At 41.8% G+C, this 72,089-nt stretch overlaps 2 protein-coding genes across 2 annotated transcripts in view; both read left to right on the top strand.

Annotated features, from left to right (window-relative positions):
- Positions 1 to 1,529, top strand: part of Penk (proenkephalin) — a 5,423-nt gene extending 3,894 nt beyond the window's left edge. Inside the window, exon 4 of the mRNA XM_041657370.1 lies at positions 525 to 1,529. Coding sequence (XP_041513304.1) covers positions 525 to 1,193 — 669 coding nt within the window. The 3' untranslated portion in view covers positions 1,194 to 1,529. The remainder of the gene's footprint in view (positions 1 to 524) is intronic.
- Positions 1,530 to 37,430: 35,901 nt separating this feature from the next.
- Positions 37,431 to 59,398, top strand: LOC121451976 (short-chain dehydrogenase/reductase family 16C member 6). The gene is made up of 6 exons (XM_041657820.1): positions 37,431 to 37,751; positions 43,976 to 44,107; positions 47,288 to 47,387; positions 47,793 to 47,937; positions 57,221 to 57,346; positions 59,275 to 59,398. Exons 1-6 carry the CDS (start codon positions 37,431 to 37,433, stop codon positions 59,396 to 59,398), a joined length of 948 nt encoding a protein of 315 aa, XP_041513754.1.
- Positions 59,399 to 72,089: the final 12,691 nt, after the last annotated feature.

The following is a 72,089-nucleotide window of genomic DNA, read 5'->3' as shown; positions in this document are numbered from 1 at the left end:
ATCTGTTTTAATCAGCCATGAAAGGGATCAAGACATCTTATTTTTTCAGCTGATCAAACAATTCATATCAAATAAGTGTGGTGTAGTGTTTTGAATGGCTTTCTCTGTAAACTTATTTTGGAATTGCAGATTTTTTTTCTTTAAAGGTTGAAAGTATGGAGGGGATATTTAGGGAAAGTCCCTAGTCAGGTAAAGAGAAATTCCTCCCTTGGGGCTCAAAAAGTCTCAGACCAAATTGCATCTCCAGTAGGAAGCAATGTGGCCAGATTGGGTTCCAGAGGCGGCCATTTGAGTTAGAATTGGAGATCCCTCAAAACGATGGGATGAGGCAGCATCCACAGCAAGACAGCTAACAAGACTTTAGGACGCACTGGCTCCCTTTTTCCAGAGCTCTCTGGTTCACCGTTTGTTCAGGTTGAGAGTAGAAATAGCCTTTCTCCATGACAGTGTGTGACATAGATAACTACGGTCCATCTTTAGCCCCAAAGGGTCTCTTTTGGTCATGTATCTCCTTGTCTTCCCAGGCTTGCACCCTGGAGTGCGAAGGACAGCTGCCTTCTCTCAAAATCTGGGAGACCTGCAAGGACCTCCTGCAGATGTCCAAGCCTGAGCTCCCTTGGGATAGCCCCGACATGCTCAAAGACAGCAGCAAACAGGACGAGAGCCATTTGCTAGCCAAGAAGTATGGAGGCTTCATGAAAAGGTACGGGGGGTTCATGAAGAAGATGGATGAGCTTTATCCTGTGGAGCCTGAAGAAGAAGCCAACGGAGGCGAGATCCTTGCCAAGAGGTATGGCGGCTTCATGAAGAAGGATGCCGATGAGGGCGACACCCTGGCCAACTCCTCTGACCTGCTGAGAGAGCTCCTGGGAACAGGAGACAACCGTGGGAAGGAGAGCCACCCCCAGGAGGGCACTGACGAGGACGACAATGTGAGCAAGAGGTATGGGGGCTTCATGAGAGGCCTCAAAAGAAGCCCCCAGCTGGACGATGACGCGAAGGAGCTGCAGAAGCGCTACGGGGGCTTCATGAGAAGGGTGGGTCGCCCCGAGTGGTGGATGGACTACCAGAAGAGGTATGGGGGCTTCCTCAAGCGCTTTGCTGAGTCTCTGCCCTCCGACGAAGAAGGGGAAAGTTACTCTAAAGAAGTTCCTGAGATAGAAAAAAGATACGGGGGATTTATGCGATTTTAAAGCCCTTTCCCCACAGTGACCCCAGGCGCCCACCAGCCTGCTCCACCCCCAGTGAGCAACTGTGTCATCAATGGTGTTTGTCATTCGCTGCTTGAGCTGTATAGTTGCCCCTGTGGTCTGGATAACTACACTGCCTGAAAACTGTGATATGTAGGGTCTGTACTCTTTGGAGTCTTGAAACTCAGTACTGGTATGTTGCAGCTAATCTCGTTATCATGCTGTAATAGCTTCCGTTACCTCATCCCTTACGTTTTTGACGAGATGTCAATAAATGCTTACTTGTACATAAATATAATAAACCCATTACCCCAACTGCACAATGTTCTTGTGAGAAGTGCCTGTCATTTGTCTGTGGGTGTTCGCAGTAAAGGCTCGGCTTGCAACAACAGTACCCTCAGCTGCAGTCATAGCAGGATAATCACCGGTCTCTTTCTCCTGATCCAGGCGACAAAACCTTTCTTATTTAACAATTTGTCTGCAAACTCTTAAATAAAGAAATGCAATGGAACAAAGTTAGATGCAAAGACAATTTACCCTGTTTTATACAGACAGAAAGTGGAGGCCACAGTGGTTAAGTACTTGGTCTAAATTTGCTCAGGAATTGAAGCAGGGGTGAGGTTAAAGCCTTACACTGTTCCCAGTCAATAACTCCACACCCATTTCCTCTCCTCCCACCCAGATCTCCAGGAAGAACGTGGGACTGTATCTTGTTCAGCATTGCACACCCTTCCCCCATGACCATAGGAGAGCTTCTAATAGCTGATGAATGAGTGAATGAGTGATGTGAAGAAATGAATGCATTCGACAACCAGACAATCCAGAAGGGGACTGTGGCCGTTCGGGATACGAAGTCTCAAAACACAAGGGGCTGATGAATAATTCACATTAACAAAGGGATTTGAGGCATTTTTTCAGATATCAAAATTACAGTGACCTTTCACTTTTCTAGTTGAAGCTACAGGCAACACCACGCATCCACTTCCCTCCCCAGAACCCTCACCAACCCTCTCACCCTGTGTTCTTCAGGAAACCAGGTCCTATTGGTCTGCAGGGTCCCCACTCAGCATTCTCTGTTCCAGCCTGGAAGGTCCACCTGACAAGGCAGTCCCACTGACCCTGGGAGCCCATTCCAAAGTCTAGCTCTAGTCCTGTGGAGACTTGGGGACGTCCTAATTCTCCTGATTAGCTCAAGGTGTCACAGGTTCCCAGCCTCAAGGATCACTTTCCCCAGAGACCCTTCTGATGGAGACTGTTCCTTCCAGGAAGAGCCCTGAGAACTGTGCATTTTGAGTGAGAGGCAAGTAATAGCCACAAAACCCAGAAGAGGGCAAGTGGAAAAGAGCTGCCGGCTCTGGAGTTCTGCATCAGGGACCAAGGCTGCTCTGCTCTGGGGTTTGCAGCAGGCGCCCCCAGGAGCTGCCACCTCCCTCGGAAAATCCAACTCCACATTGGCAGCTGTTTCCAATGAGATGTTAAACTTAGGTGTTTGTCTTTTTCTGTTCATTACTGGTAATCAGGCCCATTTAAAACAGAGCATGCCCAGCATGTTTGTCGACACACACCTGTAATCCTAACCCTCCTGAGGCTGAGACAGGAGCAACACATGTTCATGGCAGTTTGGGCCATGTGGCAAATTCCAGGTCAGTCTGAGGTAATAGCTGCATAAGGTGGGAATCAAAGCAAAAACATCGAGTCAAACAAAACACAGCTTTAGATTCAAAAGACATGGAAGCTAATATTTGAGGGGGGGTGAGTTAATTAATTCTCTCCCCTCGAGCAAAGCATTTGAACCCTTGGAAGCAAGAATCCAACCTACACTATGGAAGTGGCGGGTACTCCCTTCCTCCTTCCTCACAATACATCAACCTAGGAGAATACGATATGCATGTCTGCATGCATCATGATCTGTCTGAGAAGCCAGCACAGGGCTAGGAGGTCAGGTTATTCTGCACGCACATCCAAGCAATCTTTCTTTCCTTTCAGGGGGTCCTGTGAAAATAGGGCCCAAATGCTATTAATATACAGCAATGGATGGCTATCAGCTGCTCCACTCCATCTCCTGTCTCCCGAGTCAAGAACTACACACACAAAGTCTGCAATGGAACAGTCTCACACAATGATAGAGAACCAGGAACTCAAAAAGTCCTCTGAAGCTGCTCAGGGGAGGAATTAACAGAGCAGAGGGACAGAAAAAGGCGGTGGAAGGAAAAGGGTTTTTCTTTTTACGATTTAGATTTGCGAGTCCGGGGGAAATATCCCATGGTGCATACTCCTGCCTAGAACAGATGATTCCAGGCCTGCCTCGGTACTCAGATACCCCCTGTTTCCCACCCTCCAACCTACAGTTTCATCGCTAGAATTTTACTTTAACTCTTAAAGACCTGGATATTTTCAAGAATGCTCTGTTTAAATTCTGAGGTGCTGTTGTCTAAGGCCACCTTGGACACTCCAGTCGGTGCAGACACCTGGGCCCTGACTATTGTCTCAGTGTGCGTTCAGCAATAAGCACTAGAGGTAGGATTTAAAATGAACCCACGCCTCTGCTGCCTTTAGAGGGCTCAGATAAGTGTAGGTGAAGAGGCATGAAGACCACATCACCTGCAGAGGGCGCTGCTGCTCCATTCTGATCCTTTGCCGGGCTGTTTCTTCCCTTATTGCAAGGCACCTGCGTTTGCACAATCCCACCCTGCAGCTTTGGGGGTTCCTTCTGAAAGTTAGTGAGTGTGAACACTGAGACCAGCTGGCCTGCATGGAAATTCCAGCTACATCACTGAAGCTCTCCTGCCTAACTTTCTCCCTAGTCCTTCATTAGGTTTTCAGTAGAGCACTGTCAAAGAAAACGAAGCCCTTTAACCTGGGCCCGCCGGCCTGCCCGCTCTTGGGCCGACAGGGGTGGTCCTGTAACTTAACCGTCCCTTTCTTTAGGTGGATCTCGGGTTCTCCACCATATGCCCAGTCGAGCTTTGTTCTTTCAGAGACGTAGTGACATTTGAGCTCAGAGTTGAACTCTTTTCTAAAGGATGTGTCCAGGCGACAGTTGCTGCTTGCAGAGTCCTCTAAATCCTCGTTCGTTTTTCCCTCGTGTTCACGATCGGCTACTCAAACATCACCATACCTCTGTGTAAACCACAGAAGGACCAAACCAAGAGTGAACCTCAGTGTATACTGGGCACTGGGTGATTGTGCCCTGCTCCTGGCTTCTTGACTGTGAAAAGCAGGCCATGAGGCTGGGGTGTGATGTGCAGCAGCCGTGTCTGTACTTTCCACTACATTTTACCGTGAACCCCAAACTGCTCTAAGACTTTGTCCAAAAGAGGGGCATGAAGAGTCTGAGCCTGGTTCTTGCATGGGCTTGGAGAAGAGGGCAACAGCCCTGTGCTTCCAATATTTGCATTTGCCATTTTCCCCGAACTTTATATATAGCACCCACATAAATCAATTTATGTATTCAATGGCAAAATGGATGAAGCCCCCTGCACAGTTAACTGGTGAGAGAGAGTTCCAGGACAAAAAGAAGAGGATGTGTAATGCCTGGTGTAACAAAGAGCACGGCTTGGTGTTCGTTCATACTTTGGTCCCATCACTCCTGGCCTCTCTAGGCCAGACATCATGGTGGGAACACATAGGGAAGAGAACTTGTCAGGAAGCAGAAAGAGAGACCAGAGTCCTCTGGTCCCCATTGATGGCCTGATTCTAATGATGTAAAGACCTCCTACCCACTCCCAATAGAGTGGTGGGATCAATGCTAGGCATCTGGGTGATGAACTCATCAATGCTGAGCACCTGGGAGGTGGGATCAATGCTGAGTACCTGCATGATGGACTCAGTGCTTGGCATCTGAGTGGTGGAAGCAACAGGTGCAGGTAAAGATGCAGGCTCACCCTCCTACCCATGGGCTGCATGCACCCTGGGATGGCTATAAGTGGGACACCTTACTTAAAACATTATAAGCTGAATATTTTGTGAATTTTTTTTTAAATTGCATTCTGTAGTTCTCAAGTGTGACCTCTGTAGATGACAACACTGTTGCAACGTGGAAAGACTGGACATGACTGCAGGCCAAGCCACCTAAGAGTTCTGGCCCTAGGTTTTGGCAATCGTATCAACAGCATTATGGAACCAGCCCCAAGCAGGCAAAGGAAAGGCTGTTTCTGAGCCACAACTGCAGAACTATTTAAGGAATAACAGGAGGGAGAAGTATGGAGATCAATTGTTGGTTTCCCGACCGCCCAGACCGGTAAGGTTACCTGGAGTCTTAGTCCTTCTGTGGCTACATTGCGTCTCTCTGACTCCTCCTACTCTCTCTATACATCGCTTTCATCCTAACTATATTCTGTCCTGCTATAGGCCCAAATCAGCTTCTTTATTAACCAATGGTGTTCACAGCATACTGAGGGGAAGCCCACATCAGAGAGGCAAGTACTGCTTCATACAAGCAGCACTGTGAAATGTCCAAGCACATAAAAACAAATACCGGGAAAGATGGGCAAAAACATGGAATGGCTTGACTCCTGAAGACAGTCAGGCACAAAACATGATTTTCCGTATTTTCAAAGACATAAAGACAGGAACGCCTTCTGTTTAAAGAGGGAATGAGAAATTATGAAATATTCAGCCTCTTTGAGCATAACAGTGCCTTGTGTGTACAATTAATGCGTGACTTCTATTTCATATCCTCTGCTGCCTGCTACCCAGGTCCTGGTATGCATTTTACTTGCTCATCGTGAGGATGACAGGCAAGGTGTGGCCAGGAATGCATTCTACTGCACTGCTCCATAGCTTGTCTTCCAGGCTGCAACCTTCCCTCCAAGACCAGAGGAGCTTTAACAAATAATGTATTTTTCAGATATGAAGAGAAGTGTTAGTGATAAATGAGGTGCAGAGACATTAGAGAATCTGGTTAAACAGGATGTTATTTATTTATTATGATTGTACATGTGTGGGGGTAACAGTGTCAGTTGGGGCATGTAGAGGGCAAAAGGCAAGTTTGTGGGTTCTGTACCCTCCGTGGATTATCCTCTGGTCATCAGGCCCGTGCAGCACACACTTTGACCCACTGAACCACACCACCAGCCCCCTAAACAGCACAGATTTTATCTAAACACAGTTAATGATTTTATGCATTCATTTCAAGTTAATGATGAACCAATTGAGCATAAAACAAAGATTTTTATCAAGGAAAAGTTATGATTATGATAGTCCAGCAAGCACAAAATGAAAGCAAGCAAGTGCCTGTAAACCAGCGAGCAGGTAAATAAATTGCAGCCTATCCAAAAATGTAAAATCACTTGCCAGTGAAATGAGGGACTGTCGAATGCAGGCTACAACAGGAATGAACCTTGAATATGCTCTGCACATAAGTGACGCACAGAAGTCATAGGACTTATGACTCCATCTCTTTAAAATTCTACTTTCTTTGTTATTACTCAATAAGTCAACTATTCACTAGAGTAGGTAACTCCATATGCCAAAAGCAGGTTAGTGTTTGCAGAAATTGGTAGACCAAAAGATAAAGAATAATCACTAATGGTAGTACAATATTTGTTGGGAGTGATCATTATTGACTACCCGGCATTTATGTGTGTGACGGAGGGGGGTGATCAGAGTTTCTTCAGTTGCCTACTAATGGTGACAGCTGCACATGGTGGCACACACACTACAAATACTGAGTGTGCAGTATTTTAAAAGAATGGATGTTACAGTATGCCAACAATATCTTAATAAAGTTTTATTTAAAAAATAGCTTCTGAAAATTATTTGGTACTGAAGACAGAATTAATTCAAAGATAACAAACATAAAAATGTTACCAAGCTGCTTACATTGGTAAAGCAATATCTGAACTTACACCATCAGCAAACAGAAAATCTGAAAACAGTACTTGTAAGTGATAAATTGTCTATGCTGAGGTAAAACTTGGGTAGACTGCAAGATCTGTACCAGGTGTAACATGGGATAGAAGGCTCTGGAAGCTGCCTTTTAAGGATGGGGGCAAACGAGGAAGGGGTGGCCAGTCAAAACAAAATCATAGTCACATAAACTAGTACGTAACAGTCTAGAATGGACACACTTTTGACCAGCACAAATATTTAAAAAAATAAATCCCCTTTGGAAGACATAGCAAATTAATAATTCAGCACAAAATCTGTGACTGGAGAAGGGGTAAGAGAAAGGACGTACCATAAGTCTGGAAGTGGGAAAACAAACAACAAAAAATTACAATCAGCATAAGACTCTAGAATGTGAGTATCTTGTCCCAGAAGCATCAATATAAATGTGCGCTAACTTTCGAAAAATTATGCATACTTTAAATCAAAATTCTGTATAAATATGATAAGGCAAGTAGGTATTTGGTGGGTGCTAGAGGCGAGACTGTTTTTAAGGACCAGCAAGGGTGAGAAACTAGATTTTCTTTATGAGGCTAGTGAAAATTAGAGCCGCTTTACTGGGGTGACACTCTTAAATGATAAAAACTTGCATGATGACTATTTTGATGAGTTTTTAGTGTTTTCACCTGTGTAGCAACCACAACCAAGCTAGTAAACTTAATTGTAGGAAGTTTTCTAATGATATTATAAATGCAACCTTCCTTTCCCAGCCTTACCTTCCCACACCAGACATCAGTCTTCATTTATAGAATTCAATGTAAATGGGACCACGTGGAAGAGAATAACCCTTCTACGTATCCCTCTTCAACCAGCATAACCGTACAGAACTTCATCCATAATGCTGCAAGTATCAATCACTCATCCATTTTCATGGGTAGACTACAATGTGTTTCTCCATTCAGCTTTCGGGTAATTTGCACACGGATGCTTGTGCTCAGGTCTTTATACAGCTGTGCTTTTATGTCGTGAGGCTATGCCAAGCAGAAGAATCATGAGGTGTCGTGGGAAGTGTTCGGCTCTTCCGCCAGCCCTTCCACATGCTCACTCTGTTTCACACGTTCATTTGTGGTGCCTTGTCTTGTGTGTTTCTCTGTGGTTTTGCGTGGACAGCAGCATCTGTCAGCAGGCCAATTGGGCTCTCCCTTTCACGTCTGTGTGCACATTGACCCATTTCCTTGCTCAAGTGCCTGTGATGGCACATCCTCCCACGGCTTCCGACCCCAGAGAGAAGCAGGTGACTTTTAGCATGCATTGCTATGCTAGCAGTGTTTTCCAAAGTTACACTTAACACTTGGGAAAGTGTTTAGCTTTCATTCACCAGAAATTTTAAGAAGGATGAATGGTGCGATTTCTTGACATGCTTCCTATGTATATTGAAATGTTAGTATATTTTAGTATATCCTTCTCCTTTAGCCTGTTGAGTGGTTACAGTCAGTTTGTTTGTTACTTGTGTGTGTTTGCACATGTGCACATCTGTGTGTATGTGTGCCTGTGGGCACTTGCATGCCATACCATGTATGTGGAACTTGGGTAGCTCAGATAGTCATTTATCTCCTTCCACCATGGGTTGTGGGGCTTTAAGTCATGTAGTTGGACTTGTGCAACAACATGTAGTTTTATGCACTGAGTCATCTCACAGGTCCTGATTTGATTTTCTTGTTAAACTAGTCTATCATTTAGTAGAACCCATGATGCGTGATAAGTTCTTAGATCGAGCAGGAGCCTCTAGCTGTGACTGTGGATTTGCCTAGGTCCCCTTGCAGTGTGACACAACTTTCCATCTTAGTGTCTGTAGCATTTGTGGTGGCTGTAGCTTCCCGCCCGGTCCCTCAATGAAACACAGAAACTATATTATTTGCAATACTGTTTGGCCAATAGCTTAAATGTATCTCTGGCTAACTCATGTCTTAAAGTAACCCACCTCCATTAATCTGTGTATTGCCACGAGGCTGTGGCTTACCAGGTAAAGTTCCATATCTGTTTTAGAATCCTGGTCTCTTTATCTTAAGAGACCAGTCAAATACATATTCCACTGTCTAACATATAGCGAAAACCAATATTCTGTTGATGTATTAGAATCATACTAAAGCTGCAGACCAATTTATATAGAATAAACATTATTAGAAGATGGATACTCCTGTGAATGAAAAAGTATCTTTACATTTAGGCTCATGTTTATGTCTCATAATGTTTTATAAGCATCTCTATAAAGAGTTTTTATAGTATTCCTGCTTAGGTAGCCATTGCTTTGCTAAATTATCTGTTACTAAATTTCTTTTCATCTCTTATGCTTATGAAATCAAACTAATTCTTCTACTTGATTGTAACCAGCAAAATGCATCTTTTCTCAAACAAAAGACAAGTTCAAGTTGAGTTACCCCCATATCAAAGCAACAATGTCCCCCAATAGACACCAGAGGCTAACAAATGAAAACCCAGTGCCATGAATGGTTCCCCTCTTTTGGAGCAGTCAGACAATAAAATATTATAGACCTCCAAACATTACAGGCTATTACCAATGCTTTTGTTTAGCCTTTCTGCTGACTAGACCACTTACTTAAGTCATACATAGAAGTCAAGCTGTATTCTGCAGAAATCAAGCTGGTACTCACCTAGAAGCTTTTATCCCTACCGACTAGCTTTCCTATGGTTGGGAGATATTGTGGATACTACCACAGTAGAAACATAATCATCGAGCATACCCATCTGATCCTGAAAGGTCCAGTGATGATAGCCTAACAAGGCATGCCTGTGGGTGCAATAGTGCCATAAACATCATGGGATAGCCAACCAGTTCATGCTTGGATTTCAGGCCCCACTTACAAAATGAAAACTGTATTACTGGGCCAAGAATTTATGGCTAGACAGACAGTAGACCCTTAGGGAAGAACCTACTGCTGTTGTTCTGCCAAGTGGACATAATACCAAACCAACTCCTAATGACTTACCTTTATACGCGTACATAATGCCGCTCTCAAATCTCCTCCTACATGCAGTAGGTGGCAATTAACGCTATGCCATACAACTGTCCAGGGTGAAGCAAATGAGAGGCTTGGGAATCCTCTGCCCTGAATGAAAGATGTATACTGCAGCTCTGCTTCCAAGACTCGGGTGTCATTGTGGAACGGGGTGGGTGGAAATGTAAGAGTCAGAGGCAGTGAATGCCTACAAGGAAATGGTGTTTGTGGATGCAACAGGACAGCTGCACATAGGTTCTCACAGTGGTTGCTACAGCATGCACAAAACAAGGGCAAGCCCCAGATAGGCCAAATCTCATAACAGAGATGGGAGCTGAACATGAAATCCCACCCCTAGATGTGGAGATATTGCTTGTCGTTAGCTGATGGGAGAGGGAATGACAAAAATGTATTTTTGAAATAATGATATCAAAGTACAAATAATAAAAAAATGACTTCTACAGGCTAAAGATCCCAAAAATATATAAGAATACAGTACTTACTGATAAAAAATTTAAATATGTCTTTGTTAATATGCAGCAAAACAAGGATATATACTATTTCCAGTGATATTTAAAGCTGTACAAACACTTAATAAAATAAGACGGCATTAATAACATTAAAACGTAAAAGGAATAAATTGCTTCTGCCATATCAATAGATGCTCCAATTGCTGGTGTGGACTAATTTCTCCTTCATGGCTTTCCTATTTCCTGAAGGGTTGCTTTTTGGGTTCTTTACTAATTGATTTAGTTGTAATAAATTCTCTCACCTTTGTACTTTTGAAAAAAAATGTTGTGTAACCTTTGTCTTTGAAAATATTTTCGCTGGACACACACACACACATATCTCCAGTGCAATGGAGTTTGATGATATTTCTTTCTGTTCTTTAGAGATGTGTCATTATTTCTAGGTATGCATGCCTTTTCCAATACTTCTGCTCTTATTCTTATTTCTGATCTTGTGGATGTGAGATTTATTTTCCCTCTGACGGCTTTTAATAATTTCTACTCTACAACTTGTTTTAAACAATTTGATTGTGATAGGCTTAGGCACAATTATATTTCTCAGAACTGGGAATTTTGGATCTATAGTTTGATGACTTAGAAATACTTTGGAACCACCATATTTTATCTCTTTTTTTTCTTTCCTTTGGAGATTACACCACCATTTGACTGAAGTTTTCCCGTAGACCACTAGCGCTCTGTTAATTTGGTTTTTGTGACTTTATCCCTGCGTCAAACACAGCTAAGCATTTTACATCTCTCACCTCCTTTTCTCTCACAACCAACTTAGAAATCAGGTGTCACTATTGCCTCATTCGGGGCACCTGAGGTTATATGTCTTGCTTAAGACTGAACTGCTTTTGCAATAGCAATACTGTAACCTGCGCATGAAATTATACTCATCTATTGCAAAAGAGAAAAGAGACAACATTTGGGGAGAGGCCTGGAAACAGAATACCACTCTCCTTTTCCATTTGTGTCTGAGACTCGCTACTTAACACTTCTCAGGAGCAAAGTGAGCCCGCAATAGCTCAGCACACTCTCCAAGTCCTTGGACTGCTCTCCCCAAATTATCCCAAGCATCTAAGACTGAGTGGTGTCAACAATGAGCTTATGCCTCCTCTAATGCCCATCCTAGGATTCTCTTCAGGTCACAGAGGAACTGTCACTAGACTCGGGGCATAAAGAAGTCAACTCGAGCATTTATCTGGCTCTTGAAACTAGAATTTGAGAACAAAATACGAGAAATTTGGTGTTAAAAATACATTAGACGTGAGCATCCAGATCCATAGTCCTCTTTCTCGTTTGTAGTAATAGGGACGGTGGGGCTGCGTTCCCAGCACCCCGGCTGCCTGGCTAGCTTATGCCCGAAATAACAACACACAAACTGTATTCATTTAATCACTGCTTGGCCCATTTCTATCTAGCCTCTTCTAGGCTAATTCTCACATATTAATTTAGCCCATTTCTAATCATCTGTGTTGCGCCCCTAGGTGCGCTTACTGGGAAGATTCTAGCCTATGTCCATCCTGGGTCGGAGCTTCATAGTGTGCATCTGCCCAGGAGCCAGGAGCATGGCGTCTCTCTCAGGCATCTGCTCCCAAGAGGAGAGCTGTCGAGACTGAGCTCACTTCCTCTTCCTCCCAGCGTCCTGTTCTGCCTACTCCTCGCACCTATCTTCCAACTAATAAAATGGGCCAAGGCAGTTCCTTTATTAGCCAATGACCTTCCTCCATCATTTCCCCTTTTTCGGTTTAAACAAAAAAAAAAGGCTTTAACTTTAACATAGCAAAATTACATATGACAAAATAGTTATCAAGTAAAAGTTACAATAATCTTTATCATAACTAAGGAAAACTATAACTATAACTAACTATTCTTAACTCCATCAAAGACTCCAGAAAGATACAATATTACCTAAGCAAACAAGAAAAAAGCAACTTTTAAAACTCTAGAAATGACAGAGACATCTCGCTACCTGGACAGTCACCCAAAGTTCTTCTGTACCATTGGTATCCAGCCTTCAGGCCCATGGTATCCAGCAGACATTTCCATAAAGCAGGAAAAGTCAAAGTCAGTTCAGTCACTATCTGTTGTGTCCTGCAGAATGTCTCGCAGACTCTTTCATGAATCAGGAACCCCGAAAGATCATCTCACCTTAGGCAAGTTCAGTAGTCCTCTCTCTGCAGGTTCTCTGTGTCCAGTTTATGCAATAGTCCAGGCAAGAGCAGTTTCTTGCCCAAATGGCTATCAAACTCCATAACGAGCCTCTTCGATGCCCGTCTTCCTCTTGAAGTAGATTGGTGCTGCCAGGAGCAGAGTGTCTCATTGTCATGAAAAGTCCTCAGTTATTAAAACATTTAAAATGCCGTATTCTATAATCTTTGAAAAATATGAAGAATGCCTATCTAAAATATATCTACGCACATCTAGAAAATATTAACTAACATGACTACAAACTTGACTATTATTTATGATTATCCATCAACAACCTATATTTCCTAATTATACATTACATTTTAATAATGAACTACACAATCACAACACCTTAATCAATATCAGAAATACATATACATATAACAGAATTGACCGTAAATCTCTATCAATAAAGCAAAATCTATACTAATGCAAATTATTCATACCTATATCATATCCCCCTTTAAATGTAAAAGAACATTTATAAACATTTTTTGGGAATATGGGCGCAGTTATTTCTCTCCAAACTGCTTCCTGCTGAATGGGGGCGTCATTAATTAGGTCTTTCATGGTATAACCTGTGTGCTAGTTTCATCTCAGTTGGCAGTTGAGCGAAGCAATTTTTTGAAGGCGTTCACACCAACCCTTCAGGAGGTCCATCATACCAAATCGGAATAGAAGAAATGAACAGCGTCTCATCCTCTGTGAAAACAAAATAAGAAACTCCTTTCCAAAGCATCATGTCCTTAGATCCAAATTTCAAAGCCAAGGCATCAAAATATCTATGTTGGATTAGTTCAGCAGCATTTATAAATAAATATCTTTTAGCATCTGTTGCTCCTTCCTCAGCATTTACATAATTTAAAGAGAGCATAATAGCATACAGTATCAAAATTCTCTGTGTATTTTCCATGTTTGTACAGCTTTGTTTTAACCTCTATTTTGTTTATTTTTACTTTTAACTTTTTGCTTTTTGAGATAGGTTCTCTGTATCTTTGACCTGAAGTAACTCTGTAGACCAGGCTGTCTTTGAACTCTGAGAGATCCGCCTGTCTCTGCCTCCCAGGCATTCGGGATTAAACGTGTACACTACTACACCTTGAGCTCACAGAGATCTGTTTGTCTCTGCCTTCTAGGCACTGGGATTAAAGGTGTGTGCTACCACACCTTGAAGTCACAGAGGTCAATCTCCCTCTGCCTTCCAAGTGTTGGGATTAAAGGTGTGTGCTACCACACACAACAACTCTCTTTTTTTTTGTTTTTTACTTTAAGAATTTTAACTTTTAGTCTGCATATATTTTTAACACGCTATAAATCATTTAAACATTTTCTTTGTCTTTGACACTCTCTTTACTGTATCTCTCTCTCTGTTTTTCTGACCACATGAGTCTCTAATTTACCAAGCAATATTGGTAGGACTAAAGCTGTTGCTTTGGCGGCTGGATCCAGCCCATTCCTTAGCTTTCCAGCCTCAGGGCTGAGGTACTGGCTGTAGCCACAACTGCCACAACTCTATGGCATTTCAAGGTCCCTGCCAGCAAGCGAGCTTCAGCAGCCTGTGCTTGCAAACCGCACGAACCACCTGCGTAAGAGTCAGAGTTTGCCCTGGCAGGACAGCCCAGAAAGCCGGCATTTTTAAACGGCGCAGCTTTTTTCCTGCTACGGCTGAAAACCGAAAAGCATGCATTCAGCTTTTCATCAACACCATTTAAGTGTTTCGTGGCAGGACCTCTTAATGAGCTGCAGGGTTTTGCAGCTAAAGCTGAGTCAGGAAGCCTCTCTTAGATGAGGCGCTTGCTTGCCTCTAGCAAGCAGAGTAGACCCAGGAAATTGTCACTCTCAAGAAACCAGGCACAATGCTTTCATTTTGTTCTAGAATCACTTCCCAAGCTGTCTCAGGCTTCATGTGGAAGCAGTTGTCCACGTGGGTGCCATTTGTTGTAATAAGGGTGGTGGGGCTGCATCCCCAGCACCCTGGCTGCCTGGCTAGCTTATGCCCGAAATAACAACACACAAACTGTATTCATTTAATCACTGCTTGGCCCATTTCTATCTAGCCTCTTCTAGGCTAATTCTCACATATTAATTTAGCCCATTTCTAATCATCTGTGTTGCGCCCCTAGGTGCGCTTACCGGGAAGATTCTAGCCTATGTCCATCCTGGGTTGGAGCTTCATAGTGTGCGTCTGCCCAGGAGCCAGGAGCATGGCGTCTCTCTCAGGCATCTGCTCCCGAGAGGAGAGCTGTCGAGACTGAGCTCACTTCCTCTTCCTCCCAGCGTCCTGTTCTGCCTACTCCTCCCACCTATCTTCCAACCAATAAAATGGGCCAAGGCAGTTCCTTTATTAGCCAATGACCTTCCTCCATCACTCGTTTCTCTCGTTTATTGCAAAATAGCTTCACATAAGTCCTAAAGCAGTCTTCATCAGTATAGAGAGCCTAAGATGGGCTGCCACATCTGACAAGTGAAGGCTGGTGGGCATAACAGCTACACTGAAATACTCTCCAAAAGTGCAATCCAAGGGGAAAGGCAAAATTTCTTTAAAAGAATACCAAGGATCGGTGACTACAAGCTCCAGTCTTCTTCAATGCGCCCTGCTCGTAAATTTTCTCCCCACCCTATCAAAGGAGGACAGAATGAAAATGATCCCCAAAGGGGCTGGGCAGGCTATTAACTAAGGGGAAAACTCGGGCAGTGGAAAGAGGAGTGCTGGCCAAACCAGAGCAGCGGGTTAAGCAGATGATTAGCCAAGGCATGACCATGTTCCTTTCCTTAACAAATGGTTGTTAACACGTGCTCTTCCCGGCTGTACCGACTTGGGAGGTTTTACAAAGGGACCGCACTAAGCATGAGCCTGGATCAAGCTTGCTCAGCAGTTACCCTGAGAGGAGGGATCAGAAGTTAGAGATGGGCAGACCGAAATGCTGTCAGACATCAGAAGCCTTTGCCTTAAAATAAGCTGGGTTTCACCTGAACTGACGATGGCACCGTGCCTCTCTCCATGCATTCGGTTTCCTTGGAGGCCTGTGAGTCACCCTCTGGTCACCCACCATGCCATGGGCCGCTTGCGTGTGGTTTGCCTCTACTAACGCTCAGTCGGAATTCTTTGAAACCGCATCTCATTCTATGGCCCAGGCTGTCCTCGAACTCTTGACACTTCTGTCCTAGTCTCCCAAGTTCTGGAATTAAAGGCGGCTTGCTTTGCTGTGTTGAAATTTAATTCTCCTTTTGATAAGCTGAGATGAGACCTCATGAGAACTTTAAGAAGTAGTTATGGCTCTGTCCTCACCTGTGAATTAATCTATCCGTGTGATTGCTGTGCTGATAAGTTACTACATTTACCTCAAGTATGGAACTGGTACAAAGGTCACTGTGGATAGATTTCTCCACCCTAAACTGTCTCAAAAGTACTATGAAGAAGACAGTCCCCAGACATGCGCACTTGACTTTGAGCTAGAACTGCCAGCCAAAATTCACTTTGGGGTTAGGCATGTTTCCGTTACTGCGGCAAAATTTTTGAAATAACAAGTTTGTAGGAAGGAAATGCTTCTTCTATCCAACAGTTTCTAGAGTACCAGTATGAGACTGGTTGAGCCCATTGCTTTGGGGCCTGTGCCAAGGAAGTCCACTATGGTGCCACTCACAATAGGCAAAGCCGCTTACCAGGCAACAACCAGAAAGCAAAGAGCCAAAGAAGAGGGGGCTGTTTTTCCGGTAACCTTCTCAAAAGCACCAGTAACCATTCTCTCAAGCCCCCACTTTTGTGAAGTTCACCATCCTCAACAACTCCACAGCCTGATAACCAAGCCATTTAACACATGGGCTCCGGGGAACACACCCAAGTCACGCCCTACCTTTGTTCTTTCTACTCAGTTTGTGATATTAGGTTCTAAGAAGAGTGTACTGAGAACTTACTGCCTCTGCTTCCCATGACCCAGCTTCTCCCCTCAGCTTTGTAACCAGGGGGGCACTACCTCATCAAGCCACATCACTGGGCAGCTGTGCTCCCTGGCATCCTGCTACCTTTAACTAAGCAGAGGGCACCGGCAGACAGTAATTGGTCGTACCTCCTACTCCCTCACTGAAGGCTGCCACTGGCTACATGGGCACCTATAGTAGTAAGATTCCAGGAGGAAGTCTTCTCCATGATGCCACTCTGGCTTTGGTTCTGGTAATACTCCCTGTCTGTGCTAATCTAAGACTTGGAAGTTGTAGGGATAAGTCCCGCCCCTTAGGGGGCGTGTTCGCCTCGGGCTAATGTCTGCCTATAAATTTGGCTAGCATGCTCCGAGCTCCTCCTTCTGCTTTCCTGGTCTCCGCGGGAACGGTGGTTCTGTAAGTCTATTTCTACATTAAACTATATATATTTTTACAATCTGTCTGCATTCGTTTACACCGCTACATTTTGGCGCCCAACGTGGGGCTATTTTGCCCCCGACTCAAGCGGGTAGCCTGCTAGCTAACACAGCACCCTCCCAGGTGCTGTTTTTCAGTTGGTGACTCCGGCCCCAGTGCCGAGTCCGAGACATACTCGGCGACAAAGGCACATTCTGCCTGCCTTGGCTAAGTTTTGCAGCGGAACCCCACTGCCTGAATTAGCAGAAGCTCAAGTACCTGCGGTTTTGCAACAAAAGCTGCCACAACGTCAGATTTGGTCTCATACAAAATGACTTAGCCGGGCAGTGGTGGCGCACACTTTTGATACCAGCACTTGGGAGGCAAGGGCAGGCGGATCTCTGTGAATTTGAGGCCGGCCAGGCAGTGGTAGTGCACGCCTTTAATCCCAGCACTTGGGAGGCAGAGACAGGCGAATCTCTGTGAGTTCGAGGCCAGCCTGGTCTACAAGAGCTAGTTCTAGGACAGGCTCCAAAAACATAGAAACCACCACTGGCAGGAACTGATCATTGCAGGTAAAAAATTTTTCTTTTATAAATAAAATGTCTGAACACATTACTGTTCAAGAATTTAACAGTTTTTTTAATTGTACCATGTGGGAGATTTTACAAGAGGTGTCTATCACCCCACATCTATGGATCCTTTTGGGATTCGTAGTTTTCATTGGCACCAAATGGTTTGATAATAGAAATATGATAAAGTCTTTACGAGACGAATCCAGGATTCTTAAGGCAGAGATTGAATGCTTAAAAACAATTGAGAATGATAACAATCTTCTCAAGAATCAGTTTGAAGTTCTCCAGACTGATAACAATCTTCTCAAGAATCAGTTTGAAGTTCTCCAGACTAATAACAATCTTCTCGAGAATCAGTTTGAAGTTCTCCAGGCTGATAACAATCTTCTCAAGAATCAGTTTGAAGTTCTCCAGACTGATAACAATCTTCTCGAGAATCAGTTTGAAGTTCTCCAGGCTGATAACAATCTTCTCAAGAATCAGTTTGAAGTTCTCCAGACTGATAACAATCTTCTCGAGAATCAGTTTGAAGTTCTCCAGGCTGATAACAATCTTCTCAAGAATCAGTTTGACGTTCTCCAGACTGATGTTAAGGAGAAATTCATTACTATGGAAGAGGGAACAGCTGATCTGGACCATAAGATTCAGTCCCTTTCTGTAGGAAATGAAACATTAACTGAGAGAATCAAAACTGCTGAATGTGACAATCGGATGTTGTCTAAAGCTTATGACAGATTGACGGAAAGATTGTCAATACAAGAAGGCACGGTTTATGCCATAAAAATTATGTCCAAAGATGAGATGTTATATCTAACGGACAAACTTCATACTTTAGAATCCTCAATGAAGGCTTTGGAACATAATTCTGGACAGGAGATTCAGACATTGCAGAAGGCAATGGTGAATAGAATTGAAAAGATTGAGGAATTTCTAAATTCTGATGAAGAAGAGCAAAGGGTAGAAAGGCAAATTTTAACTACATCTGTGGGTAAGTCTCTCCAGGACAATTTCCACAAAGCTCTACCTACAGCTCTACCTGCCTTTCCAGTAATAACAACAGAGAAGGTGATTCATTCCAAATACCCTAGGGTCATCAAGGAGGATACATGGGAGCCTGTCTGTATGAATGACCTCAAGGAAATAAAACAGGCTGTCATGACTTTTGGGATGCAAGCCTCTTTTGTTAAAGAGATGCTAAGATCTTGGGCCACAACAAGCAGAGCAACCCCCTCCGACTGGCTCCAGCTGAGCTCTGCAGTACTTGAGAGTGGACCGCAATTGAAATGGAAATGCTTATTCAGGCAAGAGGCTAGACTCTTAGAACAGCAGGAAAAAGCAAAGGGAATTGACATTTCCCTAGATCAAATTCTAGGTGAAGGACTCTTTTCCGATCCTCAGGAATAAGCTAATTTGGATGAAAACACACTCTCCATGTGTACTACAGCAGCCTTAAGGGCTTGGGACAGGGTACAAGACCCAGGACAGAGAATGGAATCATTTGTCAGAGTTAAACAGGGTCAGAGAGAACCCTTTAGTGACTTTTTACAAAGATTAACTAAAGCTGTACAAATAGGGATATCTGACCCAGAAGCAAGACGTATAATGATTGAGTCTTTGGCTTATGAAAATGCAAATGTGGAATGCAAAAGGATTTTGGGTCCTTTAAAGCTCAGATCAGCACCCTTGGAAGAATGGGTCTTGCATACACTCAATGTTGATACATTTGATTATGGCACTGAAGCATGGGTAGAAGAAACAATTTCCAATGGTAAAAGGAGACACCAGAATACCAAATGTTTTAATTGTGGCAAAATGGGTCATATGAAAAGGAATTGTAGACAACGAATTTTCAGAAATAATAATAATAATAATGCATCTTTCAGAAATAATAATAATAATGCATCTTCTAGAAATAACAGAAATAGGAGGACTCAGCCTTCAGGTTTATGTAGAAGATGTGGAAAGGGCAGACATTGGACGAATGAATGCAGGTCTACAAGAGATAGACAAGGCAACCTGATACAGCCGGGAAACGTGAGAGGGGGGGCCTCACAGGCCCCCATGGCAAACATGGTTCAGTCATTTCCAGTTTCGGCAGAGAACGTGCCTCATCAGGACAATTAGGAAGCCCCATGCCTACTGTTACAAGCAATAATGATCAGAAAGATAAGTTACGTGTGTTTTGGCAAACTTCTATAAATGATCAAAGACCTAAACTGAGAGTGTGTGTAAATGGCATTTTTATTACTGGCCTGCTGGACACAGGTGCTAATGTAAGTATCATTATCCCAGAATCTTGGCATCCGTATTGGCCTCTTCAGAATGTAAATGTTCAGCTCCTGGGAATTGGAACCCTATCTCGAGTTAGGCAGAGCACGAGATGGGTTGAATGTATAGGGCCAGAGGGACAAATAGGAAAATTAAAGCCATATGTAGCCAATATCACAATGAATTTATGGGGTCGTGACCTATTACAACAATGGAATACCGAAATTAACATTCCTGCTAAATCTAGAGCCTATATTTCTGAGAATAATATTAAAAGATACTACAAACGGAGAAAACCGGCCATTCAGACTGTACAAGAACAAGCAATTGATGTCCCTTCAGAGATACCAACAGCCTTGCCTCTAAAATGGTTGACTGAGAAACCAATATGGACAAAGCAATGGCCTTTAGCTGAGGAAAAGTTACAGGCTTTAGAACAGCTGGTACAAGAACAATTAGATGCTGGACATATAGAAGAATCTACCAGCCCTTGGAATTCTCCTGTATTTGTGGTTAAGAAAAAATCAGGTAAATGGAGAATGGTGACAGATCTCAGGGCCATCAACAAGGTTATTCAACCTATGGTCCCTCTGCAATCTGGAATTCCTTTGCCCTCTTTATTACCAAAAGGATGGCCTCTCATAGTTATTGATTTAAAGGATTGTTTTTTCACTATACCTTTGCAAAAAGAAGATAGAGAAAAATTTGCCTTCACAGTGCCTACTTATAACAATTCTCAACCTTTGAGGAGGTACCACTGGACCGTTCTCCCCCAGGGTATGTTAAATAGCCCCTCCCTGTGCCAATATTTTGTGAACCAACCATTGCAAATAATATGCAAGAAATTTCCCAAATCTATAGTATACCATTACATAGACGACATCTTGTTATCCGATTCAAACATGGATACCTTGAACAGACTGTTTGAAGAAATAAAGATACTTTAACCTAAATGGGGATTGCAAATCACTCCTGAAAAGATTCAGAAGGGAGATTCTGTTAATTATTTAGGTTATAAAATAGGTTTGCAAAAAATTAAGACACAAAAAGCACAAATTAGGAGAGATCGCCTACGGACTCTTAATGACTTTCAAAGACTGTTAGGAGACATTTCCAGTCTACGACCAGCTATTGGAATAACACCTGATCTAATAATTCATTTGAACAAAACCTTGGATGGTGATAAAGATTTAAACAGTCCCAGAGAATTAACAGCTGAAGCAGAAAAGGAACTGACAATGATTGAGGAAAAATTACAACAGGCACATGTGGACAGGGTGAATCCAGAGCTCGATTGTATTCTCGTCATACTACCATCAAAAATTTCTCCTACAGGAATTTTAATGCAGAGAGATGATATTATTTTAGAATGGATCTTTTTACCACATAAACCAAGTAAGAAACTGAAAACTTATGTGGAAAAAGTCTCTGAGTTAATTATAAAAGGCAAGCTGAGACTTCGTCAACTAGCAGGCATAGACCCAGCAGAAATTATAGTGCCTTTCACTGCTGATGAACAAAAGAAATTATGGGAAGATAATGAACCATGGCAAAGAGCTTGTGCTAATTTTTTGGGAGACATTAATAACAACTATCCAAAAAGCAAGCGGCTTAACTTCATAAAGAGAACCTCTTGGATTCTTCCTCGAATTGTCCGTGATGCTCCAATAACTGGAGCCCATACATTCTATACTGATGCCAATAAATCAGGGAAGGCAGGTTACAAATCAGAAGACTTGGATAAGGTGGAACAAAGTCCATATAATTCTGTCCAGAAGGCGGAATTATATGCCATTCTTATGGTGCTAAGGGATTTTAAAGAACCTATTAATATAGTTACAGATTCACAATACGCAGAAAGAGTTATTTTACATATTGAAACTGCTGAATTTATACCTGATGATACAGAACTAACCTCATTGTTCCTCCAGGTTCAAGATTTGATCAGGAACAGGCTTTGCCCTATGTACATAACACACCTCCGATCCCATACAGGTCTGCCAGGTCCTCTAGCACAAGGTAATGCAGACATTGATCAATTATTGATTGGTAGTGTGCTACAAGCCTCTGAATTTCATAAAAAACATCATGTTAATAGCAAAGGTTTGAAGAAAGAGTTTTCAATTACATGGCAACAAGCTAAGGAGATTGTAAAGAAATGCCCTACTTGCTCTTTCTATAAACAAACGCCACTGCCTGCAGGGGCTAATCCAAAGGGAACCCAAAGGAATGAAATCTGGCAGATGGATGTGTTCCACTTTGCAGAATTTGGCAAATTAAAATATGTTCATCACACCATTGACACTCTTCAGGCTTTCAGTGGGCAACTGCTTTAAGTTCAGAAAAAGCTGATTCAGTAATCACTCATTTATTAGAAGTCATGGCTAACATGGGTATACCTACACAAATAAAAACGGACAATGGTCCTGCTTATGTTTCTAGGAAAATGAAACGGTTTTTTGATTATTACAATATCAAGCATGTTACAGGTATACCATACAATCCTACAGGTCAAGCAGTCATAGAAAGATCAAATCGAACTATAAAAGATATGTTGAACAAACAGAAAGGGGTGGAAAACACCCCCAGAAATAGGCTACATAATGCTTTGTTAACCTTGAATTTTCTCAACGCTAATGAGAAGGGAACAATGGCTGCAGAAAGACATTGGATAATGGAAAAGTCTACTGAACTAAATCAACCAGTTTATTTCAAGGATGTGCTGACCTCACAATGGAAGCCAGGAGATGTGCTACGTTGGGGAAGGGGTTTTGCTCTTATCTCCACAGGTGAGGAAAAATTGTGGATACCATCAAAATTAATAAAGGTTCAGTTTGAAGAAGAGAAGCCACTTGGAAAAGATAAATAACAATTCTTTCATAAGGATGGCGAACATACTGATGGTAAGAAATACAGATAGGTTGGAGGCAGGGTTCTTTTCTTATCTCCACAAGAAAATACTCATCTTCAAAGAAATTGAGGGACCCTGAATATTTAATTACTGATGGATGGACACATTTTGTAAGTATTAATTTTTATTTATATGTCTTATTAAACATTTCTTTATAAATATATAGAGCTGGTTTTGAAGTTGGACTCTGGCTCAGTCCCTCTCCAATTCCAAGCCTGTTAGAAAGAGAAAAACCCAGAGTTTCTGGAGTTTCTGTCTCATGTCAAGAGCCATGATATGGGACAGAAAGAAATATGAGTTTAGAAAACATCTTTGCTTTTCTTCATATCTATCATACTTTTCATTAAATATATCTATCATGCCTTTCAGTGAATATATATATATATATATATATATATGTATGTCTATATATGTCTATATGATTAATGTTTAAGTTTTTCACAATGAACAATGAGATTTTCCTGAAGTGACATTTGAAGTTTCCAGGAAGAAGATGGGGCCCCACAACAACAACTCTACCTGGTTGATATGAAGTCATGATACTGATAGCGCTACTACAAGACCTGTTTTGGATACCAGCTGCACAAGACGATCCCAACTTGGTTAGCTGAAATGGTGCACATCTTGTACAACATTCTGGCCAGACCTCCACAAAATACTCAGAGACTCTTTGCAATTTTAAAAGACATTGATCTTGAAATTTAACCATCATTTTACTTTCACAGGATCCCCCAGAAAGAACGTCGCCCCCATGACAGCTGGAAGTAATTCTAGAGGACGACGTCCCCTCTCCCAGTAAAATTACCCCTGGGTTTAGGGACATCATTTAGGGGTTGGGAGGTTGGGGGAGGAATTTTATAAGCTCAGGGATCATTTTGAAAAAAAAAAAGAGGGAATGATTGGATAATAGATTTATAATTGTGAGTTACTGCTTTTAGACAAATATATTGGTATAGATTCTTGTATATTGATACAAAGTTAAATTATATTGACTATTGTATGCATGCATGTTTCTATCTCTGTTTAAAACATTTTTTATGTATTGACATATATTGTATTGATAAATATATATTGTATATATTTACCATATTGTAGTGTACATTTCTACCTCTGATTAAGATACTTATATAATGTTTGTGTATTGATATATATTTACCATATTGCAATGTATATTTGTACAGTGTTTATATTTGGAGGTCATTATCCTCATTTGTTACACAGTTGTTTATTGTCTTAGTCTTTAAGTTAGATAGATATTGAGAATTATATAGATAAATAGTCATCTAAGTTTGTCATTTATAATCAGACTAATCAGGTTCTTTAGATATATAGAGATTATACTCAGTATAGATAGATAATCTTCAACCTCTTCAAAGAGCTGTAGAAAATGGCCTTTAATCTAACTCAGAGTTTTGTGATAGTGAGACACAATTGCTCCTGGCAACACCGCTCTATTCCCGAGAAAATGTTGAGCATCAAAGACACTCCATCTGGATCCTTTCTATTTGGCAGAACTGGCCTTTGGACAAAGAAATGCCCATACCTCAACCACTGACACAGATACAGAGCGTGCATCAATGGATAAAACAGGACTGTCATATCCTGCCAAGACAGGGTAAGATAGTTTTGAAAAGTTCCTTGCCTTTAATAATGGTATGTCAGTTATGTTAGGCCTTAGCCAAAATTGGTTGACTCAACATTGCAAACGAGACTTTGGGTGATTGCCCAGGTAGTCAGTTGTCTCTGTCGATTGTTGCACATTTTGGATATATCTCGTTTGTTGAGTAGTGTTTATTCTTTTCTCAGATCTTTGACTGAGTTGAAGATTATATAATTGTAGTTACTCTTTACATTATTTGGACTCCTTGAGATGGAATGTTTAGCAAAGCTTTTGTTCTCAATATTGTTTGTTATATTTATTATTTGTTGTTATTGTATGTAGCTGTATTTGGTTTAGTTCTGTCTTATTTAGACAAAAAGGGGAGATGTAGGGATAAGTCCCGCCCCTTAGGGGGCGTGTTTGCCTTGGGCTAATGTCTGCCTATAAATTTGGCAAGCGTGCTCCGAGCTCCTTCTTCTGCTTTCCTGGTCTCCGCGGAACGGTGGTTCTGTAAGTCTATTTCTACTTTAAAACTATATATATTTTTACAATCTGTCTGCATTCGTTTACGCCGCTACAGGAAGTGGCAAAGCAGTTCGCTATCATCAGTTCCTGGGTATCACATCTCCCCAGGTGGCTTGTTTGTGCCCTCCCCATATCTCTGAAAACAGAGGCATTCTTAAGCTGCTTGAATCATCCAACCTTGAGTGTTTCCCTGCTGGAATTCTAATAATACGACTGAAGGGACCTAATGTGCCACGACAAACAAATGAAAATCCCTGAGACAAAGAGAAGCTTTCCTAGAGCCAAAGCAGAGTCGTGGTGCGTGGATCCTGTGACCGGGCCAGGTGGTCCAGTAAGGATGGCATTTGCACAGGTCAAGAAACTGAAGAATTCCAAATTCCTCAGACAACCAAAACTGAGATTACTCGTATCGTCGTGGTAACCAACCATCATCTAACTGCTTAAGAACCACTCAACAAGCCGGGCGGTGGTGGCGCACGCCTTTAATCCCAGCACTCGGGAGGCAGAGGCAGGCGGATCTCTGTGAGTTCGAGATCAGCCTGGTCTACAAGAGCTAGTTCCAGGACAGGCTCCAAAGTCACAGAGAAACCCTGTCTCGAAAAAACAAAAAAAAAAAAGAACCACTCAACAGAGAGGAAGCCTTGTCCACCATCACCACTTTCCTAGGACAATGTGATGCTTAACTGCATTCTAGAATGTATCTGTGTGCCAACAGATGAGTACGGCGCTCACACCTCACCAAAGAAGCTTCTCTTTGCAGCAGAGAGAGACAATTACAGAAAACCACACCTGGCTATAATGAAGAGATCAAATGAGCGTATGATGTCCAGGCCCAGTGGATGAAGCTACTCAACCCCTGAATATGAAGCTCAGGGGACATCACAGAAGAGGGAGAGGACTGTATAAGCCAGAGGACCAGAAAGTTCATTGTGAGACTATTTCGTAGCGATGGCAGGGGAGCTACATCCATGACATGACAAAAATACAGCTGCCAAAGTAAGACCTGAATGATGGGAACAAACAGACATTTTAAACTGAAAGGGGGATTCTCATGCCTAGAAAAAGAACTAAAAACAGCTAATGACTGACAAAGAGAGAGAACGTCTTTTCCAAGAATGGGGCTCCCAGTTGGTTATCTAATACCAATTGGTCAACCCAGAAATCATATAGATAAAGCAACTCTAAGCAGATTCAGCAGGTTTTATTTATATATCAATGCATGCATAAGAACAGTAACAATAAGAGAAAAAAGAGACCATCAATTTGAGAGTGGAACAGGGAAGAGGTTTGAGGAAGGAACAAGAAGGGGGAAGTTAAGTAATTATATTTCAATTAAAAACATTTTTAAATTCCTTTAATATTGGGAATAAATAAAACAAGAAAATCCACTGTAGGTCATTATTCCCATTCTTAGAGTTAAGTCAAACTATACCATACCAGCACTCAAAGCTGCTTACAGGACAGTCATGGGAATTCATGGACGAAAGCATACATGTGATAATTTGGTGAATTCTTCTCATGAATCCTGTTTGTCTAGTGTTCCTAACTCCTTGTAACTTTCCAGATATGAATTCCTATAGATTGATACTACCTGCAGACTCAATGTCTCTTAAAGGGATTTTGTCAACTTGGAGTATAGTATGTTATTGTAATTACTCTATTTTGTGATTATATAATATTTGTGTTATTAGACTGAATTTATAAACTTGATTGTAGCTGGAGAAATATACATGTAGGATTTCATGTTGTTCCTGGTGGTGGGAGGCAGCCATGTGAATTCTTGAACATGGCTACAATAAAGAACCATTGCACTTAATTTTTTCCAGATCCAGTGTGCTGCAGAAAGGAGTGAGCTATAAGTGAGAGTATAGGGTCTAGCGATACACGAGCCTTGTACTTTATGTGTGACCTTCCTGAGTTCTGGGTTCCTTATAGGTTAGTTAAGATGATACAATATTGGGGAAGAAAACCCCTTAGTAATGAGAACAGGAGATGGGAACTGGTTGAGGACCCCCCCAAAGCAGCACCTCTGAGAACATGAAAGAGCCCTCACTCTGGGTACCTTGTTGCCAGTTACAGTAATGTAGAGCTGCACTTGAGGATGTAGCTGAATCTAAGAGGAGACACCTGGCTAGGTTTATAGCACCAGGGATAGATTCCTTCCTTTTGATCCAGCTGTGGGTTACCCCCAAAATGTAAGTGCCACTATTGCATCATTGGGGGTCGCCATTTCCATCAGTGTTGTGGTTTATAGGATTTATAACTGGATAGGACTATTGCTTTCCTCCCTTGGCTGTTTTCAAAGTATCATCAACCATCAGATACAAGACCTAGTCTTCAGAGAGGAGGCATCCAAGCCACATTTGTATCCACTTCTCCAAGACCTGTGTTGAAAGTGTGTGGTGTTGTGGTGGTTTAAAAGAAAATGGCCCCCAAAAAGAGTGGCACTATTAGGAGTTGTGGCTTTGTTGACATAGGTGTGACCTTGTTGGCGGAAGTGAGTCACTATGAGGGTGGTCTTTGAGGCCTCTTTTGCTCAAGCTTTGCCCAGTGTAACACTCAGTCTACTTCCTGTTGCCTGCATATCAACATGTAGCACCTACCTCTCCAGCACCATGTCTGCCTGCATGCCTCCATGCTCCCCACCTTGATGATAATGGACTGAACCCCTAAACTGTAAGCAAGCCACCACAATTAAATGTTTTTCTTTGTAAGAGTTGCTATGGTCATGGTATCTCTTCACACCAATAGAAACCCTAACTAAGATGCCTTCAGCAAAAGGGTCTAAACTCCATGTTCTGGGAATCAACCAATAACAATATCAATAGCATATACTGTTTTAAAGGTATCTTGTGCTCCTCTGACCAAGACTGTAAAGGGAAGTTTCCCATGCCTGACACTAGGGTTTTTGTTAGATAGGCTATGACTCTTGAAGGAAGTATTATAACCTCAAGTGCCATAAATTCAATTAATGTGTATATATATATTACATACATACATATAATATGTATTTTGGATAAATATAAAATAATGTTTCTCTATAGCTCTTTCAAACAGTGTGATATAGTTAATGTTATATAGTCCTCTCTCCTCTCTCTCCCTGTCTGTATTACTTTCTGCCCTTTTCACCAGTTAACCTCCCTCCCTTGCTTTTCCCATCTCTTCCCAAAGTAAAGTACTTTTCTGAAAATGAATTTTACCTAGTTGTGTCTTATCATCATTGGTTAGTGTAGCCAGTCCATGCAAAATATTATTATTATTAACCCATTATAATAATTGCTTATTACATAAATATCTAGTATGCTATAAAAATTTCAAAAGGATTTGCACAATTAAGAAATTTTACAACAACCCAAGAGATTAAGAGTTCTAGCTAGGCTTCCAGGGATCTTTACAGAAAGTCCATTTTTTATTGATTGGCTTAATTATTGATTTTTATATTAATGTCAAAATTCTGGAATAGAATAAATAATTTTAAAGGATCCTTTTTAGTTCTGAAGTTCCATTTCAGAATAGTGGGACATGGTTCAGAAATTTCCAGAAGATAAAAAGAACCAAATCATTATGCATAATAAATATTTGTTTAAGGATAAAATATTATTAAAATACTTATTTTTATCAATTATCAATGTTAGGCACATGATATGAAAAATGACACAAATCACTTTTCCCATTAACCAACTAATAAATAAATGTTGTATACCTACCATGTGAAATCATGTAAAATATCACCAGATAGCAAAATACAACCACCTTTTCCAGGGAATATCTGCTTTAGATTCTCTGAATCTACAATACATGTGTGCCCGTTCCATGTAACTGCTATTAAATGTTCACACTCAATTATCTATTTTCTAGCTTTACCAAGGCTTCTAAGAAGCAAAACAGCCTTGTACTTGTCCCTCTGTGCCCCTGGAGGCTAGCACATGAAACAAACATTTTAAAAGTCATCTGTTGAATTAAATTAATGTCTTAAAAATTAAGTCATTTGTGGGGGAGAAAAACACACTCAATCGAAGTTAATTATCAAAAGAAGCAAAAATACACCCATCCTTAGCAGCAGAGTAGAGCTGACCCCATTGACAGGGATGCAGGTGATTCAAAACTACAAACATGTGTGGGAGATCTGGCCCAACCCTTCATCTGCCATGTGTTGGAGTGGGAGAAGGATAGATGATCTCCCAATATACTTCCCCTCGCCACTCATGGTGGGTGGGAGAGCTAGCTCTAAGGTCATGAGCGTGGGAGAGTTGGCACATCCTCTTACCAGCTGCAGCATATGGGAAAGCAGGCCCTGAACCTCACCTGGGCAAAACAGTAGAGCAGGCCGTGGTGATAAGAGTGCAGAAAGCTGTACTCATGGGCATGAGAGCAGGAGAACTGGCCCCACTCTTTGCTGTCTGCCTTTGACAAAATCTAACACCCCTTCATGATGAAAGCATTGGAGAGATTAGAGAAACAAGGGGGAATATCTAAACATAATAAAGGCAAGTTTCAACAAGCTTATAGATAACATCAAATTAAATGGACAGAAACTCGAAGAAATTCCACTAAAATTAGGAACAAGAAAAGGTTTTCCATTTTCTCCACATCTATTCAATATAGGACTTGAATTTTTAGCTACACCACTGAGACAACTGAAGGAGATCAAGGGGGTACAAGTAAGAATGGAAGAAGTCAAAACATCATTGTTTGTAAATGATGTAATAGTATATATAAGTGACCCCCAAAAGTCTACTAAGAAACACCTACAGGTGTTAAACATTTTTAGCAAAGTGGCAGAATACAAGATAAACTCAAAAAAGCTGTAGCCCTCCTTCTATATACAAATGACAAACGGACGGAGGAAGAAATTAGAGAAACAACACCCTTCACAATGGCCTCAAATAATATAAAATATCTTGTGGTAACTCCAACAGAGTAAGTGAAAGACTTGTATAACAAAAACTTCAAGTAAAAAACACAAAAAACTAGATAGATAGATAGATAGATAGATAGATAGATAGATAGATAGATAAAAGCAAGTAACCCAATTTAAAATGGGGTAAAGCTCTAAAAAGAAAATTCTCAATAGAGGACTCTCAAATGATTGAGAAATAAAAAAAAAGCCCAACACCCTTAGTCATCAGAGGAATGGAAACCAAAACTTTGAGATTACATCTTATACTCTCAGAATGGCTATGATCAATAATACAAGTGACAGCTCATGCTAGTGAGGATGTGGAACAAGGAGAACACTCTACCATTGCTGGTGGGAGTGGAAATTTGTACATGCATTATGGAACTCAATATGGTGATTCCTCAGAGCAGAGGGTTACTCAATGGAATCGAATTGTCTTCTAATAAGATACAAAAAGGAAGTTGATCAATGAAATCAATTGAAAATCCAGGCATAAATCTCTATATATAAAGGATATCTGAGTTTTGATAAATAAGCCAGAAATATACACTGGAAAAGACAGAATCTTCAATGAAATGGTGCTGTCAAACTGGATAATGGCATGTAGAAGAATACAAATATATCCATACTTATAACCCTGCACAAAACTCAACTTCAAGAGGATCAACATTAAACCAGATACCTTGACTCTGATAAAAGAGAGGTGGATAATAGTCTTGGACTCACTGACATAGGAGAGGTCTTTCAAAACGGGACCAAGGTAGCATGGGCACTAACACCAGCAATTAATAAGTGGAACCTCAAGAAGCTTTGAGGTCCTAGCTAGAGCAATAAGATACCAAAAGGAGATCAAGGGGATACAAATTGGAAAAGAAGTCAAACTCTCACTGTTTGCAGATGATATGATAGTTTACATAAGCAATCCCAAAAATTCTACCAAGGAACTTCTACAACTCATAAACACTTTCAGTAATGTAGCAGGATACAAGATTAACTCAAAAAATCAGTAGCCCTCCTGTACACAGATGATAAAAGAGCTGGGGGAAAAAGTCAGAGAATCAACACCCTTCACGATAGCCATAAGCAGCATAAAATATCTCGGAGTAACTCTAACCAAACAAGTGGAAGACTTGAAGAACTTTAAATCATTGAAGAAAGAAATTGAAGAAGACACCAGAAAGTGGAAAGATCTCCCATGCTCTTGAGTAGGCAGAATTAACATAGTAAAAATGGCGATCTTACCAAATGCAATCTACAGATTCAATTCAATGCCCATCAAAATCACAGCAAAATTGTTCAAAGACCTTGAAAGAATAATACTCCATTTCACATGGAAAAGCAAAAAAAAACCTATACAATTGCAATCCTATACAATAAAAGAACTTCTGGGGGCATCACAATCCCTGACTTCAAACTCTACTACAGAGTTACAGTACTGAAAACAGCCTGGTATTGGCATAAGAACAGACAGGAAGACCAATGGAACTGAACAGAAGACCCAGATATCATTCCACACATCTTTGAACACCTGATTTTTGACAAAGAAGCAAAAAAATATCAAATGGAAAAAAGAAAGCATATTTAACAAGTGGTGCTGGCATAACTGGATATCAGCATGTAGAAGAATGAAAATAGACCCATATCTATCACCATGCACAAAACTCAAGTCCAAATGGATCAAAGACCTCAACATAAAGCCAGCCACAATGAACCTTATAGAAGAGAAAGTGGGAAATACACTTGAATGCATTGGAACTGGAGACCACTTCCTAAATATAACCCAAGCAGCACAAACACTAAGAGAAACAATCAAATGGGATTTCTTGAAACTGAAAAGCTTCTGTAAAGCAAAGGACATGGTCAACAAGACAAAATGACAGCCTACAGAATGGGAAAAGATCTTCACTAGCCCCACATCAGACAGAGGTCTGATCTCCAAAATGTAGAAAGAACTCAAGAAATTGGTCACCAAAAGAACACATAATCCAATTAAAAAATGGAGTACAGACCTAAACAGAGAACTCTGAACAGAGGAATCTAAAATGAATGAAAGACACTTAAAAAATGTTCAACATTCTTAGTCATCAGAGAAATGCAAAGCAAAACAACCCTGAGATTCCATCTTATACCTGTACAAATGGCCAAGTTCAAAAACACTGATGACAACTTATGCTGGAGAGGTTGTGGGGAAAGAGAACACTTCTGCATTGCTGGTGAGAATGCAAGCTGGTTCAACCCCTTTGGATGTCAGTGTGGTCATATCTCAGAAAATGAGGAAACAACCTTCCTCAAGACCCAGTAATACCACTTTTGGGTATATATCCAAAGGATACTCAATCCTCCCACAAGGATATGTGCTCAACTATGTTCATAGTAGCTTGGTTTGTCATAGTAAGAACCTGGAAACAACCTAAATGCCCCTCAACTGAAAAATGGATAAGGAAAATGTGATACATTTACACAATGGAGTACTACACAGCAGAAAAAAATAATGGCATCTTGAATTTTGCAGGAAAATGGATGGAGCTAGAAAACATTATTTTGAGTGAGGTAACTCAGACCCATAAAGACAATTATCAAATGTACTCACTCACAGGTGGTTTTTAAACATAAAACAAAGAAAACCAGCCATAAACCATAGTCCCAGAGAACTTAGACAACGAGGACACTAGGAGACACTTACATAGATCTAATCTACATAGGAAGTAGAAAGTAGAAAAGATCTCCTGAGTAAATTGGGAGCATGGAGACCTTGGGGGATGCTTAAAGGGGGAAGGGAGAGGCAGGGAGGGGAGCAGAGAAAAATGTAGAGCTCAATAAATATCAAAAAAGAAGCAGCGTAAAAGCTTCTATACAGCAAAAGTCACTGTCATTTAAGCAAAGCAGCAGCCTACAGAATGGGGAAAAGTCATCAATACGATAGAGCATTAGTATTTAGAATATATAAAGAACTAAAACAAGACACATATGTGCACTAATAAAAGTCTAAATCCTCCAAAGATCCCAGCTTTGTTATAATGTCATTTTTAATAACAGTTCGGTTTGTCTTCTCCTAACTGAGCTTTATAGGAATATGGTGGGAAGAAATTCAATAAAGCAGGTTCCATCTACCATAGTTTGGAAAAGGTAAATGCATCAGTGTATCCCCATGAATATACTATTCACTCTATAAATATCCCTTAAAATGCCTCAAAAACCCACCACAAGGAATTCAGCACAGAAAATTTTACACTCTCTTCAGTGAGCCCCTCCAATCTCTTTCTGGGGTATGTTTTGTTTTCCTAAATGAACCTCTGGTTAGATGGTCCATGGTTCTTGGCAGAATGCTTTCCATTGAGAAGACAAGATGCAAAAAGAAACCTAATGTGCTTTACACAGCAGTCATAACAGACACTTCATTGTGCTGCTAAAATGTCCGTGGCACGAGGTGTAGCAGGGAGGAACAACACAGGGGAAGAGTATATAGGAAATCATTCTGAACAATTTTCCTATAGCCTAAAATGTACATTTTAATAAAGCAAAGAAAAACCATTCTATAATTCACAATCCCAGAGAACCTAGACAACAAAGAGGATCCTAAGAGAGGCATACATGGATCTAATCTACATAGCAAGTAGAAAAAGACAAGATCTCCTGAGTAAATTGGTAGTGTGGGGATCATGGGAGAGGGTAGAAGGGAAGGGGGAGAAAGGGAGGGGAGCAGAGAAAAAGATAAAGCTCAATAAAAACAATTTAAAAATATACAGTTTAAAGAACCATTATGGGAAAGATTGTAGGGATACCTGTTACCCAAGAACTATCTTCCTGAGTTTTAATGATGAAACGCTGGAAAGTTGGACTTTGTGATAGAGAAACCTAGTCCTTCACCTTGGGACTGAATCTATCCCACTGCCAATGATAGCATCAACACTGGACATCATGGTGTGCAGCAAGAAACAGTTCAGCATGAGATATTTCCTTGCCAAAGAAGTATTTCGTAGGAATGTAGTAAAGCCCCTAAATGTAACTTGGACTTTGCAAGAGACCCATAGAATGAAAATCTAAGTAACTAATGCATGGGAAAAGAAAATCAGAGAATGTGAGCCATTCTACAACAATGCCTGCTGATTCTATAAAAAATCTTCTCAATAAATTTGAATTCATTAGGGCAGAGCCCTTTTAGGCAAAAGGTACTAAAGATACAACCAAATGCAGCACATACCTGTAATTAATATTCAGGTCAGGTGAGGACACTTGAATGTGGATTACTAGCAGGTGCTGATATGTTGTTGAAGAAGGCTGCTCTTTAATTTTCTGACCACCATGACTTGAAATAATCACACAGAAACTATATTATTTAAAACACTGCTTGGCCAGTAGCTTAAGTGTATTTCTGGCTAGCTCTTATATCATAAATTAACCCACTTCTATTAACCTGTGTATCACTATATGGCTGTGGCTTACCAGCAAGGTTCTGGTGCATCTGTCTCTGGCAGAGGCTAATTGGCTTCTCGTTGACTCTGCCTTCTTTTCCCAGGATTTAGTTTAGTTTTCCTGCCTAGCTTTATTCTGTTAAGCCACTGGCCAGAAAAAGCTTTTTTATTAACCAATGGCAATAAAACATATTTACAGTAGGCAGAGGAGATTTCCATGTCAATATGTATTTAATTTTATTAGGGCTAATAATTGTATTGGCTATGTGATATGCTCTCCTTGTTAGAAGACACTTGAGTATACCCAGAACACCACCATGACCTCTAAAGGTTACTTACAAGTAATTCTGCCAGAGAGATAGAGGAAAAGCAGATGCAGTAAAATGTTTGGTCCAGTTGCTTGAGCTAAGTATATGTTTTTGGGATGTTTATGTGACTTTTTCTCAAGTTTTGTGACTGCTAGAAAAATTTCATAATAAAGAACTGGAGGGGGTAAAAATGTATTCTGACCATCCAATTGTTTAAATGAGTCAGCAATTTTATTCATATTTACCTTAATAACCAAGGACATGTTTGCATTCTGGGCAGAAATGTTTTGGGGGATGCATGAAGGCCTGACGACAGAGGTGCAGTGATACCAGGGGGAAAGATAACCAAGCAGAAAGGTGAGGTATTCCCTTACAAAGCTTACAGAGCTCTGCAAAGCTATATGGTGTGCATGCTTATTTATTGGAGAAAAGCTGTTGCACGCAAAGGCACATCCTTCACCCCAGGCTATTTTGACAGCTGAATTTACAAGATATGGGCCAAATATTGCAGCACTGAAAATATGGAGGAAGCAATAGGTACATTCCCAAGGTTGAAGTTTCTGGGACAGGTACTAGACAGATGTCAAAATGTGGGAGGAGCCATCAAACAAATCCACATGAAGCACAGCTTCCAGCTATGGCACAACGTTTGCTTCATCTTCTCTGAGGACACCTTTGCCATCTGTCTTAGGATTTCTGTTGTGATAAAAATAACATGATCATAAGCAATTTGGGGAGGAAGGGGGCTTGTTTTGCTTACACTTCCACATCACAGTCTCTCACTAAAGTAAATCAGGGCAGGAACCTGGAGGCAGGAGCTGATGTGGAGGCAGTGGAGAGACTGCTTACTGGCTTGTTCCTTGTGGCTGGCTCAGCTTGCTATCTAATAGCGCCCAGAATCACCAGCCCAGGGACGGCACCACTCAGAGTGAAGCTGGGCACGCCCACCTTGTTCACCAGTCAAGAAAATCCACCACAGGCTTTGCCACCAGCCAGTCTGGTGGGAATACTTTCTCAACTGAGGTTTCCTCTTCCAAAATGACTCTAGCATGTGGCATGTTGACATAAAACTAGCCAGCACATGATCTGAATGCAATATTTATCAGAGTGTAATTAAATCCTTTGGTCTCAACACACGATGTATATCATTGTTAAGAGCTGTTTTTCTCAGTATGACTGAGTGAATTTCCTGAATGGGACCATGAGTTGGCATTTACTATCTCCAATGGCTCATTATTATTCCTTTCTAGTAGATTTCCCTTGCTTTCTGTGACCTTTGTCAAGCTAAGGAGAACATGAGATGAAGAAAGGGGGAAAATACCCAGGGAATTTGGGGACATACTTGCAGGACTTGCATGGACTAGTTGACACCCCTTGAACCACTGCATTTGGCTTGTGTATGCCACAACATATGCATACAAGAACCCATAATTTTTCTCTTACGAGGATCTCACACTTACCAACAGACAGAAAAGAAAATGCGACTTAGGTGAATTCCTATACAAACCCCTCTTTCACGTTCTCTTGGTCAGTTTTATCGTGTAGGCCCAGCTGCAAACCCCAGAGATGTTTCTCGGGTGCTGTTATTGACCAAGTATATGGACGGATGGCTGCAGATCTGATGTCATCATCAAAGAGGAGTTTCTGAAGGGGACTGGAACTCTCTTGGCAGTACATTTGCAGCCGGCAAAATTCCCTTTTTACCCTTTATATTTGCTGTTCTGTTGCATGTGGCATCCTGGGGATGTCAGTAGTGTGCTTACCTCACAGATGTGGACAGAAGAAAAGTATCAAAAATCAGGAAAAGATGACCAAATATAAAATCACCTAACTTTTTTTTAAAAGTGGCTGTAGGCCACTTTTAGGCCAAGAACAGCCTATCAGCCTATTCCCGTTGTAAATACCTGGAGAGAACAGTTAGGCAGACTTATGTTCTTGATTAGCTACCTGAGTGACAACCCCCTTCCAATGAAAGTACTTGATATTTGCATACTTGGCTTGTTCCTCTCAAAAATTATTAAAACAAGCAGGTGAAAAGACATGGAAACTTTGATTGCTTTGTTTTTTGTTTTGCTTTTTTTTTTTTTTTTTTTTTTTTTTTTTTGTCAACTTAACACAAGCCGGTGGCATCTGGGAAAAGTGAGCCTCCGTTGAAAAAACTGCCTCAATCACATTGGTCTATAGGTAAGTTTGAGAGGCATTTATTTTCTTGATTAGTGATTGATGTGGGAGAGCCCAGCCCAGCCCACTATGGGTGGTGCCACCCCTGGGCATAGATTGTATAAGAAAGCAGGCTGAGCAAACCATGGTAAGTAAACCAGTAAGCAGCACCCTCCACGGTCTCTGCTTCAGTTTCTGCCTCAAGTTCTTACCTTTAACTCCTGTTCTGACTTCCCTTCGTGACGAAGAGTAAGCTGTAAGGTAAATAAAATCCTTTCTTTCCCAAAGTTATTTTTAGTCATGGTCTTTATCGTGGCAATAGAAAACTGGGACAATACAGTAGGAAATGACTGGACCAAGTGTCCAAAGTCTTAGTGTACTAGACTTTGTGCCCTTACCTGCAGAGCTCCTCTTATCATCTGGGGCCTACCTATCAATCAGATCACCTGGAAAAGAAATCCTATAAATTAAGATGTTTCTTGTTAATATAAAATGCTCTCATAATCCTTGTTCATGTAATTCCCAACCCAGCAGTTTTGACAATTTCTGCTAAGGCACATAATCTGAAAATAATGTCTCAAATAGAAAGCCTTTGCCCTCAGAGATGCCCCCACTATAGTGTCGCTGTTGAAATGAAATAAATGGTTTTGTGCTTGCTTTTCCCCTCAGGAGGACACCACTTTCTTAAATCAACCAGCATGAACGCAGTGGCAGACACAGCCGTGTTTTTTGCAAAGTTTCTATATTACTTTTTAGAATCGTTAGTTTTCAAGGTAATTCCTAAAAAGAAAAAGGATGTTGCTGGAGAAATTGTCCTTATCACAGGAGCCGGAAGTGGACTCGGACGGCTACTGGCCATGCATTTTGCCAGCCACGGGGCCATTCTAGTTCTCTGGGATATTAATCAAGAAGGCAACATGGAAACATGTAGACTGGCCAAAGAAAAGGGCGGCGTGAAAGTCTTTACCTACCAGTGTGACTGCAGCAACAGGAAAGAGGTCTACAGGGTCGCCGATCAGGTGAGCTTATTGCTGCTCTTTGCTTTCATTCTGAGAAAACTGCTTCCAGCCTGTGCTCAAACCGGAGGGAGCAATCTGTTAGGGGTTCTTCTGAAGATCCTTGAGTACTTCCGGTTTAATTCTCTTTGCCTTAAGTGTGACTCCACGGCCTCCAAAAGCAGCATAGACGGAAACAGGGGGAGTAGGGCTCGGCTCGGCTCCAGAGCCCAGCACCGACGGACTGATTCGCTTAGTAGCTTACTTACTTCAGAGCCCCGTCCTGCCTGGTGGCTTTGCTCAGTGATTCACCCGACCTCCTCGGTCGGTAGACACTCTGACAAGCCCCAGCTCCTCTTCTTTAGTTGTGCAACTTTTACCAAATTATTCACCTTTCTACACCCCTGTTTCCACATCCATGAGTTGAAAGCTAGTGGCTGGCAGCATCACACTCAGCTTTAGCTTCCTATTGTCTCAAGGCTTTAATGTCTCTGAAATCCCCTCCCCTCTTACGGCTAAACTACCTGCCATATTGTGTGTTTTGGACATGGTATAGGGAGTATAAGGAAGAATCACTCAGCATACGGGAGTTCTTCTCACACTTCACCTACTGGCATGGTCTGACTTCTCGTGGGATGTTCCACTTTACCCACAGTTCCCTTGGCAGGCACAGCGCAGCACACAGGGAACCACCAAATGGAAACATTGGTGTGGCAGGAAGCAGGAGAAGGGAAACTGGAGGCAGACGCCTTTATTATTGTTTCCACAGAAAAGAGCAGAAAAGCTACTTACTAAGTGGATCGTTTGAACAATTTCAAAGGGCTCTAGGGCATAGGGTCATCTTGGTGATTCTCGCATGATTGAGGTACGTGTATCAGTAACCTAAACCGTGGTAATCCCTGTGAAGGGAAGCGGTCGGACATACAGGATTAATGGCTTTCTCAAAAGGGTTAATGTACCCGTTTCTAGCCAGAGTCACAAACAAGCAAAAACAAAAGAACAAATAAACCTCGCAAGTATATTACCTTTATCGTGTTAGTTACTATTTTAAACCGTTTGTGCCCGTAACAACTCAGTTAATCAACGCACCTCAGCCTTCTGAAATGTGTGTTGCTCCCATTGTTCCTGCTAAACAAGATGCTAAAGTCAAGGAACCCTGAACATACAGCTCACCCAAGAGCACGAGGCAGAAATTGGTGAGAGACAGTCCTAGCCAGGCAGTTGGTACATACAGTGTGAGCACAGCATCTCCAGGGATTGCTGTGCATCCAGTTTCTATTTGTGGCATTCATTTTTTGATTTATTAAAACTTAATTATCGAGTTACCACACCCTGATACATTATCAACCTCTCTCTTCATGCTTCTTTGCTTTTCTTTTTCCTCTTTCTTTGTTTAGGGACCCACAGGTTTTGGGTTTGTGTAACTCACTGATAGCGAATAACATTGTAGGTATTGTAGCTCCCTGGATTCAGGGAAAGTCAAGGTTGGTCCTCATTTTGAAAAAGGGAAAGAAACGTGGCAGGAAGAGCTCCCAGCAGAATGCATTTGGGGTGAGCTTAATGTGATCTGTTTTTTCAGGACCAGACAACAGTCAGATGAGGGTGCCTGGAAAGGCCTTTGCCCCTATCTCTGATCATATATAAACTTCACAACAAAGCAAGTACTATGATTTTGCTACTTTGTCAATAATGAAACAGAGGCAGGGAGAGCAGCAGGAAATCATGTGTCAGGCATTATAGCTATTAAGTGGCCCTGGAGACCTGCTACTTTGTTGCAGGAGCATCTTCAGAGAACTGTAAACAGTGAGGGCATTCCCCAGCCTCCCCTATACTGAAAAGCACTCTCATCCCATGCACCACCACCCCAGTCCCCTACAAAGCATTCTGGCCTGGTTAAAATTCTCTTGGTGTCCAGCAGGAAAGCATCCTAAAAATTTGAAAATATTTGCCATTGGAATATATCTGAAATGTTTCTTCTTTGCCACAACCTTATATGTGTCATTTTTCTAAGTTTATCACGCTATCCTGTTTTGGGCTTATTTGTTAGTTATCAAGTACTGGGAAACCCAAACCCTTTATCTGTAAGACTTTAACAAGTGGCAGACATCATCCTCACCCTTGCAATAGTTCACATTCAGCATGGCAGCACGCCAACGGGCCTATTAATTAGCTTTCCGCAATTCCATCATGCAAAGTTAACATTCAATCAAACATAGCACACATGCTTGTAGTCCCATCATTGGGAAGGTTGGGGAAGGAAGTTTGTGAGTTCAGGGAAGGATGAGGCAATAATGTCGGTGAGGAAGAAGAGTAAATTTATGTAAAGGCAGGTATTGCGTGTGCCTCAAGATTGGGCGTGAATCCATGCTCCTCTCAGCAGTGAGTCTTTAGGCAGGTTCTTAGTTTCCTGTAGCCTATTTTCTCACCAATGGACTAGAATAATGCCTTCCAAAATGTCTTCCCAAAGTAGAGTAAAAATTAAATCCCATAATCTAGACAATCCTCCTCCTGCCATAGTGTCCCTCAGAGGCAAGACTTTCCCTTGGAGTGACCTGAGTGACCATTCATTGCCTGAATATTTAGAGATTTTACACAAAAGACTTTACCTCCTTCGACCCTTTGCTTTGGCCAGGCATCCCTCTCTAGTCTAGGATTGAGCCCTTGTTTACTCTCTTAGTCCCACTAAACCAGTAAGAGGTCCTTGGTCTCTCATGGATATTTCCTTAGGCCTACGTGCTTCCAAAACACAGAGGTCTAATCCCAACAAGTCGGCATTATTAAGTCTCCCTTTAACAACCCAGCCCCACTTACCTACATCAACAGCAGTGTTTCCCCATCTGTCCAAAGCAGCTCCAACTGGTAGGCTTAGCATACAGCATGGACCAGGAGTAGAAAAGTCAGGGTAGGCAGCACCTCTTGTCTGGAGGGAAAAAAGAGTCGTCGCCAAAAGATTTGTTTCAGGATATTAAAAAGATGTATCAAGTTTTTCAGTCATTGCTTAACCTGTTTTATACTTGGTCCCAGCATCAGCTTTGTCCCTGTGACCTTCAAAGTTATAATCTGAGACAGCATGGTAGGAGAGAGAGACAGTTTGCTTAGTATTTCCTGGAGCGTGCTTTACTCCAAACAGGACTCAGGTGTTTACTGGGTTTTAGTAAGCAGGTGAAGTGGTCTATTGGGTGGTAGGGAACGAAAGCTTGTAAAAACACAGTAGAAGATAGCATTTAGATTAGAGGTAGTCTTTAGGGCGGAGTGCATAGCATCGCCAAACTCTCTGGGCACTAGACCAAACACATCATTGAATGGGATGTCTTCATCCCAAGTACTGACTTGACCTACTCAAACGGGAGCTAGGGAAGCGGTTCAGGCATCCACATGCGCACAGTAAGCCTAAGGGCTGCAAGAATGGACATGCTCAGAGACACACAGGCAGAGAGTGTCCCCACACTTCACGGCCACTAAAGACCAGCAGAAAAGAAAACCAGAAGAACAGAAATGCAAGAAAGGAAACGGTCTGTGCTAGGTGTGTGGGCCACTGGCTGTTTTCCCAACTACCCAGGAAGCAATAGTGAGAGGATCACAGCCTCAGATCCTGACTGGGCTACAAAGCAAGAGCAGCCTCAGTTGAAGCCACTTACTGAAGCCTCGAAGTAAGAGGGCTAGCAAAAGGTTTGGGAGTAGATTGCTTAGCTAACATGCACAAGACCCGGGATTTAATCCTTAGTTTGAAAAAGAGAAAGAAGAAAGAGGGAGAGGGAGATGATTGCTGCCCTGTATAGCAGGCCATTTTATTAAGGAAATCATATTACCGGGTTTATCATGACTCATGACTTCAGTCCATGGTGACTGAACCACGGAGGCCTGTCAGGAGGCAGCAGTTCACCACAGGGAGCACAGGGCACAGCAACCTTCCTGCTTACCGTGTGGCCAGGAGTGGAAGAGCAATACCACACCCCATAATCCCCACTGAAAATCCCTCCAAGGACTGAAACGCCCCACCAGATCTCACATCTCAAAACCTCCCTCATGTTCCAAGAGCACCGAGTCTCAGGGAACTGCATCCAAGATGGAGCAAACAAGAAGGGGGACGTAAAAACACTTCTGGGGTCTTGGAAATATGTTTTCTTTAAAGTAGAGGTTACATTGGTATATGAATTGAACAAAATTCATCCAACTTGATACTTAAATGGTGCATTTTTGTAATGTAATAAAAGTTTATAAACACAGTAAGTTTTTGCTGTTTTGTGGGTTTTTCTTTCTTGTTAAAATATAATTATATTATTTCCCCATCCCCTTTCCTTCCTCCAGCCCCTCCAGTGTTTCCCCATTTACTTGTTTCCTTTCAAATTCATGGTCTCTTTCTCTGTCAGTGTTTAATACACGCACGTGCACACACACACACACACATGCACACACACACATATTGGATAACCAATTTGGGGCCTCATCCATGGAGAATAGCATTTCTCCCTCTCTCAGCATTCCTTAGTGGTCTATAGGTTTTTGTTTAGAGGTGGGCCCCATGAGATATCCCCCTTCCCTGTCAGCACATCTGTTGGTGTTGGCCTTGCTCAGGTGTTATGTAGGCAGCCATATTGCTGAGATCTGTCATGGGTGTAGCTTCCCTGTCAAGTCTAGGAGACATAATCTCATATCAGACTTTCTGGTCCTCTGGCTTTTATGATCTTTCTGCTCCCTCTTCCTCACTGTTGCCTGAGCCTTAGGTGTAAGTGGCCCTTTGTCAAGTATCAGCTGGAGCTGGATACCCCACAATCAATAGCTCTCTGTGTTGACCAGTTATGGTTTATTTTGTAATGGTCTCCATCTGTCATAAAGAGAAGTTTCTTTGATGTGGGATGAGAACTTATCTGGAGTTTAAGGATAAATGTTTACAATGCTGTTAGGTATTGCACTGGCTTATTAAGTGAAGGTAGTGAATGCTCCTCAAAGATCCAATATGTCAAAAGCCCCTGGAAATTGTCTAGGTGTCCAGTACCAGGAATGACTGTCTTCCTGCTAAGTGGGCCCTAGGTCTAATTAGACAGCTGTTGATTACTACCAAGATCTGAGTGCCATTGTTGCACCCTTAGGGATATTTTGTCCTGTTGTGGTCCACAGGTGTTACCGTTGGGTAGTAATATTGGCTTCTCCCTCATTTAAGAGCTTTCAAAGCATTTTCCATTACTATGGAAGTAGGTCCTCAAAGAGGGGGATTTAGGGGTGCAGCTCTGTCTCAGATTCTTCAGGTCCTATGTCCGGACTGCATGGTGTCTTCACCAAGGCAGTATAAGTGATATGAAGAAGGAAATGGTAAAAATGAGGGAAGGCTTTAACTGGGTGGAGGACAGGAAGATCAATACAGAAGGAGAGGTATGCAGGATGGAAAAAGTAATACCAAGGATGTTCAAAAAAGCCATAAGGAATTATATTACTTTTTATTTATCTAAAATTACATATAATATTTATGTGTGTGTGTGTGTGTGTATAAACATATATAGTTAAATGAAGTTAAGTCACTAGGGCTGACAATGCTTCTAGCAAGAGTTGTAGAGTTCCTAACAAAAACCCCAGTACCAGACATGAGAAATCTTTTAAAAGTTGTTCATCCAAGGAATCTAAGAGATTCTCAAAACCATATAAGCTATTTCTATGACCTTGGTAGCCTTCCAGAGGAAATCATCTTCTTTAAGCAAAATTCCCAAATTAAAGTATTCTTTTCAAAAAGTATAATTGACCATAAGATTACTTTTAAATTGCTGAAGTTCCTTATGGGAAACAATAACAATGAATAGTTTTAATGAAATAATAGTCAAGTATGGTTGACTATGGAGGTGTGCTCTGAAGGACATATTGCTAAGTGATTTGATAGTAGTGGGGACATCACAGTCTCCTTACCCAAGCAAATATGGCTACAGTGTCACTAGACACTTCAATCTTGTACTTCCTTTATCTGTCAGTGACTAACACCTTGTGAATTCCACAACTGCACTTGAGCAAAATAAGGGAAAATGTGACTGAGGAAAGTAAACATCAAAAATTCAACACTTTGCAGGGTGGTAGTAGTACACGTCTTTAATTCCAGGACTCGGGAGGGAGAGGCAGGCGGGTCTCTGCAAGTTCGAGGCTAGCCTGGTCTACAAATCTAGTTCTAGGACAGGCTCCAAAGCTACAGAGGAACCTTGTCTCAAAAAGTTAAAAAAAAAAATCAACGCTTCAATCAATGTCATGTTTCTCTCATTTCTGGCCAGGTTAGAGAAGAAGTAGGTGATGTCACCATTCTCATTAATAATGCAGGTGTTGTGACAGGGAAGCCCTTCCTTGATATTCCAGACCACATGGTGGAAAGATCATTTCTTGTCAATGCCATCTCTCATTTCTGGGTAAGTCTCTCTTTCGTTTTTATTAGTGAGTCTAAAAATCCCAAGCAATGGTTCAGTCATTCGTCTGGAAATACAGCATTTAGTTGTTTCCTGTTGAAGCAGGTGGTGGAAGCCTCATCCTCCCCAGGCTCATCTACCTAGCCTAGATTAGTTTTTCCTGGTCTTGCCCTACTCCAAATTCTCAGGGACATCTCTAACTGCCTTTGACAATAAAAATGTTCTCTATCTGCTTCCTAATATGGTAACCACTTGAAACACGATTGATGCAAATGAAGAGTTAAACCCTTAAAGTTATGCCCTTTGATAATTATATATAATTTATAATAATTAATGTACATTTAATTAGCCACAAATGCCTAGAGGCTAACGCCTTGGATGGTGCCGCTCTGCAGAGAGGGTAAGAGACAGAAGAAAGCTGGGATTACCTAAGTCCTTTCTACTGAGGGGGATTACACTTGTTATAATACAAAAATAATTACCAGTAACTGGTGGTGCATGCAGGATGCAGGATGTCCAAGCAACTGAAGCCAGGGCTATGGATAATATGTTTTGCAAGGAGTAGTAGGGCCTCAGTCATTTTTGCTTCTGGGAGACCTTGGAATGGATTCGTTTCAAGTCTCCTAATTCCTATTTATTGCAGCTCAAAATTTTTGCAAGATTTATAGTCTTAATAACGTTTGCCTTCTTTAGTCACCAGGAAGTGGTATGAAATGACACTGGAGCCCGCAAATTTATTTCAGTTGATAGTAACGAAACAGCTAACACGGTGTTTACAAATTTAGAGTTCCCATAAACATTTCTACAAGCTGTTGGTTTCCTTACCTGCATCGGCATCCTAAGCGCTTACCTTGGTTGATGGTCAGTACCACGTTGGTAGGTGGAACTAGGGTCCACACACTCCCAGTAACATCACAGACCGAGAAACCACCCTGGATTCCCTTCTTCTCTTTGACACTGTCTTGCCTGTTGTACAACTCAGGCTCAAGTACAAGTCTCTCCACCCTCTATGCCAGCCGTCCAGGCCATCTCTTCCCTTTACTGGCAGCTTATCACAGTTTCCCATCTCCAGCACCGGTGCCTTCTAACCTATCTTCGTACGGAAGCAAGTTGGTATTTCTGCTGTATTAATCAAACAATCTCATACAACACATAACTCAAACAACCCTCATTCAAAGGGCACCAAACACATTGAGAGTGGAGTACACTTCCATAGCATAGATTGTAAACCCCAGCAAGACATGGTAATGGCCTCTTATCTGCCTCCCAGTTCTCACCTTCATTTTCTGCTCATGTTCCATTTACTCCTGAAATCCTGACTAAAGCCTAGTCAAACTCTCCTCAGGGGGTCTTGGCATGAGCTGTTCTCTCTGGCAAGATTCTTCTTTCTCCTGCCTTGCATCTTTCTGGCCTCCTGTAATCATTGATATTGTACTTTTATATTGTGTGCAAGTACAGTTGTGGCCTTAACTTGTTCACACAATTAACAGTGAAAGGAATTGATAAACAAACATAAGCCACTGTGGTGTGTATTATCAAATTTAGATGTGATTCTGAGCAACCAACAGAACCAGGGAATCCACTTCCATCCAAAACTAGGGAGAGCCATCACTCATTCCTAAAATTTGAGAGGCTCAGTATTTGGTGTATTTCTCCCTTGCCCTGGATTCATCTGCTCCAAAGTTTCATGGCTCACTTTTAAAACTAAAATTAAAATCCTGGTACTGATCTTCATGGGAATGTATTAGGACAGTTTCTTGTGGGCTGGAGAGATTGCTCAATGGTTAAGAGCTCTTGGTGCTCCTGAAGGAGATCTAGGGTCAATTCACAGCACCCACATCAGGTAGCCTTTTCCATAGGACCCCACACCCATTTCTGTTCTCTGTGGGTAGCTTCATGCAGGTGGTACACACACACACAGACACACACACACTCAGTATACATACACATTCACGCTGTGCTGATTAGTTCTCGTCAACTTGACACAACCTAGACATAGCTGGGGAAGAGGAAACCTCAATAGAGACAACGCCTCCATCAAGTTGGCCTGTGGACAAGTCTGTGGATCATTTCCTTGATTAACGAAAGATGTGGGCGGACCCAACCCACTGTGAGTGACAAACGCTACACCTAAGCAGGCCACCCTGGGTTACATAAGAAAGCAGGCCAATTGAACTATGGGATGGGAAACAAGCCGGTAAGCCACAATCATTCATGGCCTCTGCATGGGGTGCAGCCTCCAGGATCCTGCCTTGCGTTCCTGCCCTTTCCCCCTTTCATAAAGACTACGGACTATAAGAGACAAAATTCCCCCACTATGTAAGAGTAGCATAGTGTTTATCAGAGCAATAGAAAGTAAATGAGGTTATACATGAAGACACACAGACACTAAATGCATGCATACATACATACATACATAATTTTTAAAAATCTTTTTAAAGAAAACATCCTGGTGTGCTACAAGTCATACCATTATTTCTGCCTTATTACCACAATTTTTATAAATAATTTATGAACGGAGTCTGGGAAAAAAAGAGCCTGTTATTGGGGTTGGGTAAAGAACATGAAACTTCCCTGAGAGAATATATGAGGAACGGGAGGAAAGAAAGAAAGGGTATTTGTGACATGGGGATATTGCTTAAAGATAATTACCAAAACACACCAAATAAAGGTTACCAATACATGCTATGTTGGTCCTGGTAGCTCCAGAGCGGCCTTCCTATCAGCAGCTGCAAAGCTCGCACTTGAATCCTCTTCCTCTAGCAATTGCTCCCATTTCTGCTACTTCCTGAACATGAAGGCAAATTGTGTTGATAGTAAAGTCTGGAAGTTAAGTGTGATTGATTTTAATGCAAATTGTCAAAATTATACAAAGAACTCTGAGTACTTAAAAATTGCTACAATTTATAGGAACCCAACTAGTGTCAGGTTAATTTAACCAAAAGCTCATTTGTTTAAATTAGTAAGGTATACTTCAAAGGAAAAGAAAACATGCACTATTTATTATATCTGAATGCATAATAAACTCTAATTCCCTCAGTAACAGTGACTCTATGCTTCCTACTTTTGTGCTGCCATGGAATTTAACACCCCATGAGTATTAGATAAAAGTTCAATGAGTGGACTAATAAGTTCATCAAATACTGAAAATAATTAATCAACTAATGTGTTTCTATTTCCCAGACTTGTAAGGCCTTTCTTCCTGCCATGATTAAAGCTGACCATGGTCACCTGGTCTGCGTTTCAAGCATAGCAGGACTAGTGGGTACTAATATGCTCTCAGGTGCGTATTTCCATTTACCACACATTCTTCCACTGCCCTGGGAACCCCGTGGGCCCTTTCAGAATGCAGAGAAGCTCTGCCTGCCCTAAACAGAACTCCTGAAGCATTCAACCCTACAAGAAGGTTTAAGAAGGCCAGGGGCACTTCTTCCCATTCATGTACCTTTGAAAAACACATAAACTGATGTGTGGGGCGAGGGGGTGCGCACATGCAAGTGCATGCACACACACACGCTTATTAGTTCATTGGTAGTCTTGGCTTAAGAGAAACTGAAAAGATTTCAGTGTTTTTATTGGCCACACTAGGTATGGAGTTACTCTGTCCTCAGTAATGAGCCAGAAAAGAAGAAAAGGTTTATTTTTAAATAATTATGAAAATTTTCCAAGCTGTATCATTTTATTTCAGATTATTCTTCAAGCAAATTTGCAGCCTTTGGCTTGGCTGAGTCCCTCTTCTTTGAATTAACTATGCTACAAAAATCTAAAGTAAAAAGCACCATCGTTTGCCCATATTTCATCAAAACTGGAATGTTTGAAGGTTGTGAAACCAAGTAAGTGCTCTCTTTCGGCAATCTTTACTTTCCCATAATTTTAAGATATAACAGAAGTTGGCAGTGAGAAATTACTAAGATTGCTTTGTTTTATTGATGAAATAATTCTCTTCCTATATAAAATATTAAATTGTAGATACCCCCAAATAAACGGTTTTGAAAGGATTGTTCCCATAGACAGGAAAGGTTGCAAGGTGATTTTTATATGAAGATAAGATCTATCTAGAATAACTTGAACTAAAATGCCAATGCAGCGTGAAGACGTTTGCACAGGGAGCACCGTGAGGCTATTGTCATTGTTAGGAAATGTACTGACATGATCCATAGTAAGAGGGGCATCTGTGCTTAGAGAAAGACAGAGAGCCAGCCAAAAGACCATGAGGATATTCTGAGTCCACAGAGGCTATGAAATTAAGTGAAAAACTCCAAAACAGGAGGTAAAGCGTTGAAAGTACAGGGACGGGGGGAGTTTCAACCTAAAGGTTTGTTTATTAAGCTGCTTAAAGCTGTAAGGATAATCATTTCAAATTTCTACAGCTTGATAAAGAACATACCAGGGTTGAGAAGACTGATCAAGTAATTTTTTTTCAAAATCCCATAATAACCCTGCTAGGCCATGACATTAGTGGCGCCATACCTTACCAGTCTCTACGTAGTGGCCTCTTCAGTGGGCATGGTAACTAAGCAACAAGTTAGTCACCTTTCCTCAGCCCCTGCGAGAGAAGAGCTGTTCTCCACAGGCTACCAACAGGCAGTCCTTGTCAAATATACCTCCACAGTTCTGTACAGTAGACACCTTCCATGAACTATGCTGAAAGAGTAGCCTCATCCAGACAGGGCTTGTTCCTCTGACACCAACTGTCTTGAGTGTGGAAGCTCTGGAGAAGCCTTTGACAAGGAGGCAGCTCCTGTTTCTAGAGTGGCAGCTTGTTCCAGAGCCCCCAGTATCCTTAGCTGTTGGACATTAGCTCCCATGTCTTGAAGTCTCCTTCAGATTTTCGGTAGACTTACCAAAGAGATGATATTGGTAGACCTTGCCTTCCTGGGCTCTGGGTTATGGAAAATCCATATAGGATGGTGACCCCAACTGTCACCTCCAGTTCCTTCCACCCTCTTCCAGAATAAAATTAATCGAATCGAACAGAATTAGTCAGGAAAAAGCAAGGACCCTCGTGCTGTGCTCTGTAGCAGAGGTTCTACAAGGAGAAAGCAAAAGCTAATCTCAAAAAAAAAGGCATCTTTTTTCCTGTGGACCTGGCTCCGGTTAGACAGGAACACTGATTAGAATATTTTTTAAGAATAGCATAACCACTTAACCACTTAGCAACTTTTGGAACTGGGTGTGATGTGATAACAGCAGAAACAACCAGAGAGTTCACTGGCACATCAGTGAAGAAGCTAGGACAAACATGCTGGCTGGGGCTAGGAAGGGAAGAACTTGCTGCGTGAGAATGGGGAAGAGAGCTCAGATCCCTACCACCCACCTACATGGCCAGAGTGACAGCAGGGACCTGCAACCCCAGAGCCAGGTGGTAGAAAACTGGATCCTGGGGACTTGCTAGCCAGTCAGCCTGTCTGAAATAGCAAGCCCCGGGTTCAGTGAGAAATCACATCTCAGAAGAATGCATAAGACTGAAAGGCAATTAAGAAGGACATCCTGGTGTCAACCTTTGGCTCCCACAAGCCCTCATGTTTATGCTCGCGTGCACACACACACACACGCACACTCACACACGTGTACACACATGCACAAATGCACACATGCACACATATACACACACACGGATACACACTCAAGATTTTTGGTTAAAACCACAGTCACCAGTGACACTTGACAGCTAGGAAAACTTTGTTATACTTGAAATTCCTTTCTCTGAAAATGACATCAAAATTACACATTGACAGCATTCAGTCAGAAGAGACAGACTTCCCTGAACTAACCAATAAAGCCATTAAACAAATACACAAACATGTACAACAGGCCCTACAGGAGAGTACTGTCCAGTGCCATTGACGTATCTGGAGTGCTGCTGCGTTTATTTGTTTATTTGGGGAATAATCCCATGATGTAGCTCGTGTCAGCCACAACTAGTTGTGCAGCCTGTAGTTTCAGAAACTGCTCAAAATCAGTCTGAACTAGCGGACCTACAGACATCGTTATTAGATGCCATAGATAGAGAAATCACAAAAACAATGAGCCCTCATTTTGAAAATCTTTACGCCACCGAACTTTCTGAAATTATTGTCCAGCCGCTTCAGAAGGAACACCACCAAGTGTCGTTTATAATGAATGAACGGCAGAATTCAGGTTCCAGAGTGACATCATCCAGAGCTTGAATTTGGCGCCACTGTGGTCAGCTCCTGACTTTGTTAAGGATGTCTGAAGTGTGTTAGAAGGCAGATCATCCCCACCCAGTCCTTCTCTTTTATCCCTCTGTGGACCATGTAGGGGGCAACTGGGAGAAAAACATCAGAAACTTTGGGAATCTGGACAGAATTGGGAACAGCAAGTAAATCACCTTCCTAATGCGTTTGAAAAGGCTGGCTTGTCGTTAAGATTTCAAGAGACTGTCACATAGCATGAAAGGCAGCAAGTACAATGATTACAGTGTATTAGCCATAGTGGCCTCTTTTCTCAAGGCAGTTTAAACACACGGGAGACTCCACCCTCCAGAAGAGATGAGTGTAGTTATGTGACAAGGTGTCTCTGGGGACTGCCATTCCAAGCACCAGATAAGAAGCTAAAAATTAAAATTCTGTTAGTGTGTAAAATGAGTATTAAAGAAACAGTGGATTTTCATCAACTGTTTACCCGGGATGACTCAACAACTGCAGGTCACTCTTCAACTAAAATTAAGGTTATTCTAGAGCAGTTTGCTAAACCAGACTGGTTCCTAGACAAAGTAATAGTCATGTCATCATGGAACCAGTAAATGGATCTTTTAAATGAAGTGAAGGCAAGCTGTCCATTTGATTCCAAATATTGGAATATTGTCTTCATATCTCAAAGTCTTTGTTATTATAAGTAAGGTTTAGTCATGATAGTACGCGTCATTAGAAATTTTCTAAAACCTCAGTGAGCTCCAAGAAAGACAAGCACTTGGTGTTCCACACACAGATATGGCATAGCCAAAGTACTGAAAAACAAAACAAGAGATAACCTGATGCGCAGCAGGAAGAAAAGCGTTTCTCCATAAGAAAGCCACCTGAAGTTCAATTGACAGCTGAACTTCCAGCAGAAACAGTGAAAAGCACAAAGGACTTCAGATGGCACAGTCAGGAAAGTAAAAGAGAAATCAACCACGGATCTTTTTCAGCAAAACCATGTTGCAAAAATGAAGACCACTAAAAACAGAGTCCATCCTCCACCCTACAAGAAACAGAAAAGGAAGGTCTCCAAGGTACAGCAGGTGAGAGCAGAGAATAAGCAGGTTCACATGAGAAGACCATCAAAATTCATCAGAGAGATAACTGTAAAGGGCAATGGAGATATGTGTCTTTTTCCTTTCTCATAAACAACATGTACTGAATAGCATTGGTGCAAACTCAAGTAGGATGAGTGGGAACAAAGCGACATTGGACATAGAAAATGCTAGCAGGTAGAAAAGGCCACCATGGAGGGACTCTGCAATACGTGCCAGGTCTCCTTTGTCCCTTCGCCTTCTTCAAAACACAGAACTTACAAAGTAGTAACTGCAATGTTGCAATAGATATGCACGATTATATGCTAAAGTATTTCTCTAATAATATTATTGTAGCATAAAGGAAGGAAAAGTAATGTAGCTATGTAGGAGCAAAATTTCTGTATCACACCAAAATTAAGGGGATATATACCAAAAAAATGGATTCTGCTAAATTAAGATGTATAGTCTATACCTCAGAAAAACTGATAGCAAATAACTTCAGAAATAAAATTTTAAGATAAATAAAATAAATGATAAAATAAAATTAAAAGATGCCCTTGCTAACAAAAGGCCCCAGTCAAGCAGGAATAGATGCTGACAGTCACTCTGTTCAACAAAAACAGAGTGCACACTTGTGCTGAGTATAAACAATGGAGTGCACACTTGTGCTGAACATGCTTCAGACATTGCCCAGAAGGAAGCATCTGCCTGGCTATAAAGTACCGCCAACAAAAAATTAAAAGAATAAAGTCATGTGAAGTAGACTGTCTAGCTAAAATTGAATAAAATTATAAATCAAAACAAAAGATAACTTGAGAAATTTCCAAATATGTTGAAATACACATACAAACTTTTATGAGGTTCAACTATTCAGGAACATTTATAATTGTAAGTGATTATATAAAAATATTGGGTTAATACTTCATCTTCTCCCTTCAGACACTGTACAAACTAAGGTCACAATGAATCCAGTGCAAACAGAACTAGTAAATCTCACTATAGAAATAGACTGGAATAGGAAATCAGAGAAAAGTGATTCATCCAAAAGCTGGCTTGTTAAAAAGATTACTAAAATGAATGAACCTCTGGCTATGCTAGCAAACGGAGCCAAGAGAAGACTCGCTCAAGCTGGAAGCAAGAGCTAAGCGAGAACACCATCACTGCCATTCCAAATGGGAAAAGGGCAGAAGGAAAAGTATGGGAACTCCCACACGCAAGCCAGATGTCGCTGATGCAAGGGCAAACTGCCTGGCAGAACTGACTTGAGGGAAATACTGAATTAGTAACCTAGAAGGTTCCCAAATACCAACAGTCAATCAAGATGACCTCCTGGGGGGCTTATACCAAGCATCGGACGAATTAAACACCCGAATTCTGAACAGTTACTGAAATCAGACAGAAATCAGACATTCTACAGCTCACTCACTAAATGTAATATTACCCTGATGCCAAAGTCAGACAAAGCACCTCAAGAACATAAAATTAAAGATCAACACCTCCTACAAACTAAACAAGAAGTCCTGGAAAAGAGACCAGCAAACCAATACAGTACCATCCAATGAGAGACGTGTACCGTGATCAGAGGGGATATATCCTCAGGATGCTAGGTTAGGGTCGTATTTTAGATAATTTCACATATGCATCATATCAATATCACGGAAAAGGCATCCACAAGATCCAGCCCCTTCTGTGACAGCACACAAGACTGAAAAGCATTCAAGAAACAAGAAATAGAAGGGAACTGCTTCAACCAGAGGCGTGACATCCGTGAAGAAGTCACAGGTTGGCTTGTATTCAGTGCCGAAAGCATTGCTTTGCCCCTAAGATCAAGAATAAGGCAGGGAAAGTATAGCATGGAGCGGTGGCAGAATGCTTAGCTACCATGTGCAGCGTCCTATTTCCAACTCCAGCACAAAAATATAAAGGACAGAAAGCAAAGCAAGTGTGTGCATACTCATGACATCATATGAAATAAAAGATAAGGAAGTGAAAATGGAGAAGAAAACCTGTTCTGAGATAACATGATATCGCATGTAGAAAACACTAAGGCATACACATGAACACACATGCTGAAGTGCACACACACAAACACATATACAGTTGCAAATATTATGCATAAAACTATTTTGTCTAAGAAGTGAATTGAGCAAGATCAATATACAAAATCAACATAAAAATCAGTTGCTTTTTTATGCATTTGTGATTAACAAGCCCAAAGTGAAATCAGTAAAAAACAATCTCATTTATAATAGCATAACTGTAGCAAAATAGATGGAACAGATTTAACAGAAAGTAATCCATCACACTGTTTTAAAAAAAGTATTTTTAAAACATCTTTGACAGAGATTAAAGCAGACAAAATCAATTCCATGTTCAACGATGGAAAGACAGTACTGTTAAGATTCCATTTCTCCCAGATTCAATGCAATTTCTAGAGGAAACTCAAAAAGCCCCACCCACCCTTGGATGAAGAGCAACAGGCAACCACCCAATGCTGCTGTGAGAGGATAATCAGCTCCTTGAGATGTTCTCCCATACAGAATGGTCAGCCCTAAACCTGTGTACATACAGATATCACTAATAGATTGGTAGATTACATATACATACATGTAAGTATATGATTGTGTGCATATATTATTGTTACATATATATATACATATATATATGTATATATATATATATATATATATATATAACAATAGTAATTACTAGAGAGGCTGTGAACTTAAGAGGAGGCTATTGGAGGTTTACAGAGAGGAGAGGAAGGATGAAAATGATGTAAATACAGTACCCATATATGAAACACTAAAAAATAAAGAGCTCAGACTGACTTCTTTCTAGGAATTACCAAGGTGTTGCTAAAACATACGTAGAGATGCGAAGGACTAGAAAGGTTGACTGAACCTAAGCTACCCTGAATATGCAGAAGGAAGATAAACGAAATCCCCGTTTCCAATGTCAAGCTCAGTAGAAGCTCAGAAACACACAGCGCATGCTCGGACAGGGCAGACTCACAAATCAACAGGATAGACTTGATGGTCAAAGAACTCTTTACACTGAGCCCCCATTAAATTTCAATAGGGGCGTCAGGACAATGCAGTAAAGCAAGGGCGCTTTGACGGTGACCTGGTTCAGCCATGAAAGGCTAGGCTCACAACCGAAATGTCAAAAATAGCAGTTTGTTTTCAACGAACAGGGCAGGGACAACTGGAAAAAAAAAAAAAAAAAAGCAAAGTTGAACTTAAGAACCCCATCACACAAAAGTTGACGGAAGATGTGTGAAAAGTTAGATCATAAACCTCTTTCATAAATGGAAACTGAATTTTTATGGCCTTGGCTTACGTGGCGATCTACCAGCCATGACACCAAAAGTACAAACAGCCACAGAAAACAAACAGATCCATCGAATTTTAAAAGGTTTGTGCTTCAGAGGTAATCGTTAAATGAATTCAGACACTGTGGGGTTTTGTCCATTCGTGTATCTTAGATTTTACATGAATACGTAAAACCGTGTGTGTGTGTGCACACGTGTTCATTCATGCATAGGTGTGGGGAGGGGCACATGCACATGTGTGTGTTTGATCTGAAGGAAGTGAGTCTGTCTGAAGAGAGGAAGTTGAAAATGGGAGGGAGAAGGCAGAAGAGCAGGGGTGACGTAGTGGAGGAGGAGTGTGCTCCAAGTACATTATCCACTTGTCTGAAAATGTCCTCATAAAGCCCAGTATCACATACAATTAATATAGACCAGTTTAAAAACTGACTGAAAAAAAAACTGTGCTTCAAGGGACATCAATAAAGTAAAATAAACAACTCAAAAGAATGAGGGGAAAATGATAAACCCTATAGCTTATTAAGGCCTTCTCTTTAAACCACATAAAGGAAGTTTAGTAACAAATTAGTAAAAAGAAAAATGGCCCAAATTTCACAATTGGAAAATCTCAATAAGCATTTCCCCATGTGTGAGTAGTGACAAATACCCAGTATGCCTTTGCCATCTGTCTCAGGGTTTCTCCTGCTGTGATTAAACTCCGTGACCATAAGCAACTTGTGGAAGGAAGAGTTTCTTTCTCTTAACTTCCATACCACAGTCATTTGTCGGAGACAGTCAGGGCAGGTGCTTGCAGGTAAGGACTGATGCAGAGGCCATGGTGCTGTGCAGCTTACCGGTTTGCTCAACCTGCCTCTTACAGCACCCAGGACCACATCCCTGGGAGGGGCACTACCCAGAGTGAGCTTAGCCCTCCCCCACTGATCATCATCAAGAAAATTTACCACAGGCCAATCCGGTGGAGGCATTTTCTCACCTGAAGTTTCTTTTCCCCAAATGATTCTGGCTTGTTTCAAGTTGCCATAAAGCTAGCTAGCACAATATCTTAGCTATTTTATTTCTAATATTAATTTAAAGCAATATCAGTAAGAACTGGTAATAAAGTGAGCAAATGCTTTTTTAAAATTTTAGATTCACCCATTTTACTTCATATATGAGTGTTTTGCTTGCATGTATGTACATCACGTGTAAGTTACTCTGGTGTCTGAAGGGGTCAGAAGAGGGCATCAGAACCCCTGGAACTGGAGCTTCACAGGTCTGTGAATGACAACATGAGTGCTAGGAACAGAACTCAGTTCCTCTGCAAAAGCAGTGAGTGTTCTTAACCTCGGAAATACTCGCTAGCACCAAGTATATGCTCTTAATGCCAGCTTGTCAAGGTCACACAAGGAATATAAATCCAGGAAACTGCAAAATGGTAGCGACTAAAAGCGATGATGTTAACAATGGATATTATAAGCTTGGCGTACCTACGTACATAAAAACAAAAGAGACATCTCCAGAAAAGAAAGCTCCTTAGTCCGAAAACGACCTTACAGGATGAGATGAAACTGGTCTATAGAACTTATATCTCAGTGTGTTGGCTGCTTAAACTGGAGCACCAGGCACTTTCATGAGTTGTCAAAATCCAGTCATGGAAAAGTGATTGCTTTCTGAAACTCAGCTGAGAGAAACAGTGTCTGAATGTTTATGGTTCAAATGATTGAAAAAATATAAAAACATGAAATATGAAAGAAATACAGAATCTTTGCTTTCAGTTTAGTCTACCACTTCCTATGGCTTCCATAACTCATTTCTCTTAACAATGTAACAATCATCTGTCTAAAACATTGCGCATGCTCAAGATATCGTTTTGGTAAATGATTTTTGCAGTTTTACTTTTAATAACATATGGTTTTGTGTCTATGATAAATTCTGTATGTTTTTGAGGAAGGAAAGGAAAGAATGACACAACACTCTAAAAGTAAATATATGAATTTTTGTATCGTGTGTGTGTGCAAGAGTGTGTGTTGCTTGTGCGTGTTCCTTCGAGGGTGGCTACACATGCACATATGTCCATGGAAGTCTGCGGTTGACGTAAGGAATCATCATGGCCACACTTCCACCTTATCATTGAGGCAGGTTCTCTGAATCCAACCCAAAGCTTGCTGCTCTGACTAGTCTGTTAACCAGCTTGATCCCATCTCAAACTCCTGAGGCTGGCATGACAAGTGGCCTGCCATGCCCACCTTGCCTTTACGTGAGTTCTGGACATCAAACTCTGATCCTCAAGCTAGTGAAGCAAGGACTTGAATCACTGAACCATCTCCCATCTGTAATTTCATCTTTACAATCAGAGCATAAAACAGAAAAGAAGTAAGGACTGGGCATTCACATGAGGCAGTAGTGTTGGCCACGAGAGAAAACACAAGGTAACCCCAAGTATTCGCTCGTCTTTTTACTGTTTGCAGCCATTGTTTCTATTGTAATTCAGTGTCTGAAATCAACCATCAATACTGATCACCACAGGAAAGAGCACTCGGCTGACTCCACCTCTGCCTTCTCTTTCCAGGTATCCGTTTCTGTTACCTCTACTGGATCAGGAGTATGTGGCTCGAAAAATCTTCACTGCTATTTTAGAGGAACAAGTTTTCCTCCTCATACCCAAGTTTGCATATTTTGCATTATTTCTCAAACAGTAAGTTAATGAAGACCTAATCAACCTTTGGTTTGATTGTGAACATGTTGTCTGATCATTGCTACTTTTCTATCTTCAAGGTAGATATCGCTGTTATTTAGCATGATGACCAAGAATTTTACTACTACAAGGGGCAAGTTATTGGACTATTGTGAACTATGTCTTTGTTATTTTAGGTTTTAACTAAATTAAGGAATTATTTAGGCCTTTCAAGAGCACGCTGTATTTGTTCTTACACAGAACCAAACAGCACACACATTCTGGGGTGGGAGACATTGGGGGAAGTTTTAAGGTTGTTTTCTGTTGTTTTGTTCTGTTGGTGATGGTGGTGGTAGCGGTGGTAGGGGTGTGTGTGTGTGTGTGTGTGTGTGTGTGTGTGTGTGTTTCTTTATTCACTTACTTGGCTTCTTTGAGATAATATCACACTGCATATTCCAGGCTTTCAACACCCCTTCCTCAACTTCCCTGATTACTGTATACAACATGACATTCAATTATTTATTGTTGTTTTTTAATATCTGTTTTGTTCAATTAATTTAGTTTATGTGGTATAGAGTTACATTTTTTTGCAATAATGGACAAAAATCCTGATTTTTCCCCCCCTGGGAAAATGCTAAGGTATTTGGTAATTTCTTCATCTCATTCTGTAAAAGAGTTCCTGCAACTTCCTTGAAGGCCAACACGATGCATTCTGGGGTGTCTGTGAGCAGACTCTCACAGGCCCACATCTAGCATGGAGGTAGTTTCTTCCATGTGTTGCCTCCATCCCTGATGGCTATTCAAAAATAGCACATCCCGAGTCTAGAGAGGACAGAGCGTCTGCAAGCTGCAATGGAACTGCTGAAGCTTCCCCGCCAGACCCTTCTCCTGCTGTGTGCACCAGACTGATGGCCCTTGTGAACAGTGCTTGGGATCAGAAGCGCTCAGGGCTTCAGATTTACTCAAATTTGGATAAGTTTATATATAATGAAGTATCTTGGGGATAAAACCTACGTCTAAACAGGTACCCACATGTTTCCTACACACCTCCATACAATCCAAAGGCCATCTGATGACGTGTTTTTATTATGACTTGACATATGTCAGGTTCAGATATTTCCTCTTATGGCATCATGCTGGTGCTTTGAGTTGAGGCATGAGGATTGTGCTCCTGGGAAGTACAGGACAGCCTTTCCTATTTCCACCTACTCATTGCTCTCCCTATTCTTCCTCAGCTGCCCTCACTACTCAGGAAAGCCAACATTCATCACTATGTGACCCATCACACTTGCATGGCCTTCTAGCATCTAACATCTGGACACTTGCCAACTTGTGTGTTCTCTGAAGACACAATTTCTAAGTTCTTTCCTGGTCTACATTTACATCCAGGACAGGGGCTGATAAAGAATAAACATGAAGACATGATTGCTCAGTTAAGTTGAGCAGAGCTGAGCTGATCCAAGCCACAGTGATCCATAATCTAACATTGCTCTGAGCAGCGGTTCTCAGTTGTCCATGTGCGTTAGAACCATCCTCACGTCTCAGACCACTGAGTCACAAATCGTCTTCTTAGGTGGTATGCTTTTATTCTGATGCTTGCTATTCCTGTCTAGCAAATAAGGGTATACTGAGTGAATAAGGAGCCTTCTGATCTCTCCAATGAGCCAATGGATGTAGCATGTGGAGAAACTGGGATTCTTTTTCTAAGCTTGGGGAATGATTCCAGGTGTAGGAAAAGGTGAAAGCATCAGCCATCATCCATGATGTTGATGGCCCTGCACTACGATACAACGGTATCCCTCCATTCATCTGCCCCATTAGTACAGATGCACAACATGGGTCTTGATCTTCCAGACTTTATTTTATTTGCTCTTAGTCTTTGCAAAGAAGTCCTTTCCATGACTTTTGCGAGTCTTAAAGGATCATATGTTTTCTCTGCTTTTCTTTAGAATAATATCTCCAAAAATGATGATTGCCCTGGGTGAGTACCTTGGCATAGACACCTGTATGACGTCATTCCGAGGGAGAGCAAAAGCAGAACTGCAGGCTGGAACAGAAAGGAAACAGCAATAACCCGGGCCTCAGGTGTGGTAATCACACACAGGGATGAGCGGGTACACTGTTTGGAATCCCCCGAGCAGTTAGATCATGCCAGCCTACCTAGAATCACCCAGACTTTCAAAAGTTTGCAGCTTGTTTTCCCAGGAGACACTTTGCATTTGGCTCTTTCCCTTTACTTCTCTCCCCTTAGTTTTTTCCTTCCTTTTCCTCCCCCCTCACACAGGTTCTTAACATGATTGCAGGCTGGATTTGTAGACATAGATCACCATGCTATCTTTTTAAGCGTTTTTATTATCCATCCAGATTCCCATGTAATTCTTCAGTTGGGTAAATAAAAGCATCACAATCTTTCCCGTAAACTCTGATCATACAGATCATATATTTATAAAATGGTAATGCAAAGTGGCCCAAATCTTGTTTAAAAGTAGAATATGAGACACTTTCAGGGGAAAAAAGGTGATTATAAGTAATAAGCTTGTGAATCAGTGTGGTGGACTGATAATTTTTCAATATCCTATTTAAGCATACACATTAATTTTATAGTTAAAAATGTTTACTTCACAAAATGAAGGTTGATTTGTATTCCCTTACTAATCCCTACTAGGTTTTGATGACCATATGAAGACCGTTAAAGGGACTGAAACTGAGCACGCTTATTGGATTTTAGAAAGTCTGTAGCGCCAGTTTTATTTGCATCCCAGTGTGTTGAAGAATTCTTCGCTCTTTCACACCATAAGGAAAACAAACACCTTAGACCCTCTAGACTCTGCTGGCTTAGAAATAAAACGTATTTTTGTAATAGCATCAGGAAATACAGCTTTAATTAATGTGTCTTAATTCAACTTATTTTTCAGACACCTAACATAGGAATTTGCACTTCGTATCTGGCATTTCACTCACAGTCCTAACAATGGCACTTCTGGTGACATCTGGGCTAGGAATGCTTCTTCAACTGGGGTTACTGCATACTGATCTCATTAACCTCTCTTACGTTCAAGGACTAGTGATAGTGAGACCAGAACTGTACATTTCTGCTGCAATGCAATATGCCTTCTGTTAGTGCGAGAACTTAGTGGTAACACCTATCCTTATATTGCCAGGGACATGGTCCTTATACACTTTGGCATCTAAAGCACAGTTTACCCGGAGGCAGGGAAAAAAAGGGCAAGGTTAGCCTAACAGAGGAATAAAACAGTACAGAAAGGACTTCAGTAAGATGTTGGACAGCTTCGGGAGTTTAAAAATGGGCTTGCTTTGTTTTCACTGTGTAGTCTAGGGAGAGTCTTTTTATCCACTAGTTCAATACATTATTTGCCAAGTACCTGCTATGTACGATGCTATAAACAGAGAGATGAGTAAGACACTCACTAAATATAGAACAAGAGCTTTCTGGGAGCTGCTAACCACACACAGACCGGTTTGGTTTGGTTTTGCCCTTTTCCTGGTCAATATTGTTGTTCAACATTGTAGACTTAGAGTATTTGAAATTTCACAGTCTGTTCTCCTGCTTTTTATTTGTATTGACATATTCTGGATGAAACGTTAATAAAACCTTTACCTCTCTGCATGAGAATTGCCTCAACTCCCTAGTTCTACTCCCCTACCAGTGCAGTGAACATTGCCCATCATCTATGTTTCTAAGAACCATGGCTGATAAGGATGCATGGTTTGTAATTTGACAGGGGTGAAAAGTGAACCAGATGCCCCTGATGGGGAAAGACACCACACTCTGGGCTTCCTGGGACGGGAAGGCTCTGCTCACCTGCAGGGGCTGGAGGGCTCTGCTCACCTGGACCGCGAAGGCTCTGGCCATGAAAGTATTGAATCTATGAGACTGTAAGACAGACAATACACGTGCCCCATTCCAAAGCCCTGTGTGCCGACTTCTACATAGACTATTGCTCGTCCAAGATCCTGGCAAGGGAGAGGACAAGGGGATGGAGGAGGAGGGCTGTCACTACTCAGTGGTGGAGTGACTTTCCTCCCTCCAACTTGGAGGGAGCCAACTCCTACTCTTTACTTTGCAATGAAATGCTGGGTTGAACATAAAAAGCCTCCATACGCCATTGTGCTTTTCCTTCTTATGACAATATCTCTAGGTCCTCATAGTAGAATGTCCATTGTGATCCATCCAGGACTGGTACAAGATGCCCATGGATAACAAAACCCAAGGGTGCCTCAACTGTGTGTATGTGTGTGTGTGCATGCATGCACATGTGTATATACACACATACCCATGCAGTGAGTGGTGTTTGTACATGACCACACACATTCTTCCATGTGCTTTAAGCCTCTTCAGAGCAGCAGTAATATCTAACACAAAGCCTCACTACCTCAGCGTAAACTCTGGAGAGCACTCTGCCTGTAGCAAATTGACGTTTTGCCCTTTGTCCCTTTCTGGAATCTTTTTTATTTTTTCTGAACCTCTTCTGTCTTGAGGTATTTACATCTGAACCATTGAATAAGGAGAGCCAACTACATATAGCAGGCACCTGGGTGATGTTGCCCATGTTTTACATTGATCCTGAAACCTAGCAAATTAATCAACACTGAATTGAGTGGGTCTGAAATTTGGTCACATAGGATTTCTTTCTACCAACATCTCAAAAAGGAACTGCAATTAAAACATTTCATATGCAGCCAGTCTGGGAAGCAGGGGCCTTTGGAGAATGACGGCCATTAAAACACAAGGTTCTTTTCTCTCTCTCTCTCTCTCTCTCTCTCTCTCTCTCTTCCTTTTTTTTAGAACACTGTAATTGGCAATAACCTAAATCATCCAAAAACTTTCTTAATCCAATGTAATAAAAAAAGCTGTGTGCCCAATGGTGGGCCATCCAGTGCACAGCCCCATGCTGTCATGGAAATTGTCCTGGATAAACCCCACAGAGTCCCAAAACAAACTGATAAGATAGGGGTGTAAGAAAGGGGTTTGTGGGAAGGGAAGGGTGGACAGGGATGGAAGGAAGACAAAAGGGGGTGGGTGAGAGTAATCAAAACACATTAGATATATCTCTGAAACTGTCAAAAAAGACAAACTTAATTATTAAAAATAATCAAATATGCTAAAAATTAAAATATGTGAAAATAGTATAATAATTAGTGAGCCATTTAAAGTCAAAGGCTTGGGGAAAAATATTAAAAGCTAATGAAGTGAAATTTTTCTGTCACTGTGCTAGAATTGCCCAGGGACTTGGAAAACTGAGCTTTTCTTAATACTAGAAAGGATATTTGACTTCACACTAAAAAGAACTTCCTGATAATAGCAGCTGCCCAAGACTAAAGGCTGTTTGAGTGTTAAAAGAGTTTTCCCAGCATCAAAGAGAGCGAGTGACCGGTCACCTGGACCTTCCTGACCCTGGAAACCTGAGTGGAGGAGTGAGTGAGCTTTCTTGCAAACATCTTTATGGAGAGCCTGGGAGCAACAGTGCTTGTGAAATCACCAGATGTACTTGGCATTATAGACAGAGTTTGGTTTGGAAAAAGAAAATGGAGAATCTGGGATAACTCTGCAGGATATGGAAGAAAATCAAGGGATTGGGGAGAGGAAAAAAAGCGGAGATAATCTTCTCTTAAAAGAATTATGCCTATTCCCAAAAAGACTTTTGAAACTTGGAGAAGGAAGCCCTCCCAGAATGGGGAGTGCAGCTGGACTGGTGCTCCTGCCTTTGGTCCTTAGGTCGACTCCAGAGTTCCTAAAGAGAGGGTGGAATAAAGAAGCACGGAATAGCAGGAGAGAAGAGGAGCTCCAGTGGGAAGCAGGCATCCGATGGTCCAAAAGTGCTTCTGCTTCATGTTGGAGACACAGGAGACTTAGCAGTCATTTCTAGCAGTCTTTAGGCCCAAAAAAAACCCACGTGCTCTGAGTGAAGCAACTAACATAAAGTGCAAAGTACGGCCTCAAAGTGAAGCCAGGAAGTAGTTGCCCCATGAAGACCCTACACTCAGACCATGCAGTTGGCAGGAAGCAAAAACAGGCACTGGGCACGGTGGCACCAGTCTGGAATCCCAGCCTTAGAAATGGGGATCTTGAGTTCCAGGGCTGTCTGGGCTACACCGTAAGATCCTGTGGAGAAGGAAAAGAGAAAGGGGAAGCAGATGAGAACTGGGGGGGGGGGGGGGGGGGAGACACTAAAGGCAAATCAAAGGAACGGGAAGAAAAGAGCACAGACTACATTCAGGTTTCTCAGAATGAAGTGCTAGTGTCTCCAGCGAGCACCACGGTGTCAGGTGCAGGGGTCCGGTTCTGGGACACTGTGGTCTCCCATCAGCTTCAAGGCATCCCACTGCCAAAAGACCCAACCATGCAAAGCTGGGGCAGAGGGGGCCTCTGTCTGAACACAAGAGTGGGAAAAGATTACTGAAGTAGAAAGTTGATTCCTTTTTAAGTGTCTATTACTTGTAAAGCGCATTTATGACCTCTCTTGTTGCGGGAGGTCCTCCCACTCCTCCTGCCTATAGCTGCTGAGATACCAGCCCATTGGGGCGTGGTCTCTCTCCCTTTAAAAAAGTGGCCACTTCCCTCTCCTCTCTCTCTTCACTTCCTGCTCTGCCGGAGGCGACTAGACTCCCTTCCTGGTTGCGCAGAGGGCTGACGGTGATCTGTAAGTTTTTTCCCCTTTAAATAAATACCACCCTATTAATCATAATTCCAAACTGGTGTGGCATTGTTTATGACTTACGCCTTCAGTTGGCACCCAACGTTTGGTGTTAGGACCTCTCCTTCCCCTGTTCGGCTGCCGGCAGTGAGTTTGGCTTGGCGTGAGCCTCCCTTCCTCAGTTGCCCGAGGCCGGCAGGCGGCCTTGTGGCCTGTGTCTTGTGTGTGGTGCCAGCAGCTTAATATAAATCATCACGCACTGGCTGTTATTGCTGCAGTTCTTTATATTTTCTCTTTAGACACCTCAGATTGACATCCAGTCCCCACGCACCCTATCGTCTGCCTCCCCATGTGGATTGAAACTCCACAGGCCTGCGTAGTCTCCGCCTGCGTGGTTTGCTCTTTTCTGAGTCATTTTTAAATCTCTCTTGCAAGCACAGCTCTTAAGTGGCGCGAACCAGAGCATGCAGTTGCTGAAAACTGCAACCCCTCAGGGTGACTCTGTCACGTGGAGGCATAAGTGGCTTCCAGGTTGCTCTTTTCTACCCCTGGATTCTGGGTTTCTGGTTCCATCTCTGGAATTGATTTAATTACTTTTACTTTGTTGAGCAACTTACATTTTCCAGTTTTTAACAAATACTAGGCAGACTCTGAAACAGGACCCTGTTTTCGTCGCGACTTGGCAACAGCGCCACCTGCAGGATAATAGGTAATATGGCAGTTTTCGTTTCCAACCCGAATTTTACTGTTCTGGTTACCAATACAATGGGTTATATCATGCAAGGTTTATATGACTATGGGGATAACTTAATTTACTGGTTACTAGGTTTCAGTATTCTTTTGCATATTCTATCATTTAGGAAGACTATGGCACTCCTAAGAACCATACAATCTTTACTAGAAACTCATGCAGGTCAGGAGATTCAGGATTCAAAAGAGACAATAATAAAGACAATAATAAAAAGACTTGAAATGATTGAAGAAATGATTGGAGCAGGTGAACAGAGTAATAAGGCACAAGGACAGGATACAATGCCAACACCGGCTATTAGAACTGGCTTACCCAGGGTTTTAGCGACATCCCCTGTAATTTATTCTGACAAAGCGTCAACTTCTAAAGGCTCAAAGGGAGTCAAAGAAGCTAGATGGACGCCAGTAGAAATGAATGATCTAAAAGAAATTAAGCAAGCTGTCGTTAATTATGGCTTGCACTCTGCATTTGTTAAGGTAATGATAAGGACTTGGGCTTCTAATGTCAGAGCTACCCCTCATGATTTCTTTCAGTTAGTGTTTGCTCAACATCAGAATGACAGAAATAGGGAGATGTGCACACCAAATACAAGATAACTCAATTTACTTCCAGATCAGGTCATTCCAGAGGCTGATAACTCCTCCTAACTCTTGCTACTCTCCAGAATAGAAAGCACGGTAGCAGAACTGATCTCATTCGTTTGGTGGTCAGGGTCCCACAGCTCTCAAGTTACTTCTGCAAAGCCACAAATGGAAAACTTCCAGGCTTAATAGATTTGCAAAAGTCTCCCCAGTTCTAACATGGGAAATGGGTTCTCTATCACTTCCTTAGTTCTCTGCTTGGGAATTTCAGCCACCTGAAGTCTACCATGTACACAGACACTGCTGAACCACCCTCAACAGATACCAGCAATCCAACAATGACACTATTCTTAGTGATGTTGCTCATTGCTCTGAACACAGTTACTGGTTACATTTCCTCCAGGGCTTCTGCTGAGGCGGGGTTCAATAACCATTGTGTCAGCCCCCCCCCTTCTTCTGTTATAGTTTAGATATTAAACGTCCCCACAAAGGCCAGTGTTAAAGGTTTAGTCACCAACCTGCTGCTGTTAGGGGTGAGGCCTCCTGGGAGAAAGTTAGGTGATTAGGGGTATGTCCCTGCAGGGCTATTGGGCCTCGGCCCCTCCTCTCCATTTCATTGTTGTCACAGGTAAAGCATCTTTCTCCACTGTGCGCTCTCCGTCATGGTGTGCTGCCTCACTCCAGGCCCAGGAACGACAGTACCAAACACCTGTAGGCTACACGCTCTGAAACTGCACGTCAAAATAAACCGTTCCTCAGGTATCATGTCACGGCAGCAGTTAGCTGGCTAAGACATCTTCTGTCCCTGGGACTGTCCTGCTTAAGGAGTAGAAAAGTTTCAGAGACCAGGCTCGGCTCTAGACTCACTCGGGAGTGCCATGTGAGTAAGGACAGAGAAGGAAAAGGAAGACTCCCTAACAAAGGGTAGAAGTTAACTCCCCTGGCTGCTGATCCAAGCAGGGGACAGGTGTCCTCGATCATACCAGAGACGATGGACCTCCCCCTATCACAAACCAGCAGATCGCATCCTTGAGTTTATTACTGCATTCGTCTTCAGGATGTGATTAAAAGGACATATGCCAAAGCTATGCATCTTGTCGAGCGGAAGCTCTCTCAATGAACCTGTCTCAAGAATATAGATTGGCCATCAGGTCTTTAAGGAATTGGATCTACTATCAAGAGATTGCCTATCTCAGTGTTGCAGGTTAAGGACCTGCTATAGAGCACCCAGAAAGCAATGAAGAAGATGGAAGACCTGGGATGCCAAGAGTAGAGATCTATCTTCAGTAGACTGCAAGGAGGGATAATGTTAGTATTAGCAAGAGTCCTGTGCTCCTCTGCCTACAGCTCTGCCCTATGCTTAGGGTTGTCTCTGGCCCCAAAAAGCCCATAGGGAATGTTCAAAGTCTTAATGAGATGGTAGCCTCATAGTTGAAAAAGAAAATCTTCCCGTGGGTGTGGCATTATCTCAAGCCCTGGTTCTAATCCCACCAGAAATGAGAGATGGTGCAGGCTACACAGCTCAGGTAAGAATGTGTTGCATAAAAGCCCTGCACACAATTGCACATGCCCAACAAAGATTGCATCAGCCAGGTCTGCAGACAGGCTTCAGCCCTTGACCAGGTAGAACTTTGCCAAATAGAAAAAACTAACAAACAAAAACATATGCCCCAGGCTAGGACTATGTATTCAAACTGGTCATTTTTCACCTGAATAATCCCAGCAGCACAAAGAACCCATGTCGTCTGCATAGGCTTAGGTAGGCTATACATTATTTCTGGTATTTCCAGAGAAGGACTGCCTGCAACATCAGCAACAAAAGATAAAACAGACAAGGGTATGATTTTGTGGAAGACACTCTCCAAGCACACAAGAAGCCCTGGCTCAATTCTCCATATAATTAATTCATTAACTAATTAAGTAAGTAATTAAAATAAATGTTTTGGTGACTGGAGAGATGGCTTGATGGTTGAGAGCATTTGCTGACCTTCCAGAAGAACTCTTCCAAGTTCAGTGCCTACCACTCACATTGGGTACCCCACAACCTTCTATAATCCGTGTTTTTCTGGTACATACCTGTGACATACACACAAAGGTACATGCATCTATACATAAGCAAATTAAATTTTAAAAAAATTTCTTAGAGCACAAAAAGTAGTCTTTCCTTTTTAAGTGAAGTTTTTACTGAAATAGAATTTGCTTCCAGAAAAAAAAAACTGTGTATAGATCAGGTGGGTTTTACATACTAAACACAACTTTATAGACACGGCCCAAGTCCAGTTGAGGACCTCGAGATGACTCCAGAAAACTTACAGTCTTTGTCATGTCCCTCTTGCACAGAAAAAAAGAAAAAACCACCTAATGAGCCTGGCTTAGACAGTAAGACTGCTGTTCTGGATATTTCTGCCTCCAATGCTATGGAGACCTGTGTATGGACTCTGGTCCCTGTCACTTTTAATAGATTCAGAAACTATTTAGTCTGTATTTGGATATGCTTTATTTATCCTTCTGAGATCTCTGTTAGTATTAATGGCTAGGGCAATTATAATGTCAGTTAACAGCAAAAGGTAACCAGATTCTTCTACAAAGCTATAGCCAACTTGTTAGCTTATTATAAAGCTACCATACACAGTTCTCTGGATAACGGAAAAACATACATGTTTCTAACCAAAATCTGTAGTTTTTGCTAGGACTCAAAGGTATGAGTTTATTCTTTCTGTTTACAGATACCCATTATCGGCTCTTTTTCTACGGTATGTGTGTTTCTTTAAGTAAATAAAGATTAACTTCTATTCTTACTTTAAACTTATCTCAATAGGCTTCTACTTGGCTGGCAGACACATCTAAGCATCAGTTGCTGAGTACAACCTGCTCTGAATGGTGGTGAGCCCTCGACTTCCTGAAAGCTGATGTGGACCAGTCCTGCTGATATGAATGCTCCCTGTCCCTTCAACGAAGTCTGATGAGTGCCCCATTGCCTAAATTTCCTCCCTACCTTTGGCTAACCTTTCAACCCACTTAGGCCTGGATAACAGCGCCCCAGTGTCAGCTTGAAGTAGTTGTGGAAAGGAATACATCGTCCCATTCCCCTGCTTAAAATAGATTGAAAGGCTGAGACAAGGGGGAGTTCCCTGGTGTGGGGGACAAGATAACTACCTATAGTGCCTGTTAATACACTAGGTCCAGAGTTGTCAATTAGTTTAAGTAGTTCCATGCCTCCTTAAAACCAGGGGTAAGCAGACTCCAAGATTGGGTCCTGTCATCAGTGCTTGTAAAGGGAGAAATGTAGGAGCCATCCATGATAAGCTAAATATGAAGAGATCACCCAAAGAAAGTTCTTTACTTCCAACCATTATCACCTGCCAGAGTAGGACTCAGCCATCCATAAGTTTAATGGAGGCCTGAGTCTCTGTAGTTTACCCTGAAGCAATACCTGGTTGCAGCAACAACAAACTGAGATTACCCAAGCACCACCCAAGAATAGACCATCCAAAAGAAATGCCTAATGTTCCAATTGCTATAGATAGGATCACCTGCCAAAACACACTCACCAGGACAACCCTAGACAATGTCAGCTCATCAGGGGTCCTGAACCTCAGAAACCCCTCACTCCACCTTTACTACTATAAAATCTCAACTCTAACTGAGCTCAGGGCTCTCCGTTGTTCCAATACGTTGAACATGATAAGAGACCGAGTTTGCAAACTTGCATAAAATAAAGGCTCTTTGCTTTTACATACGGGACTCAGTCTCCTTGTTGACGTTTGGGGGACTTCGTGGATTTGGGCATAACATTGTTCCCCAGAGCCCATGGTAGAGGGCTGCTGAGTCCCGAAGTTGCCCTCTGACCTCCACATGTGCACTGAAGCATGAGTTCCCGCAGGCACAGTCACAAATTTTAAAGTGCATATGTTTCACAAATTAAGAACTAGAAATCCCAAAAAATATTACTAATATTACTAAAGTGATGAAATATTAAAACAAGAATTACGAAAATAAAAAGACATGACACTGAAAGAAGCGAACACAGTATATGCCACTGGGATTCAAATATGACTACCCCGAAAATGATTTGTCTATCACTTCAGATGTTTTTAATTTATCACTATTATAACTGAATGATATGCATTCAATCTGATGTGTATTTCATATTCTTTAAGAATGTTCTTCATTGTAACTTTGAAGCTATGTATTTAGTCTACTCAATTGGTGTCCACAGTGTGACTTAAAGGACAATTCAAGTCTCAGTGTTGTCTTGGTTTGAATGAGAATGGCCCCCATAGACTTACAGAGTTAAATAGTCACCAGGGCATGGCACTATTTGAAAGGATTAAGAGGCGTGGCCTTGTTAGAGGAACTGTGCCACTGGGGGTTGGGCTTTGAGGTTTCGAAAAGCCCATTGTTTCTCTTTTTCTACCTGCTGTCCCACTAATCTGGGTGTAGAACTCTCAGCTCCTTCTCCAGCACCACATCTACCTGTGTGCCACCATGCTTCCTACCACGATGGTAATTGAGAAAACCTCTGAAACTGTAACCAAGCCCCCAGTGAATTGATTTCCTTTATAAGAGTTGCTGTGATCATGATGTTTCTTCACAGCAATAGAACACAGACTAAGACAGATGTCAAACCAAAGCACCACATAATCACACCCTTAAACTATCTCAAAAAGTTTGATTTGAAACTGGGTGTTAACATGCCATCCTGGGACGACAAATCCACTCAACTTCTCACTCTGAAGAAAGATTGAGAACGTGTCCAGAATCACAGTTTAAAATTGGGTGAGGGATTTCTGTCTGGCGGTTACGAAGGCTGGGGAGTTGGAGCATTGTGTAGCCCTGGTGTATTGCTCTCTGAAGTACACAGACCCTGAGGAGAACAGACCAAAACATGAAAAATGTAGGCTGTCATGCATTTCCTACTGCTCTAACAGTCTTCGACTGGGAACAGCACAGAGAGAAAAAATCTTTCCAACACCACGGAGGCCGGAAGCCCAGCTGACAGCCCAGCTGACAGCCCAGCTGACAGCCCAGCTGACAGCCCAGCTGACAGCCTTCTGGCTGCACCATATTGCAGTGGTGGGCATCCGTCTCTTCCTCCACAGATCCCCCCCGGAGGAGACAAAGAATGGGTGCCCTCTTTAGCACTTTGCCATGCAGCTAATTTGGGGTTTGCTCCTGCTGATTTCCTCGGAAGTTTCTTGGATTCCTGAATTATCCAAGAGTCACTCGCGCACATTGTGTAGAGGAATGAGGTTGACTCCGAAAAGAGGAACGACATGCAAACTACCTGAGACCTCAGGCTTTTCTTTGGCAGTCCTGTTTGAGGAGGAGGATGTGTTTAAAAACCTGCAAACCAGTCTCCTTCCTTTCCTCTAACGGTCTGAATTTACCCCATCCTATCCCAGCTGTGTCTTCTTCATGCGTCATCCGCCACTATCTCAGAATGCCATGCTCCTGGTAAAAGACAGAGAAAATAAATTTATCTCTCTCAGGTCTGGAGACTGGGGAGTCACCAACATCTGGTGAGGTGATCTTAGCGTATCATCACGTGACGGCAGGCACTTATGAGACAGGCTCAGTGGCTGTGTGGTCATGTGTCCTCCTCTCATTAAGCCAGTATTCCAATCATAGGGGCCCCTCTTACAAGTTCAAATACCAGCAGCAGTTGAATGTAAGCGTTAACGTCCCAGCACGTGAGCGGCTAAGAACAAACTCAGATCCTAGCAGCCTGTGACATGAAAGACGGTAGACCTGAAAACATCCACAGGAAATGAGAATCCTGGGACGTCCCGACTGCCCGAGGGTTAAACAGCAGAAAGGGAGAGGCTGAGGGATGGCCATGGAGAGACACATCGAAGAAGTCCATCTCAGAGTCAAGTAAAAAAGAAAACTGGTAAAAGCAATTCTTTTTTATCACAAGGTGTTTAGAGTCTAAATCTTTATCGTCAGTTTTATTCTTACTATCCAATAAAATTTAAATCAAATGTGGTTTAAAATGTCTGCAGCAAAACTTATTGATAAAGGCGTTAACACAAAACGGCGCAGCGTACTGACACTCAGGCTGTATGCTTCAAATGCATGAGCTTTATAATACAGTATAACAAAACCAAGAAAGACAGGCAAAGGGACAGAGAGCGTCTTGCTCCTCACCTCGGTCACTTATTCCCAAATCATTCTTCCCCAACTGATATAAAACAGTTAAAGTCCTTTGTTAGTAGTATTTCCTCTGATCAAAGATTCTAAAGGGAACAGAAATCTCAGAAAAGAAAGGGAGAACGAAGAGGGAAACTGGGCCATGGGACACTGGCTCTGTCTGAATTATCTTCCAACGTGATGGAAACACAGCGATCTAGGTCAAATCCCATAAATTCATTACCATGCCATTCATACTGTGATTACTCAGGGGGGAAATTGTTAGCAGTGATAATGATCTTGAAATAAATAGAAGACCAAGAACCAACATAAAACAATGCATCCTTTTGTGCTTGAGTGAGGTGGAATGAACGTTTGGCTTCCTGCCCGGCCATCCCGAGAAACATAGCTCATAGAGAAGTCCAGTCATGTGCCTGGCCCCGTCACCACCGTCCTCCAATCTCAGGTTCCTGACATGTCCACGACTCCACTATGCACTGACTTTCCCCCAGTGAAGAAGCAGGACAGACACCCCCATCAACTCAGCCTTGATGACTCACACAAACATGCCCCAACCTTTCACAGGTCAGATGTATTTCTCTCACTCTCCAGCCAATCAGCAGAGCTCTCCTCTCATCCCAACA

This window comes from Microtus oregoni, unplaced genomic scaffold (genome assembly GCF_018167655.1).
Source record: "Microtus oregoni isolate MIOR12 unplaced genomic scaffold, Mior012 000008F_ref0000371, whole genome shotgun sequence".
NCBI classification, from domain to species: Eukaryota; Metazoa; Chordata; class Mammalia; order Rodentia; family Cricetidae; genus Microtus; species Microtus oregoni.
Note: the sequence above shows the minus strand (reverse complement) of the source record. Positions and strands in the feature narration are given on the sequence as shown.

What these genes read in the sequence shown, in the direction of transcription:
- LOC121451976 (XM_041657820.1), top strand. Translation starts at nt 37,431, where the DNA reads ATGAACGCAGTGGCAGACACAGCCGTGTTTTTTGCAAAGTTTCTATAT. An exon ending in GGGTACTAATATGCTCTCAG is followed by an intron (nt 47,388 to 47,792) that starts GTGCGTATTTCC and finishes ATTTTATTTCAG; the next exon opens with ATTATTCTTCAAGCAAATTT. An exon ending in TTTGCATTATTTCTCAAACA is followed by an intron (nt 57,347 to 59,274) that starts GTAAGTTAATGA and finishes GCTTTTCTTTAG; the next exon opens with AATAATATCTCCAAAAATGA.